The sequence below is a fragment of the Perognathus longimembris genome, chromosome 9 (genome assembly GCF_023159225.1).
Source record: "Perognathus longimembris pacificus isolate PPM17 chromosome 9, ASM2315922v1, whole genome shotgun sequence".
Lineage (NCBI taxonomy): Eukaryota > Metazoa > Chordata > Mammalia > Rodentia > Heteromyidae > Perognathus > Perognathus longimembris.
This window is the reverse complement of record NC_063169.1, coordinates 62,627,332-62,699,420: the sequence shown is the minus strand read 5'-3', so window position 1 is coordinate 62,699,420 and position 72,089 is coordinate 62,627,332. Positions and strand designations below refer to the sequence as shown.

The 72,089-nt window shown below is 45.1% G+C and overlaps 1 protein-coding gene across 1 annotated transcript; it reads right to left on the bottom strand.

Moving 5' to 3' along the window:
* Positions 1 to 11,525: 11,525 nt before the first annotated feature.
* Ppp1r14c (protein phosphatase 1 regulatory inhibitor subunit 14C) lies at positions 11,526 to 70,827 on the bottom strand. Its single transcript, XM_048354279.1, has 4 exons — positions 70,337 to 70,827; positions 29,765 to 29,848; positions 27,976 to 28,008; positions 11,526 to 13,077 (listed from the first exon to the last, which is right to left on the bottom strand). The coding sequence occupies exons 1-4, from the start codon at positions 70,661 to 70,663 to the stop codon at positions 13,003 to 13,005; spliced, it is 519 nt and encodes a 172-aa protein (XP_048210236.1). The 5' UTR covers positions 70,664 to 70,827; the 3' UTR covers positions 11,526 to 13,002.
* Positions 70,828 to 72,089: the final 1,262 nt, after the last annotated feature.

The window sequence follows — 72,089 nt, the reverse complement described above, 5'->3', positions numbered from 1 at the left end:
AGTTTCTTTCTATCACCCTGTTGGAAAAATAAACCTTCCCCTCTTCCTCTAGTGAGCTCAGAAAAAGAAAATACTTCTCTTGGGCAGCACACTGGATTTTGGCTGATCTAAATATTACTTAACCCATCATACTGACTTTGATTTATGTACTTAATCTATTTAATGGATCGTATTTACTTAGCTCAATACTCCCAAGTCAGATATCAAATCTATTCTTAACCAAATGTTGCAAACCTCCACATTTCCCCCGTAGCATGGCAGAGGACCTGAGCTCACACAACAGCACCATCCTCCCCTTCCCCCAAATAAGTAAATAAACAAGTTTAGTTTTTTTACAACAATGTTGTAAAATAGTAACAGTAAAGATTCCAGTCACCGTGCCCGGCTCCCATGTCACTCTGGCTGGCATTCTTCTCCACATCACTACAATGTGGTTGGGATTGGGACATCACTCATCATCTAACCCCACTACATGGGGGCCAAAGCAGAAGCGCAGCTTATGATTCACTGACCCCTATGTGAAGGCTACATGCTGTGGGCTGAATTCTGTCTCCCCACAAGATGGAGAAGTCCTAATCCCAGCGTCTAGGAATATGGCCTTATGTGGAAATGGTGCCTTTGCAGATCATCGTGTCAAATGACGTCAGCAAGGTGGATCTTCACCAAACCTGACTGGTGTCTGTGTGAGGGGACACAAAACCAGGCATGCAGAGAGGGAGCACGGCATGAAGACATGAGGAGACCCCGCGGTAGCCAAGGCTCTTTCCATAGCATCCCAGTCACTTAGGGACAGCCCCAGCCAGACAGAGGAATCTTGAACCATCTTAACCTTGACCTTGACCTTGGCCTTCCGAACCAGAAAACATTGTCTACTGTTAGAGCCACAGCCCATGGAACTTCATTACAGTAGCTGCAAACTAATGTACTAGAATGCTCTTAATTAGTTTAATTGAGAGGGATTTTTCTCCCACAGGCAATATTAATTATTTAAACAGCATTCCGATCTGCACAATTAGCAATACTAACCCAGGAATTGAGGCAATGTTTAGGAGAGAAAAATCTGGAACAGTCTGAATTTGCCACAAGTGAAGAAGATGAAGCTTCAGGTGAAAGACTTAAAGGGTGCCTGTTAGCAACAGAAATAATAGCTAATATTTATACCTATTTATTAGATCTTTCTTTCTTTTTGTCATGGGGCTTGAACTCAGGCCCTGGGTGCTATCCCTGAATTCTTTTCTTTTTTTTTTCTGCCAGTCCTGGGGCTTGAACTCAGAGTCTCAGCACTGTCCTTGAGATTCTTTTTGCTCAAGGCTAGCACTCTACCACTTGAGCCACAGTGCCACTTCTGGCTTTTTCCATATATGTGGTGCTTGGGAATCAAACCCAGGGCTTCATGTATAGGAGGCGAGCACTTTACCACTAGGCCATATTCCCAGCCCTCCCTGAATTCTTTTTACTCAAGGCTAGCAATCTACTACTTTAAACAACAGCGCTACTTCTGGTTTTCTGATGGTTAATTGGAGATAAGTCTCATGGCCTTTCCTGTCAGGGCAGGCTTTAAACCATAATCCTCAGATTTCAGCCTCCTGAGTAACTAGGATTACAGGTGTGAGCGACCAGTGCCCAGCTTTATTAGGTATTTCTATGTGCCAGGGGCTGAGTTAAGTACTTCACATGCACTAATTCATTCAATTTGCATGACAGCCATCCCTATGTAGTAGATATAAGTATCACTCACTTCTCAAATGAGATCACTGGGGCACACAGAAATGTGGTCAGCTAAGGTGGCACAGTGAGAAAATAGAGGTGCTATAGTCTGTGGGAAATCCAGCCCTAGAACATACTTCTTATGGCTAGCAAGTCATAAACAACTAGGAATCACCAGTTTTATTATAAGTTTTGGGTTAATTTTCCTATCAGCATTTGTGAGATAATAAAGAAGGTTTGTAGCTACTGTTTTAACAGTTACTGATAAGTGACTATGGCCAGGCAAAGGGTTGGGCACTGAAAAATACTAAGTACAAGAGATTGACTTCAGCTTGGGGTGCTACTCTGTCAGTTAAGGTTATAAGCACAAAAATCAAAATGGGAATTTCTCTTTTTCTCAAAACTGCCAGGGTTCCCAGACTGTTTCACTTGCCAGTCCCTACAATCACAGGAGCCAAACCCATAACATAATAAATTGCATGAATACAGGCACATATGTACTTATATAGACATATGCAGCCACACACATACAAACATAAACACACATGCGCACATGAATGTGTCCTTTGGCTCCATTTCTTCAGACATCCTTGATTGACCAATCAACAATCTAGTTGAAAAATCATAGGATTTAGTGTAGAAGTCTGGGACTATGGGACTTTCAGAAATTCTGAAAAGTCTAACATTCTCTTTAGAAATTCTCTTCATGCTTTAAATTCCTCATCTACAAAATGGCAATAACAAAATACCTTTGAGGGGCTGGAAATGTGTCTTAGCAGTAGAGTGCTTGCCTAGCATGCATGGAGCCCTGGGTTCGATTCCCCAGCACTACATACACAAAAAAAGCCGTAAGTGGTACTGTGGCTCAAGGGGTAGAGTGCTAGCCTTGAGCAAAAAGAAGCCATGGACAGTGCTCAGGTCCTGAATGCAAGCCCTAGGACTGGCAAACAAAAACAAAATAAAACTAAAAAAATGTATTGGATTGCCTCCCTTCAGTGCCCAAGTAAAACAACAAATTACTTTTGAATAACAATACTTGCCTTGCCTACTTCATGGAAACAATGTGAATATCAGATGACAGAGGTGAAGACTTTTTTTTTAAACAACAAAATGTCAGTCATTTAATGCCAGGGATGTATATCAGGGAGATAATAGCCATCGTTTCTTTTTAATTCCGAGTTTGTAAAGACTGGCTTCCACCTGGGACAGGAAAAGGAAGATGCTCAGGCTGAGGTGAAAAGAGAATGCCCCATGCAAGTTTGAGGTCATCATGAGTCGGTCAAGGAGGTAATACACACACACACACACACACACACACACGCACGCACGCACACACGCACGCGCACACACCTTCCCAGGTCTGTCCTTGCAGCTACTTCTATGGAGGTGGCGGGCAGGAAATGCAAAGATGGCTTCTGTTTTATTCCTAATGTTTACTTCTTCAGTGTAAGGTCAAATAGATAGTTGGTAAGTAGATAGATACCAGCAGATATACCTGATAAGATAGATATTTTTCTCCAATATTCTCAGGAATTTCTATACATACAGAAATATTTTATTCGAATTAAAGTTCTTAAACATTTCTACTGAGTCAATGTAAGGAGCTCCAGGAAATCAAAGTATTTGAAGGACACTAGGTGGGTCATAGGTCAGAAGCCCCACATTTTTCTGGTGTCTTTTTATATATGTATTGAGTGATGGAGAGTTAAAAATAAAAGGTCAAGTGGCTTTTGGCAATCACTTTGAGGGGAAGGGAGAGAGATGCTTGATCAAGGAGCCACTTGCACTTTTCCTGGAAGGCCTTTAATGTTTTGGTTCCGGCTGAAGGAGAAATCATCACTTCCTTCCTCCTTCTTAAATGTCTCTTGGAGGCCTGTGTGTTGAAGACTAGGTCTCCAGCCTGAGGTGGTGAGAGCTTTAGGAAAGGGGCCTGGTGGGCAAAAACTGGGTCATGGGGAACCTGCCCTTGAAGAGGATTAAAGGGCTCTGGCTCCTTACTCTCTCTGTGCCTTTGTTCCAGGCCACCAGGAGATAAATTGATCTTCTCCTCTATGTACTTCAGCAGCCTTGACATTCTGTGCTATGCTCCATAGGCCCATAGCAACCGAGCCCAAGTGATCAGGGACAGAAGTCTCTGGAACCTTGAGCCAAAATAAGCCCCTCCTTCTTTAAGGAGTGTTTTTTCCTAGCAATGGAATTCTTAAAAAAGACAGGAGTTTCTGGTTGATGTGTTTATTAAAGCACCGTGGACAGATGGGCACAGCCAGAGAAAGGCAGGACAGTTCGGGGACGGTGCAGGCCCGATGTGGTGGTTTAAGAGAGCCGGCTCTTGTCTCGCTGCAGAAAGACACACTGAGAAAGTAAAGGAATGTAGTCGAAGACAGGGGGAGGGAAGGCTTGACTGTGTTGTGGATGCACCCGGAGAGAATCCAACAGATTACAGCTGGCACCGAATAGTCAGAACAGCAAATTAAGCCTGGAGGCCAGGAGGAAGGCTACTGCTCATTGGAGGGCGTAATTTAAGAGCACAAACCCCCGGAGGGACCAACTGCAGGTTTAATTAAAGATGATCATCTATAACCTTGTCCTTGATTTGAAAACACCGGCCCTGAGAAACCAAAGAAGCAATCGCATTTTAATCTGAAAAAGGGCAAACAAGGATTTCTTATTATCTCCAAGTAGTTGTACAAAGTACTTTCAATGCAACCTGTCAGTGTATGGCAACTTTCCTTTAAAATTCTTCCAGATCCTGCAAGACTCTAAGTATGGAATTTGGGAGCTGAAGTATGTTGGGATACTGATCCTGGTTGAAATAAGAAGACTGAGTCTAAGTAACATTACCTTGTTCTCACAGCCATCCTGGTACCTTGCTGCATGGAGAGGGCTTTGCACCAAGCTCTTGCAAAGCCTACAGGTGAGTGAGGCCCTTCACTGAATTGCAGGTGTGGTGCTGTGTAACCCGAGGCGAGCTTTGCTACAGAGAATGCTGATTCTCTCTCAGTGGTTTGATCCGCTCACCTCTGAGTATCTCCCTATACAGAAAATTTGAGGCATATTCCCGCTGCCCCTGCTACATGGAAAGTTCCACTAATACTGAGTGCCTCACACATGTGGTTTTTGTTTTTAAGAGCTCCGTGCTGGGCTGCAGGACTTTGAGGCAAGAGTCCACCTGTAGTTGTCAGCTCTCCATTAAAGACTCCCAATTCTACCTCTCAAAATGAGGCTTCTCTGTTTCCCAATGATCGAGTTCCCATACAACACTGGTCCTAAGGGCAGATGCTCGGTCCTACCCATTAAGGTGCGTACTTAGAGCCTGCCTGTTGGAAAGATCAGCCTTCATGAAGACCAGCAATTCCTGGTGTGATTAAGTAGAGCCTGTAGGCACAACCCTTGGAGAAAGAAGAGAACAAAGGAAGAGCCTTGGGGCAGTGGCCATTACTGCTCAAAGTGATACACTGAACTTATTCTCCGTAACTCCCTGCAGGTTCTTCCTGCATCAAGTACTTTATCTGTGGATCTGCTAACATAGTTGTTCTCAGGCTTAAGATGGTTGAGTTACAATTGTGCCATGTTTTGGGGTTTGGGATGATATGAACTCAGATCTTTTTCTGGGCTGTGTATTGTCTAGTCCTCTCTCTAGACAGAACCTGCTACTCAGTCAGCATTGTGTTCAGGGGTGAAAATGGAGAGATTCTACCGTAAACGGTGCTGTCAGTGTTGAGGGGTTCTGTGTCAGGAGTGTTTCCACATCATGCCTTTAGCAAATTACATGAGTTCTTAAACACTTTATGCTAACTCTAAGCGAACAGATGTGTTCCTGGCACACTTAAAGTGGGCTGGCTAAGCAATAATGTTGGGTAGGTTGTAGTAAACACCTTTTTGCATTACGTTCAGTTGAAGGCAGATTTATGGGGGGGGGGGCGCAACTCCACTGTAAGTGGAAAAACATCTACAGATGTATGAATGTTAGCCCTACTAGCATTTCCAACTTGCGGATCAAAAGGTGAGGGGCAATGACCCACCACAATAACAGAGGCACACAGTAATTCTGATACCAATACCAAGTCTGCTGCTATTGATGAATTGATTAGTTGATTGATAGATGAGTTATCACCACATCTTTGCAACTGCTCAAGCTTCCAAGCCAATCAATATTGTGATAACCCTTTCCTCATTCATTGCTCTTTTGAGCCTTTGTACCCAGTAGAAACACTAACAGATAGGACTAGACCCCAGACATCAGGCTAGGTTGGGACAGACTTTCTACTCTATCAACCTCCTATAGCCACCTGAAACCCCCTAAAGAAAAATCATAATAAAGGCCTTACCTGTCTGCCCTTGCAAGACCTTGACCTGTAATATTTGCATTGCATAGCATGTCCTGTGGCTAGAGGAAACATTGAGATTAATATACCAGAATCATTGTCTACTTAATATAGCATCTAACAGAGATTAAAAGATGGGAGGCCAAACACACCGTTACCCATGTTTGCTGACTGCAAGATGACTGACTTACTTTCCAAGTCTCTTCAACCCTGAGTGCTATAGTTTCATCCTACTTTTTGCACACCCACAAGAGATGAGCTCTGGGCGAACAAGTCGTCTGGCCGGGTCATCTCTGCAGGGCCCCGTGGAAAGGTTTCAACCGCACTGCACAGCCTTGTGAACTCAGACACCAGCCAGCACTGGCTGACCACCCAGCATGCACGGCCGGCTCTCACACAGGCCGCCGGCCACGCCTCCCCTTAGCTCTGTGTGATCATTTTCAATTTCATTCACATCAGCTCCTCTTCTGTCATTTCCCCTTCTCCTTTAGCCAACTCCCATGTTGATGCTACGTCGTGTTCTAGTGGTGAACTCAGATCTCTTCCCTTCTTCTCTACTGCAAGTAAAGGCCCCACTACATCGATAGCTACACAAGTGGTATGTACAAGTTTTGAGACACGTTTCCAGTAATTCATTTTATATTTTTAGTAGCTATTTCCACGTTGCCTTCCAAAATACGGCTCTGGTTTGTCTACCCACCTCATTGGGTCATTGGGCAAAAGCCTACAGATGGGGGGGGGGAACAGTGCTACTGCTCATGCCAAAGGGCCGCTGGGAAAAGCGACTTGAAGCGTTTCCTAAGCAGCCTAAGGACATCCAGATACATCCAGAGAGCAGCTATGAGCGCTCTCCTTCCCCACCTTTATTCCCTCACAGTCCTCACACGCAGACCCGTCCCTCAATAAAGACCTGTATGAAGTCAAAAATGATGGATGCTTTAGGGGCTGGGGATATGGCCTAGTGGCAAGAGAGCTTGCCTCGTATACATGAGGCACTGGGTTCGATTCCCCAGCACCACATATACAGAAAACGGCCAGAAGTGGCGCTGTGGCTCTAGTGGCAGAGTACTAGCCTTGAGCAAAAGGAAGCCAGGGACAGTGCTCAGGCCCTGAGTTCAAGGCCCAGAACTGGCCAAAAAAAAAAAATGATGGGTGCTTTGGAGTACACCAAAAGGTTTGTGCAGGTTAAGACTAGGCATGGAGGCCTCTACCTATAATCCCAGTTACTAGGGAGGCAGAGATTGGGGAAATTGCATTTTGAGGCCAATCCTGTGCAAAAAAATATATATATATTACATCTTATCTCAACCAGTCAGGTAGGCCTAGCAACAAGAGTTTTGTAATCCCAGATCTTTAGCTCAAATCCCAGATCTAGGGCACTTGCCTAGCAACCACAAGGTTCTGAGTTCAAACTCCACTACTTGAGTATATGCAGGTTCACTTGAAAATGAATGTTGATTGTGGGACCCAGACAAACCTTGCAGCAGGATAAGAAGACACATGGGCTCCCAATAGCTTGTGAAACCTTACTGGTAACATCATCTCTAGGGACCAGGGCTTGTTGACTATGAATCCTTAAAAAAAAAAAAACTGGGCTGGGAATATGGCCTACTGGTAAAGTGCTTGCCTTGCATACATGAAGCCCTGGGTTCAATTCCTCAGCACTGCATATATAGAAAAAAACAGAAGTGGCACTGTGGCTCAAGTGGTAGAGTGTTAGCCTTGAGTAAAAAGAAGCCAGGGACAGTGCTCAGGCCCTGAGTTCAAGCCCCAGGAGTGGCAAAAAATAAAAAATAAAAAATCTGTGGCATACAAATAGATTGACTTCCAAGTCACAAATTAAATGGAGTTGTGGGATTGGACATGGGCAGTAGTAACGTTATTTTTAAAACCTAAAGCTCAGTATAGCAGATAAGCTTCCTCTACTTCCTTGAGAAGCCGATTCCCTCTGACAACACATGCAATTTAAAAGCTTTTGTGCAGCCTTGGGTGGACAATGAGAGTTTCATACTCAGGCAGTTTGATGTCAAGCATTTGAAGAGTTAGTCAAAGAGAATTTTTACAAACCCATGGTGGCAATGAACATTCACTTCCCTGATTACCAATGAAAAAAAAAACCAAGGACTTTACTACCACTCTGACAACACAAGAAGAATTGCTCCTAGTAGTAAATGGAATGACTGTGCCAAGTGACTGCCTTGATGGGTGGTTATGACTTCCAAGTCCCCTCAGTTCTGCCTAGTTTTTCTTGGACAGTCGTCACTGAACAGATCACTCTTTGATATTTGTTGTTGGTAACAAACTGGTGATTTCTTCTCTTGCAGGTTTTCTGCCTTCAGACTTTAGGGTTCATTAGAAATGAGCCTTTGTCTGTTTCATTACATGGTTGAGTTGTTGCTGGTCTCAAGTGAGAAGGGGCTGAGCCAGGGCAGCTTCTGGGCCTAGCATTAAATGTGTGACCTACTTCCTGTGTGTATAGTGGCGATTGGGTACTTATCCAATTGAACACAAACAAGGTAACAGTAAAGCCACCAGTGCAACCATGTTCACTGCAGAACTATTTACCATAGCCAAGATGTGGAATCAGTCAAGATGCCCCTCAAGGGACAAATAGATCAAGAAAATAGGGTATGTGTACAATGGGAAATGGGGTACATATACATAATGGAATTTTTTTCACCCATTAGAAAGAATGATATTTTACCATTTCAAGAAAATGTAAAGACTTGGAAAAAAAATTATATGAAGTAAGCCAGACCCAGAGAAACAAAGGTTGAACGATTTCCCTCATTTGTATTAGCTAGAATGTGCCTATAAATCTATAATTAAGTTGGGTGGTATGCAAGTGGTTACAAATGAATTAATTAACTGAAGTATAATAGACTCTATAGATTGCTCAAATACTATAATTCTTTAGAAAGACCAGGTTGAAGCCCAAGGAAGTAAGCAACAGGAAATGGGTACTTGCGAAGTAGGGAGGAGGCCAAGGAAAGCTGCCCTGGCTCTAATGAAGGGGGGGACAAGGGGAAGAATGCAGTCAAGAATTCATTGTACCTACTACAGAAGGGAAGGGGTGAGTCTAAGGGGGGTGAAGATGTTGAAGAGGGAGGGGGCGACACGGATCCAGATGCATTGTACTCATAAACTGCGTTGTTAAATGGTGCTTCCTCTGTACAACAGCTTAAAGGTAATAAAAAATAAGTATCTTCAGTGTTTTTGTTTCTTACATAAAATTCATAAACTAAGGAGCAGTACTTCAGATTTAACGAGACCCAGGATAAAAACATGACCAAAAAAAGAGCAATTGAGAGCTTACTTCCTCCTCGAAGGTATATTCTATAGAATTGAAATTCCCAAATAAATGCCATAGCTTTGTGCTTTGCACAGATATTAAACATGGAAAGAATGCAGAAAATAAAGCATGCTTTGTTAAAGGACCGGGCTTTCTTCTCATCCTTCTGTTTTTCCCAGGGAAAGCGTTTCCGAGTATGGGCCTCCCTTGGCCTCATTGTTCTGTGTGGTCCACCACGACTGACATGCTTGTCTTCATTTGTGTGTGTGACACCCTAGGCCGGATGATGGATGTTGGGAGGACGTGGAGTGGGCCAGGGTACTGGCCCATTGACGTAGATATGTGACACTGAGCAGACGAGAATCATCCATCCCAGAGCGTGTGAACAGAACCCAACCGAAGAAAGGAAGAGGGAGCAAAGCCCTGAAACACAGCCCCAGACCAGTCTTCAGCTTCCTGGGAGGGGGCACTTCTCTGCAGGTGGGTGACACTTGCACCTGGGGTGGAAACACACGAAGAAGCTGTGGTCCAGAAAAGGAACCTCTGGGTCTGGAGGAGGCAAGAGACCAGGAAATCTGGCTTCCCATGGTCCTGGGCCCCAAAGTTCCCAGGTCTCTCCACATGTGCTAGGCATAGACATTCTGAAGATGTAGTGGCAGCACAGCCCCCCTCTCCACACACACCCCCATCTTTGCTGCTCTTATTTCTAGCACTCTGTCTTTGGCTCACAATCTCTCACTTGCTGTGAAGTTCAGCCTCTGTCTCCTCTCTCTCTCTCTCTCTCCCCATCTGTATGTATGTGCTTCTCTCTTCTTCCGTGTGTGTGTGTGTGTGTGTGTGTGTGTGTGTGTGTGTGTGTGTGTAAGGAAATGAAGACAGTTCTCCTCTGTCTGTCTCTCTCCTTGCTTCTCTCTCTCCTCTCTCCTCTCAGGGGCTCTCTTTGTCAGGGAAGTGGACTTGTAAGCAAAGGGTAGAGTGCAGTGCTCTGGACACTTCAGCTACTAAGCAGAAAACAGGAGAGAGAGACAAGACTGGACATGGATTTCAGGATGTTGCAGTCGTCAGATTAACTGACATGGGGGACCTGAGACAGGTTGGCAGAAGACCAGCTTGGTGTCTGGGGAATGCTAGGGGCAGAGAGGGGGGAAACAGAAGTGAAGAAAGAACCAGACTCCTTGGGGGAATGCTCAGATGATCTCAGATGCTGCCTGAGCAAGCAAGCAAGCAAGGAAGGAAGGAAGGAAGGGAAAAGGAAAGGAAAGGGAAAAGGGAAAAGGAAAGGGAAAAAGGGGAAAGGAAAGGGGAAGGGAAAAAGAAAGGGGAAGGGAAAAGGAAAGGGAAAGTGAAATGGAAAGGAAAGGAAAAAGGAGAGGAGAGGAGAGGGGCAGGCTGGTTAAAAAAAAAAAAAGAGAGACCTTTATATACTGGGGCTTGGGAGTCAGGGCCTCCTATTTGCTAAGCTGATACTTGGTTACTTGAGCCACTCCCCCCCCCCCCCCCCGGCCCCATTCCTTTTTGTTTGCTTTATTTTTCAGATAGGATCTCATACCTTTACCCAAGACCAGCCTTAGACCATGACACTTGTAACTCTGCCTAGATGGGGTTATAGATGTGCACCACCATGCAGACCTTGTTCTGTGAGGCAAAGCCTTGCTAAGGGTTCTGCCTAACCTACCCTTGAACCATAATCGTCCTATTTTAGCCTCCCTGGGATTACAGGCTTAAACTACCAGGCATGGATAAAGAGCCATTTCTTGCTTCATCTGAAGACCACATCTTGGGCTGGTCAAGTCTAGTAGAAATCTTGAAAATCCTTCACTCTCCTGAGTGATACTCTGACATTAACTGATATATTTTATTAGGTTGAAATCTTGTACATTTCTCTCAGATGGGGAGAGGGGAATTTTAATAAAGTGAATGAGGTGTGACCTAGGTAGAGAGCTAGAATAGAAGCCTGGCAGGGCGGAATATATGTTGCTCTTCTTGTGTCTTTTCTAGCCCCAAAATGTGTCCCAACGCCTTAACTTCCAAAACCCAATGTGAAGCCACTCCAGGAGAGAGCCAGGATTAAATCCCTGCAAACAGTTTGAAGATGAGAAATCAGCTTTGTGCGAAAGCACTTGGTGCCCTCATCCACTAAAAACCCCAACCAAGTAAAATCACCACCTTATTAGCTTCTACCAAGCACGGAAGTAAACAGATTTGTAAGCAGCTCCATTTATTTGAGTAAATAAGCTTGTAAATAAATCATTGGTAAACATTACAAAATTAAATTACATTTTCAAAAGCTTGCCAGTATACGTAAAATTCACAAACGTAGTTCGTTTAAAAAATAAAATATGTTCAAAGCACCCTTGATATAAAATGCCTGGTCCCTGTTCTCAGACAGGGCCACACCTGGAGACATCTTACAGTAGGTGGGGTTTCCAGGGAGAGGCCGCAGGGACAATGTCCATGGAAGAGCTCATTCTTTCACCTGCGCCCATCGCATCTGAATTTTAATTCTTCTCCAAGGAGTTGGTATATCACGGAGTGGGCAGAGCAGGTGCTCAGGCCTAACTCTAAGCATGGAGGTCAAGGTCGCACCGAGCTCCGGGAGCCCACCGAGTTCCCATTCTGAACCACTGAGAGAAGCCAACAAAGTGCATTCCCATTTCCAAGCCAGCAAACGTGCCCCTCCCTGCACTTGCCCCACAGTCAGCTCTTCACTCTGCTCAGATGCTAACCAGGCACAAAAGGGACTAGAATCTAGTTTCAAGGAGGAAGATGCCCAACCGATTACATCCCTTCTTACCTGCTTTCACACAGAATAAGACACAGTTTTGTTTCTTTGTGTGTGTTGAAAGCAGAGAATCTATTACTATACAGAACTTCCTTTTTTCATTACAAATCACTACTCGGATAGTATGGGCATTTTTATAGAAATTATGTTAGTACTTCAAAATTAAATGTTCATAAAACTTTAAAAGACCACAAATGAGGCAATAAGTACATGACCTGGCGAAGCGTCCTAACCAATGAAACAACAGAGAGTCCATAAATTAAGCCCTTGGCCAACTCAACATATTTGCTTTTTGAAGTGTAGCTCATTAAAATAACAGATACACTGAGCTCTTCCACTTTGGTGCTGAAAGTGAACGTTGAAGGTCAACAGCTCTCCCACGAAGAAGGCCTAGTGCTGTGACCTCCCCCTCCTTAAGACAAGCACAAGTTTACCCCATCCATGTGAAATAAAACTCACGTCTACAGTGGAACTTGTTGCGTCGATATATACAAAAGAAACTTGACATCTGAGCCAAATGTACAACCTAAGAAAAAAAAATATTACCGAACTGGTTGTAAGAAAACCGTATTCCCTGTATCGTTAAGGTCCTAAACATCTGAGTCCTTGCAGAAAGCACTGCCCAGCTTCGTCCATCGCTGGACATCTCTACCTGCCTTGATAATCCTTGCTTGGGTTGCAGTCAGAGTCGTGATACCTTTGCTACTAAATTGAAAACCTTTAGAAATAACAACGAAAAGAAACGCTCTTGAATAAATGTCTAGTAAATCCCCACCCCCACACACACACCAAAAAGAAGTTGTTCAGAAGGACAACTGTTGTTTAATAAGTCTTCATGAAGTTCAAATCCCAGGACCCTTTCTTCGTCTCCGAGACAGTTCTACCCTGTTCCAGAATCATATGCTCTTCCTCTGCGGAGGGCTTAGCTTCCTCATGCCTCTTATCTTGGAGAGCAGCTCTTTGATAAATTCCTAAAAGAAACCAAAGAAGCGAACATGAAGTCATTCTACTAAAATCCGTGTTTAAAAATATCTGTAAAGTCAGGCTGGGAATGTGGCTTCCATTCCTCAACACCACCTACACAGAAAAAGCCGGAAGTGGCGCTGTGGCTCAAGTGGCCTTGAAGCCAGAAACAGTGCTCAGGCACTGAGTCCAATCCCCAGGACTGGCCAAAAAAATCTGTAAAGCGATGATGACTCTTAGTCGAGGAAGTTGGTTGCGACTGGTATAATAGGGGAATTGGGAAACAAATGAAGAAGCCTTCAACCTCACAGCGCAGGCTGCCTTCCGCCTGCTCTAATAACTTGGAAGGAAGCCAGCCCACCCTCCCTCACTGATAGCGCCTGCGTGGTCCTCAGCCTTACTGTGTGCATGTAGATCTCCCCTGGGGATCTTATGGATGCACACAGCGGGGCCAGGTTGGGGTACAAGATCCTGCATTTCTAACTAGGTCACAGTGGATGTTAGCCTTGCTCCAGAGGGCACCTGAAGGCTCAAGGCGAGGACAAGCACCTCAGGAAAATGAATGTGCATTAGATCCACCAGTGATGGTGTGGATTAAGCCAGGGGTTCCTGGATCCACCGGCACAGTGTTTCGAGTAGGTGGATGGTTCGGTAGGTAGATGAGGGTGAGGCTGACCATGCACCTTGCTGACCAGCTCACCAGTGGCGTGGGTACCCCTGTTCCCCGTCACACAGAGAACCAGCACCCTAGATGGCACAAAGGGACTTTGGGGACTGTAATCCAAAACCCAAATCAAACTAATCCATACCAAAGCACATTTTTTAATTATAATCCAGTCCCTACACATGCCTGAGGTTAAAATCTACACAATGAATATTCATTTTGTGCAGTGCGTTCTGGTATTTTCTTTTCGATTTTCCCTTCGTTTTCAGGGGGGATGCTACAGGGCCGAGACCCTCTAAAATGATTTCATGACCCGTGAATGGATCAAAATCTGTTGGGAAATGGATTGTTGCCTCACATTTCAAAATGTCTGAACCCCAAACGAGGCAATTCCCTTGCTAGTTATATTTTATAATGTAATTGTATTTGTCAAAGACAAAAAAAAATGACAGGCAGACTTTCTGACCAGCAAGTTCACAGCCAGCAAATGACCAAACCAAGCACGTCAGAGACCGGCTGAGGGCAAATCGGTGAGAAATCTTCCTCTGCCTGGAGGCCACCCTTGGCTCTCCCAGCCAGAAGCGCCCAGGCTCACAGGCCCTTTCTGCTCTCCAGGGCTCAATACAATAAGCTTAAAGAATTAATGTTTGTTTAGCACCACAGATGGCTTTTCTGTCTTCTTATTACTATAGAAATAACAGACAATTTTTCTAAGAAAACTTGGGAAAACACAGAAATGCAACAATATACTCCTTCGAATGAACAACCATGAACCTATTTCTCCTACGGAAAATTGTTTTTCCCTCCTAATTAAGATCACACTGAACATAACAATATCCTTTTGTTCCACTTAGCGTCATTATGTCAGAAGCTTTTTCCCACAACATTAAGCAGTCTTCCTAAAAACTAATGTTCATAGCTTTACACTCCCTTATTGTGCAGACAACATACAATTTGCTTAATTCCTATAGCAATGGATTCTTGGGTAGTTCCTAGCTTTTCAAAATTATACACAATGGCATAACTAAAATCTCCACAGTTAAGTCTTTGTATGTAGTTTGGATTATCTCTGAACTGAGTGAAATGTCAAAATCCTTTTTACCACTACCATCTCTAAGCCTGGACAGCATGGAATACAACAGAAATGGAATGAAGGCCCAATTCCAATTTACTGAATACCCATCTAATGTAAGAAATTTTCCTAGATGAAATAATGCCACAGTTTCCCATTTACACACAATATTCACTTTGAAAAGTTGAGTGTATTTATTATTGTCTGCTTTGTGTGATTTACTCAATACATAGTATGTAGCACACACAGTTTCACAAGCTTGTTACATACATTACTGTAAAGAATTTCAGTCTCTGACTCTAAACTTCATTTCTTCTTAAATCCAGCATCAGAATCACAAATCCTGTCACTTATCTTGCTCATAAATCTCTTTGTGCAATAGTTTAGAAACTTTCTTTTGCATAGGTAAGATCAAAATCACATAAAGAAGAATGTACCCTGACAATGTGACCCAAGACAAAAGCGATTGGTAATTTAAATCTAATTCAAAAATTAGTCAGAATGCTTGTCTGAGATTTAAAAATTTAATGATGTAAGTGTGTGTGTGTGTGTGTGTGTGTGTGTGTGTGTGTGTGTGTCTGTGTCCTAGGGCTTGAACACAGGGCCTGGGTCTTGTCTCTGAGCTTTTTTGTTCAAGGCTACCACCCTACCCCTTGAGCTATAGCTCTATTTTGATCAAACAGTAAAACATGAATGTTGAGTGGAAAAGCTAAGGGAGAGTTGCGAGGCCCTGAGTTCAAGCCCCAGTACACACACACACACACACACACACACACACACACACACACACACAATTTTTCTTGGGCCTATGATGCATTAATATGAATGAAAAGGGGTCTCTCATTTTTCATTTTATATGAACAGAACTGGTATGTCTATATTTTAATATACAGTTTTGTGCATAATGAGAATATTTATGCTGTTCATGAAATTTGCATATTTGGGTGCTCAGCTGAGTGGGTTAAAAAAAGTAAGCTCAATATTTATTCTCAAAATAGAAGCTTACCAACCCCACTTGCACAGAAGGATTTTGTTGATTGCAGATGATTCTTGAGGAAGATTCAAGGACCTCTAATTAAATACTTGGGCTTTGGGTTTGTATTCCTCAAAAACACTTAGATCAGTGACTTCTAGCATAGCTCATTCACTTATAAGTCATTCTGCCTGGGAAGGACTGTTCCTTGAAGGAAATGACTCTGAGTTGGATTAGTAGAGGAAGCTAGTTGGAGGAGACCTAGTGGCCTAGGTGACAGTCCCCATGCAGAGCCCTACAGAGGAACAAGCCGGTGTGAGTGGATGGGGAGATAACAAGAAATGCTGGAAAGAATTCCTTCCTTTCAACTTCTTGGAAGTGTTCTATATAGAACTAGTGTAACTTCTTCCTTAGATGTCTAGTAAAACCCCCAGTGAGGCCATGAGGGCCTAGAGTTGTTGGGGTTTTTGTTGGTGTTGTTTTTCTTTGGAGAAGTTTTGATAGGGTGTGTCTTGATAGGAACTTGTCTGTGTCTGGTAAGAAAAAACAATCCTGTTTCCTACTCTCACTCCTCACAGCACACGTGACACGAGACACTGAAATGTCAGGAGAAGATAGGTTTCCATTCCCCACACACCAACCAATCAGTTCGCTGGTGGGCACCAACAGTACCAAGTTTTGATTCAATTCTGACACTAGTTATTTTGTGCTGAAGAGTTAGTTACCATCGGGCACTGGGTGGCTCACACCTGTAATATAGCTGACTCAGAGGAGGCTAAGACCTGAGGATCCATGTTTTGGCCTGGGCTGACCAGTCCGCCAGTCTCTTATTCCCAATTAACTGTCAGAAGGCCGGAAGTGGAACTGTGGCTCATATGGCACAAAGCCAGGCTTACACAAAAAGCTAAGGGACAATGCCTAGGCCCTGAGTTCATGCTCCAGTACTGGCACAAAGCAAATAAACAAAAGTTATTTACTTTCTCCAGTGTAAGCCCTACAAGAATATCCTCTACCCAGATGTAGAACTCAGGTTTGTCAGGTATACTATGACAACTGACTTAAATGGGGGAGTTTCCACTACCCACGTCCTTGTATTCAATAATTTGCTACAGCAGTTCATGCAACTCAGTAACCCTTAGATCTGCTAGTTTATTACACCACTAATAATAAAGGTTATGATCAAGGATACAGATAAACAGGAAGATAAATACAGAGGGCAAGGTTTGAGGGAAGGGCCTAGATCTCCTAAGCTGTCTATACTCTCAACACTGCCATGTGAACCCTCCATTGAAGCTTCACACATCACCATGATGGGCTATTAGCTCAACCTCCAGCCCCTCTCCTTGTTCTGAAGAGGAAAAGGTAGGCCTGACAGCTCCACATTTCTAATTGTGACTTGATCTTCCTGGTGACCAGATCCTACCAGGACCCCAAAACACATGCCTGGTTACAGTAAATGTCTTTAAAGACATCCCTATTGTCCAGTATTGCCTAGGAAAGCTTTGCTTCAGGAACTGGAGTAAATGATCACACATTTGAACAAAAGATGAATGTAGCTCTCCTATTAATCAGGAAATTACAAGTGTTTTAGAAACTTCATTTGAGGAAGTGGAGGAGAGACCAATTTCAAATATACACTTTATTATATCACAATGTCTTATGCTCATTTCATCTAAGCTGTTGAAATTCATTTTGTAAGGTTGCTCACAATATTTGTTGAATCTGTAGTCATGTTCCCTACCGGCAGTTCTGATATTGGTCATTTATCTTCTCTATTCCTATTTACCTGAGTAAATAGAAGCTTGCCAATTTTATTGACCTTTTCAAAGAATCAGTTTTTGTTTTACTGATTTTCTTTATAATTTTTATGTTTTCCATTTCACTGACTTCTATTTTCACCTTTATTATTTCCATTCTTTTACTTTGTGTTTACGTGTGTGTGTGTGTGTGTGTGTGTGTGTGTGTGTGTGTGTGTGTTAGTACTGGGGTTTGAACTTGGAGATTCACATTCTTTCTTGACTTTTCTACTCAAGGCTGGTGCTTTACCACTTGAGCCACTCTTCTGGCTTTTTGTTGATTAATTGGAGATAACAGGCTTACAGATTTCTCTGCCCGGGCTAACTTCAAATCATAATCTTCAGGACTGGGAGTATGGACTAGCGGCAAGAGTGCTTGCCTCATATACATGAAGCCCTGGGTTCGATTCCTCAGCACCACATATATAGAAAAAAACCAGAAGTGGTGCTATGGCTTAAGTGATAGAGGTGCTAGGCTTGAGCCTTGAGCAAAAAGAAGCCAGAGACAGTGCTCAGGCCCTGAGTTCAAGTCCCAGGACTGGCAAAAAAAAATCTTCAGATCTCAGCCTCCTAAGTAGCTAGAATGATAGGCATGAGCCACTTTTATCTTCTTAGTTGCCATTGTTGTTATTTTTAAGGTGACTTATATTTCCTAATGTAAGACATTTAATCCTACGCACTCTCCTCTAATCGCTGCTTCCATGGAACCTCAGAAAGGTAGGATGGGTTTTCATTTTCATTTAGTTCAAAATACTTTTCAATTCCCCTCTTCTTTGGGCTTCAAATTACTTAGATACACATTATTCCTCTCCCAAACATCTGGAGATTTTCCAGATATTATTCTGTTTTTAATGTTAAGACAATATCATTGTTATCAAAGAACATACTTGGAATGATTTGATTTCCTTTAACTCTGAGAATTGCTTTATGATCCAGAACATAACTATCTTAGTAGTCTGTGTAGTTTTTATTTTAATATGCAAGTTGTTCCCTAGGTGGCATTTCACCATTGCCTTTGTACAGCTTCCTCTTAACTGGTATGTGCTCTAAACATGCTGAGAAGGACTAATGTTATTCCTCAGTTGAAGAATTCCCAATGAAAGCGTAGTCATTTAAGGCAGTTTCCTAGCCACCAAGGGCATAATCTTCTCACTACTCAACAAAGAAGCCATCAACTCTTTTTTGACTTCCTAGTCTTTGGGTAAACAGATGCACGTGGGTGGATGAGCTCAATGGCAGGCATGGCTTCCATACCAGAATTTGACCCTCTTTAGTGTGGACGTGAGGCAAAATAACACGATTGAAGGTCCCCTCTGTGGCACCCTTTTCCAGATGACCACATTTAATCCAAAACAATTAAGTTGGACTATTCAGAAAAAAAACCTGATGTTCTTTTCCATTACAAGTCACCTGCCCCAGGTCACAAAGCAAATATTTGAATCTAGGCCTCTGGTGCCAACTGGGTTGAGTAATTATCTGTAGAGCCCTCATTCAACCCTAAGTGGAGTCTCTGCTAGATCCTGCCCTCAGTGCTAAATTGCAGAGGTAAAGAGAGCAGAAGTTCTATTTTCCAGGGGCATCTAAGCCAGCTGGGGCTAAAGACACAGAAAGAGCCCTGTTGGTAGTAGGCACAATCCGCAGTGCCAAGTGTGTTCACCACATCCTGCAGGCAGAGAGGCACTTCTAATGCCTCTTCCATTGGCCTCTCCAGTTGGAAAGAGGAGCAAAAGACCATAGTTCTAGGGGTCCTTGAAAGGGCAGAAACTCTATATGAACATAAAGCCTACAGAGCGTAGAGTGTCAGTTTCCTCTCCTTCCCTTTTCTCTTTCCCCCTTCACTCCTTCAATGGAAAGTTATAAGCTGACCATCTAAGATCCGGCCATTCTAGCGCTTAGCACTTAGAAGACTTCAGCTAACTGCCACATTATGTTTTTTAATGCAAAGGCAAATACACGTTTGCTCTGAGCCACATTTCAAGATAAGCAATGCATTTGAGACTTCATCCACCGATTTTAACCAAATGTTCCTCAGAGCTCTTGGGCTCTGAAAAGAAGACCAAAGAAGACTGGGGCTGAACAAATAACCCGTTTTTTAATGAGGCTGGGGCCCAGTGCCACCAGGACTGAGAAATGAATAACGGCATATGAAGCAGACAGACCTAAGGCAAAGACTTAGATCCCAAACACAGAAGGACCTTTTGGAATCAATGACATAAGGGGGAAAAAAACTTCTCAATCAACTGGGCTTGTTCCTACGAAGGAGTCAGCCCCCACACACAGAGCAGGAGGCGGGGTCCTCACCACCCTGGGTGTGGACAGCCTGGGTTCAAGTTCTTGGGTGTGACTCACAGAGCCCCAGTTTTCCCCAACTGTAAGTGGGAGCAGTAAACATGAAATGCTGAAATAAGTTAATACACGAGATGCGCGGGAAAGCGCTGAGACGCAGCAGATGCAGTGCAAACATTTGCCCTGTCGTCCTCGTGATCACCACTCAAAAGGCTCATACGTTGAAGGCTTCATCTTAAGGCTGCTGTTTTGGGAGGTGCTGGATATTTTTGGAGGTGGGGACCTAACGACTGAAGGAAGTAGGCCACTGGGGTAGGTCCTTGGACAGATGATAATGACGATGATAATTCTTTTTCCTTTGTCTGTCTCTGTCTTTCTGTCCTCCCCCATCCCTGTCTGTCTGTCTGTCTCTCTCTCTCTCTCCTATTTTCTTTCTCTCCCTTCCCCATCCTATCTCCCTCCTACTCTCTCTCCCCTCCCCCTACAAAACTCATGTTGTAATCTAACTGCCATTAACAGTAACAAGAGGCGGGGCCTCTAAGAGGTGATTAGGCCATGTGGGCTCTGCTTTGATTGGATTAATGTCGTTATCCCAAAGGAGGATTAGTTATTTGAGAGTGGGTTGTTATAAAAGAACATTTGAACTTCTCTTCTGCCCCTCTCATGTGCCATGAGCACAAAAGCTCAGGGACAGAGCCTAGGCCCTGAGTTCAAGCCCGAGGACTGGCACATATGAAAAAATTCTTTTTGTGTATGTATTTCCCAGTCCCACGTACTCTGACGTGGTATCACAGAGTACGCTAAGAAATGGGCTATACAAACTGAATCTCTACACACACACACACACACACACACACACACACACACACACACACACACACCTGCAGCTCCTCTTCCCCACACCCCATGGGAAAGTGTGACAATGAGGGCAGATGAGAATAATTTTGTGTGATCTCTAGTGAGACACTGAGTGTTCCAGTCAGGGTGTGAATATCAGCACATATTTCCTCAAGGCAGCCATCGGTGGTCCTCCCTCCGTGGCTGTGGTTCCCCCGGTAAGCATTGAGACCACAATGGTGCCTCTCAGTGCCTGGTGGAGGGCCAACAGTTCATCAGCGCCTTCCTCATGAGATTCCTGCCTTTTACCTCCCCTGCGGCTGAGCAATGGCTTGCTATCAAACCCGCGGTGGAGAGGCCCTTGGCCTGTATCACTTCCCCTCTTAGAGGGCTACAAACAAGTATGTTTGCCCTTCATTTCAGGAAGTGCTTAGCATGGGCTAGAAGACATTCCTTTAGCAGTATTTCCCAACCACCTACTACCTCACTACACAATACCTACCACCACCATCTTGCACCTCCAGCTCTTCCTCCTCCTCCTCCCCCAATGACACAGTCATTGTGTCACACTGCAGGGAAAGTCTACATCTTCCCTTCCACTATACTATCCCCCCCTTAACAAGGAAAGAAACTCGCACCCCCAATAGCTGCCTTTCTGAATGACTCTGTGCTCAGTCTCTGGGTTGCTATGCCCAGCCCTACCCCTCAGTGCTGGGCACGATTATTGTATGTGAGAATTCTCTGCGCTCCCTTTTTTCTTTTTACACATTAATTCATATAAATCTTTCAATACAATTCAGACAATTCTTCCTCGCAGTCCTCATCTTGCCAGGCAAAGTACCATGCTGTCAAAGGTACTGAGCACCCGGCTGGGGTTCCTATTCAGCTCACATTTATTTGGCAACTTCTAGGAGACAGGCACACTGGCCAATCCACAAACTTCCTAATTTAATTATTACAAATATCTTATAAAATGGGCTTAGAAGGAGTTAGAGTCTTTCCTGAAGCCATGCAGCTACTAAGTAGTCAGACCTGGATTCAAACACGGTGTTAATGTAAAGGCATAAAGAACCTGGGATGACTGCCTCCAGCTGGAGGGCCAGATAATGCTCTCTATACCAGGCTGCCCAGGATAAGAAATAGTTTGCTATTAAGCAGCCAAGCTAGGTCATTTTAATGTAATTACAATTAAACTGACTGGAACTACATACCATACACACACTACTTCTAGAACTTTTAAGTGTAGGGGAAAGAATGACAGATATGCAAAGGCCTGTGTCTTTATAAGTACATTCTGGAAACTGTCTCCTGAGTATACACCTTTGCTTCCATTTCTACCCAAGGACAGGCAAAAAAGTAGGTCCTACATATAGCGCAACTCTATAAACAACAGAAGTGCATTATAGATCAGTGCTATGAAGAAGGGTTGGCTATTCAAACACTGGTACTAGGATAATACAGCAGAATGTAAACTTAGATCCCTACCTCACACTGTATAGACAAATAAAGGGAAGAAGCTTTTGAATACCTAAATGTAAAAAGTCAAAGTAAAAATGTTTAAAACAAAGCACAAGAAGACTTTTTAAACACACTAAAAATAGTAAAAGATTTCTGAATTTTTTTTAAAAAGCACAAGCCATGAAGGATGTCATTGACAAATTTGACTTCAAAACTGGAAACTTCTAGCTTGGCACCAATGGATCACTCCTGTGATATTAGCTACTTAGGAGGCTAACACCCAGAGGATCATGGTTCAAAGCCAGCCTGGACAGAAAAGCCCACAAGACTTCATTTCCAATATAACCAGCAAAAATCAGGGCTGGAGGCATCACGCCAGTGATAGAAACGTGCTAGTCAAGCAGGCAAACCAAGGAGGTGCAAGGCCATGAGTTCAAACCTCAGCACTAGGAAAGAAATTCAACTCCTGTACACAGAAGATCTTATAAGTGAAAATAATACCTGTAGTTAGGAAATTTAACCTTACATTTGCAATTTACATAAAGGTAAAAGGACTGACATCCAAAAATACATAAAGAACTCCCCAAAATCAGTACAGAAAATAACAAACTCAAAGAAAAATGGCCACTGAATTTGAGATGGAAATTCCCAAACAAAGATATAGGAATCCCTAATAAGCACATACCACAAAATCCCCATTTTTTATTGTAAAGGTGATTTTCAGAAGAGTTACAGTTACATAAGTCAGGTAATGAGTACATTTCCTTTTGAACAATGTCACTCCGTTCCTTATTTTCTCCCTGGTTTTCCCCTCCTGATCCCCTTCCCCAAATCCTCATTCTTACTATTCAGAAAAAGAAATGTTAAACAATGAGCTGTCATCAGATGGGCAAAATCTTAAACATTTAGCAATCCCAGGTGGGTTAATGACAACATTAAAAGGGATTTTTATTTTTTTTTACCAGTCCTGGGCCTTAAACTCAGGGCCTGAGCACTGTCCTTGGCTTCTCTTTGCTCAAGGCTAGCACTCTGCCACTTGAGCCACAGCACCACTTCTGGCCGTTTTCTATATATGTGGTGCTGAGGAATCGAACCCAGGGCTTCATGTATACGAGGTAAGCACTCTTGCCACTAGGCCACATTCCCAGCCCTAAAAGGGAATTCTTAATGCTGGTACAAGTATTAAGTGCAATTTCAATTCTTGGTATTTCCTTGGAAAAAAAATTGTACATAGAGCAACAGATCAATAATAGTAATTTTATTGCACCTTCATTCATAATAATGATAAACTGGAAACAACTGAGTATCAAAAGAAAAAAATGGCTAAATTATAGTGTCAATACAAAAGAATGCTATTCATTTTTTTTAAAAGAATGAACTAGACTTCCTGCAATACAGCTTCCTGTGTTAACATCTAACATTGTGTAAAATAAAGGAGCTGGAAAAAGAAAGGTTGGAAAAAATTACTTATGCAAAGCACACAAAATAATCCATGTGCATACTTGTCACTGCTACTTGATTGCAAGTCTTTCTTATTCACCTTTGTTTTCCTAGTACAAGGCTTAATATAGTAAGAGGAGCTAAGCACAGGTTTGCAAAGTGAAAAATGACATGAATGAAAGAACTAATTCATAGAACTACAGCATGAAAGGACAGAAAGAGGCAGGATGGGACTAGCGTCTTCCATGTCCACTAAGGGTGGGGGAACACCCACACAAAGTGTCAGTGGGTCCAGCAAAGGTAATTCTTTAAGAAGTACGAAACTACAAAGGTCAGGGAGTTGGGGAAGAGTGGAGCCTAGCATGTTCCATAGAATGCAAAGGAGGGAGAGATACAGGGAAGGAGGAAAGAGGGGAAATTAAAGAAACATTACTAAAAAAGAGTAACACTTCCAGGAGCTTGTTAAACTGACTATAAAATGCTGCCTTCCTGATGTATAGACTTCTAAGAAGTCAAGGCTGGTGAATGGAGAAAAGAAATCAGGAAGCAGCCATGAAAACCAAAGGCCTTTTCTCACTCCAGAGTTACTGCCCACATGGCTCTGTCATGGGCCATGGCACCTGAGTGGCCCGTTCCACTTTCAGCCTCCATCCCCCAGATTCCCTCCTGGGCCTGTGGCAGAGGCAGCAGATGGACACACATTTGGTAATTATCACCATAGCCAGGCGCCTGGGAGCCTTCCCTGGGCATTCAAAGTAATTAATCACTTACACCGGGTGGCAACACACTGCTTTCAAAGGAGATGGGTCTATTTGGACAGTAGGAAATGCAGGAACCAGCATCATTGTAAAGCCGGCTCTGTGATTCTTTCAAGCATCCTGCACCATGTAAGAAGAAGATAGAGGCAGAAAGCAGGCAGTGTTAGAAGTATCCCCGAATAAGAGGGCTTTTTAGAAGAGATGCTTCAAATCACCCGCCTCTGCAGTTGCCAGAGAGGCAAGCTCCAACAAAGAGTGCTGGGAGAACTCAACCTGCTTTTCCAGAAACCACCACCCACTCCTGAGGCAGAGAACAGCAAGAGGTGAGGACTCCCGAGGCTGAGACCCACATGGGCCTCGTTTTCCCGGGCCAGCCATGCCTGGAAACAGCCTGCTCATAGGAGCCGTCAGCTCCCAACGGCTAGACTCTGCCCACTCATAGCAGCACTCAACCCCAGTGTGAGGTTGTGGCTCTCATTTTTGTTTTGTTTTGTGTAGGGTGTCACTCTAGTTAACCCAGGTTAGCCTTGAACTCCGTAATCCTGCAACTTCAGCTTCTCAAATCCAGGGATTACAGACATGTACTACCACAGGCAAATTTTAAGAAGCTGCCTGGCGCTTTCTCCAAAGAGCTCAACAATCCATTGGTGGTGGGAAATGGGCCAGGTGTGAATAGGATGGAGAGGGAGAATTCCAGACCCACTAGATAAATGGGGGACATGGATGGCTGGAATGCGCCTCTTTGAAAAGACAAGGGGAAAGACCTGAAAACTTCGAAATAGCAAAGGTTGTCACCTGGAGAACCAATGAGGCAGGGGGAAAAAAATCACACTGTAAAACCAGTTTGACCATGATCTAGGAAGCCGAAGGAAATGAGTCACCCCAGACAAGGCCGCTTTTAGATGTGCCCTGCCCCGGAGACACTGGAAATGCAGCCCACACCAATACTCGGCCCCATAGCTAGCAGCACCCACTTCACTCCTGAAACAGTACATGTCCCGCTGTGTTTCAAGGGGGGTGTGGGTATTGCTTATCTTTACAGGGGTCCATTTGCCGGCAGGGTACGCTAGAATTGGCCCTACTTTGCAGGATCTTGAAAGAAGCTTTAGAAGCTGTTAGAGGGAAGGGTTTGCAGGGTCACTGTCATGATGACTTCTGCGAACATTAATTCCTGAAGGCCTTTCCTGCACCCTGGCTTTCATTCCCCTCCTTTAACTTAAAACCACTGACACTATACTGTCCCTTTAGTTTCTTGACTGTCTGTCTCTAAAGATTAATTTGTTCTGCAGGAGAGCAGTCCTATTAATTTGTCTTAAGAGATTCAGTCTGCTGCTTTTACACTAACAAAATCCCAGCCTCAATTTGTAGGCCACCATTTGCGGTTACTGTTTTCAACCTGAGGGCATTTAACTCTTTCTTCCCTTACTAACATAATCCTCAGAATCTTTACACTTGCAATTCAGACAATATAAAATCCTCATGAGTATTCCAAATCAGTACATGATCGGGGGAGGGGGGGAGGGTTGGAATTCCAATAAAATTATAACTTCCCACTTGGCAAACACTAAGGAAACTAAAGCCACTCCACCAAGATTCCCATTTTCTGAGAGAGAATATTATTTGCTCTATTATCAAGAAAGGTTCAGATGGTCTGCAAAACAAGAGCACTTATTTGGGATCCTGGAACTAAGAGTCAAGCAGCACAGACTGCAGTGGAAATCAGAATGCACACTATGAGGGAGGTTAGAGGTTCTTTGAAGGGTAAGGAAGAAGTTTAGATTGACTCCAGTAGTCCTTTATCAAGGAACCATGAAGTAAACTTTTATACAAACCATATAGTTCACGTCTATATAGCTTATGGGTACCACAGAGACGAGCTAAGATCAGACCGTAGTTCTAGGGGGAAAAAAAGTTTAATTGATAGAATGCTCAGGATGTTCTTTCCTAGCAAGTTCCTGTTCTGGTGGCATGTCTCAAGAAACAGTGGTTGATTTCTGTTTGTAAATCATGATCACAAACACCCTGGCATGCGTGTGACATTTCCCTGACCCAGCAGATTTCTGGGACCTGAAAATTCCTCCCTCCACCTCCTCAGACGTGAGTCACCCTGGCGAAGGCATGGTACACAGCCACTTACAGGCTTTGATTGTCCGAAGGACAGGTGACAGACAGCCCACGCTCTGGTAAAAATAAACGTACTTACAGAAAAAGCCCATGTGCATCAGAGAACAATGACCTAGAGGTCTTCGGTGATAAACACAGTCCTTAATGAAAAGTGCTTGGATTGGCCTGATGGTGTCCTGCTGATACTGAATGCATGTCTGTACCACACTCCAGTACCACGGAGGAACTTCTTTGTGACTCAAATGTTTGAAAAGCTTGTAAGAGAAGAGTGAGAAATAGCAACTGAAGCTCTGTCTGTAAACTTCCACCTCTGATTGTATCGCCTCCCCTACACTCTCACTACTCATATGCAAACATCCAAAATCAGATCATTCCTCTTCTTCTCGCATTGTACACATTCTTTGTCTATCTTCATTTAAGCTCTAACTTTATATCAACTACAATCAAAACGGTAGTTACTCAAGGAGAAGAAATGAAAACACCACTTGTACTCACTGCTTGCTAACACATCAGCAAGATGGCATTATATTGCCAAGTTTGATGAGACCAACTGAGGAAAGATTGATGACAAGAGTCCAAGTTTAGCGAGGTGCCAATGGTTCCTGCCTATAATCCTAGCTGCTCAGGAGGATGAGATCTGAGGATCAAATTCTGAAGCCAATTCTGGCAGGAGGAAAGTCCCTGAAACTCTTATCTCCTGTTAGCCACCAAAAAGCCACAAGTGGAGCTACGGTTCTAGTGTTAGAACACCAGCCTTGAGTGAAATAAACGCTTGGGGGTAGTGCCCAGACCCTGAGTCCAAGAGTTTAGATGTAATTCAGAATAAAGATTTGTGGACTATGTGGGAGGAAACCACTCGAAGCATAATTTTTTCTCTCAATAAAGGCATTTAAAAAAACTGCTTTTAGGCTGGGAATATGGCCTAGTGGCAAGAGTGCTCGCCTCGTATACATGAAGCCCTGGGTTCGATTCCCCAGCACCACATATATAGAAAATGGCCAGAAGTAGCGCTGTGGCTCAAGTGGCAGAGTGCTAGCCTTGAGCAAAAAGAAGCCAGGGACAGGCCCTGAGTCCAAACCCAGGACTGGCAAAAAAAAAAAAGAATCTCACAGGTTTTGGGCTGGGGATATGGCCTAGTGGCAAGAGTGCTTGCCTTGTTAAAAAAAAAAAACTGCTTTTAAACTTTAAAGGAAAATAAATACCTACAAACTAATACTGGTTAGAAACTTAAACCTTTTACTACAATGATTCTGTACCTCTCACAATTTTCTTTGAAGTGTGGTTTTTTATCTAAAGCAAGAAACAGACTCCATTAGTTTTAAGTCTTCCTGAACTACACACATTTAAGCAGAAAAGTAAAAAAGACTATGCAAACATACACACTCATGATAGTAATTGCTAGTGAGTATTCACTTCGTGTGGTTTACATTTAAAAATAGAAAACTGACTTAGTAAAAACCAATTCAAAAACTACATTAAGAAAAAGCAGTTTGCTTACCTCTGTTGGTTTGTAGCAGTCTACAAGAGCTTCCTAGAATTAAATACACAGGAAGTCAATTTTATTATTTCAAAATTACATATCATCACTTTGAAAATGAAATTAAGTCATTTCATTTCATTCTACTCTTTTTTGCAATGCTAAATCAAGGCTTCCAATTGACTATCATCAACAACCATACTTTATTTCAGAAGTAGTTGGTCAGTTAAAGTTATAAAAGTATCACTAATGTGCAAGAACTTTGTTCTTCAACACATACATGCATATACATTGTGCACATATATGCTACATGGCAAGTTTTTGAGTAGAAAAATAGTTGTTTATATACTATTTACAGCATATATATGTGTGTGTGCTGTATATATACATATATGTGTATATATGTGTGTGTATATATACACATATATGTATACACACACACATATATATATATACATATATAGCCTGTGTCCAGATTATAGATGTCTCGCTAAGAAGAGCTTGTGACAGTGTCAGTGGGTTTTGATCAGGTTATGGTCTGTAGAGGGAATGAGAGAATGGGACTAACTTTAAATTCAAGATGGCTCTCATCAGGAATCAATATTCTCTTCTACTTTAATTTTCCTATACAGACTGTAACCCATAAGGATCCCAATGGTTTCTTTTTATTTTACCCCTTCTGCACAAATGCACATGCATGTGTGCGTGCATTCACACGCGCATGCACGCACACACACACACACCTTTCATTTGGTTTGCCTACTAGGTAAGCACTGGAAGTGCTTAAAATTGAGACAGTCTGTTCGAGATAGTGACATTCACGGTGACATGGACAGAGTTACAGGCAGGATTCAGCCACAGACAAGCGTGAGACATGCCCTCCTTGAGCTTCAATCTCCTCACTAACTTGGGGAGTGGGACAATCTGTTGACAGTTCAAAAAGATACTTGCAAGCTCCGAACTTAGAATTCTAAGTTTCTTACTGTTGTCACATTTTCTGTAGCACTTATGTCTGCTTTATCTTATTTGTGCCTTTGTGAGGAGAACACTGCTGACTAGTTCTGTGAGAAATAATTATTGTAACTGAGATTACTTGCCACTCAAGGGACAATAGTAATTATTAACCCATTCAACAACACACCAATGCATTAAAATGTGCCCTTTGATGTGTCCTGTGACCATTTATCTTCAGTGACAGCCAAGTGCCACCAACAGTAGTTATCAGTGGACATTAAGAGCAACGGCAGGTCAAAGCTTAATTAGTATTAGGACTACCAAATGCAGATGTAAACGTGATATAGATTTGACCTCCTGCAGGGATGGGAGAGCTACAAGTATTTGAGTGCTTTTCTCTAAAGAATATCAGACGCCTCAAGCTGCATCAGATGGCCTACAATGCCATCAGGTGAGCATCTACAAAAAAAAGATTCTTTAGGAAACAGAGTCACAGGAGAGCTAATCTAGAAATTAATTATATGAATGACACCATCCACAGCTGTGGGAACAGAGCCCAGTCCCTACTCAGCTCAGTGTCTTCTCCTCACACATCTACGGCTCACTGCCTTCCTGGAAAGACAATCAGGGCAGAACCAGCTCTCTCCCAAGAAACCAAGGCTGGAAAAGGTCACTCCCTCAGGTGCTTGGAGAAGCACAGTCAAGAGCTGCTTTATCATCACAGATGACATACGTGAGGGTCAAGACAGTACGCCGATGCCATCATGGGAAAGAATCAGTTCATGCCAACTTCTGGAGATACAAATGGATTCAGACATCCACAAGCGGCAAGTTCTAGGTTTTGACCATTGCTTACCTGCAGTTTTACAGCTCTCTCTTCCTCATTGTCTGCATCAAGAAGATCATCAATATCAATTTCTACATCGGGCATTTCTTCTTCCTAGGAGAGAAATACAAGGGTATTTAATTTAGGGAGGAACTAAATTGTGCTGAACCAATTAAGTTGAATTAAATAAAGTGCTTGTAATTGTGGGTAAGAAGGGGATGGAGAGAGTGAAGGAAGCCAAGAGGAAAGAAAGGAATGGAAGAAGAAAAGGGAAAAGCATATGAGGGAGCAGAAAGCAGAAAGGAGAGGAACAAGAAGGAGGGGAGGAAATGAAGAGAAGTTAAGGGGGCAAAAGTCACAAAGCTGTAAAAAGTATTACTGCAGAAATGACCCCTTTTTCTATTCTCCAACTGACATAGGTAGGGAGACATTTTCTGCCAACGGCTGTTTGGATAATTATAATATCTTTTGCAGACAATAGAAAGTTATCAATGGACATGAGTGTCAAAGCAGCTAAGAAGAAGCATAGAGAAACCCATGTGTCAGTCTCGGTCAGGCATGAAATGATTTTCCATCCCGAGGGTCAGATGTTCCCCACCCTGGAGAAAAGCATGCCTGTAGTGAGCAATGAGAAGTGATGGATTACAGAAAGGAAAGGGAGAGCTGCAGCTTCCTAACTAACTTCCATTCTTTTCTTGGTGGCCACTCTAGTCTTTATTTCAGGGTCTGTGGAAATCAAAGTACCACAGGTTTTGCAGGGTGGGGGGGCGCGGGGGGGTGGCATTTGCATTGCTAGTGATTCCAAGAAGTTCTATAACTCAGCTGAACCCCATGAGGGTTCTGGGAAAGGCACTACACCATCCAGAGCACCCCTTACTTCCTCTGAACTGGTGAGGGCTGAGGAACTGTTCTGTGCATAGCCGCAGCCGTGGGCAGCATTCGGCAGCCATAACCAGAGGCTGAGGTCAGGAGGAGGCCAACTCCTGAGCAGGCAGAACAGAGAGGAATCAGAAAAGGTGGCTCTGCATAAAATTACTACGTCACAAGGACAAACCACCTCTGAGGAAGTGAGCAAACTTCTTATACAGGCGGCTGTCAAAGCACTGGGAAACCACAAGGAATGGAAGTGTGGCTACCACCACCCACACTTCCACCGCTCTCCTTTTCCCTCACCCGGATCCTCTTCTGCCCAACCATCTAATCTTGTGTCTATCTGAAATCATGACTAAAACGAATACTGGCAGGGGAGAGCAGAAGATGTTAGGGAACACTGTATTGGTCAGGCTTTCTGTCACTGTGACAGAATGCCTGACATAAACAACTTAAAAGGAGGAAATATTTGTTTGGCTCCTAGTTTCAGAGATTTCAATCCTTGGTCCTTGGTAGCTGTTGAATCTAGGCCTGGGGTGAGCCAATCCTCACAATGGTGGGAGTGTGTGTGGGGGGGGGGGGAGAAGCTGTTCACCTCATGGGGGACAGGAAGTGGACAAAGCTAGGAAGGGACTGAGGACCAGGTATATCTCCAGGACCCATCCTGATTCCTCCAACTAGACCTCCTACGGTTTCCAGAATCTCCTGAAATAGTACCACTAGCCGGGGACCAAGTGTACAACTTGTGAACACGTGGGAGACATTTCATATTCCAACCATAATGGGCCCCAAATAGCAAGAGGTAGTGCTTTCGAGTATAGCTTAAAAAAAAAAAAAAAAAAAAAAAAAAACACCTTCGCTCTCTTCCAGAGTTTCCACAATCAAAGGACCATGTATCACAAACACCACAAAGAAGCTCAGTGGGCTACAGAACCATGGGTGGTCTATACACAGGGGCAGAGCACTCTTGGAGGGCCCTGGGGAGAGGGTACCCATACACATGACCACCCTAATGGCTAATGAGGACAAGGTGAACCAGCCCCTGGCTGGATATTGCATGTGTGTTCTGAGAAGTGCAGATCAATTCAGCTATCTCTACAGCACGAGGCAGTTTTACTAACTACCATATAAGGCAGGTCTCAGCTGATTCGATTCAAAAAGAGCCAAGCAAAACAGATAAACCCACACGTTTCCATCTGTGTAGCAGTCTACACAGCCTCCCCTTTATTTTGTTCCACTCCCCCGAAATAGTATTTATATTCTGTGCACTCAGAGCATATATTTAGGATTTAATGAGATCAAGCAAATGAGCCTGTGCATAGAACCTTCTTAAGGAATTGCAGCAAAGGCAAACTTGGGGTTGGCTATTGTTAAAGGAAAGAAAAGAGCACTGAGCTCTCTTCAGAACAGCATAGCCATGGGTCTCCTGACAAACAATACTGAAGCAAACCTTTGTGATGCCAGGCCAACCTTGGTAAAATGAGCTTTGATTTATGCCGCAAGTGTCCCACCCCAGGTAGAACACACCCCTAGCCCGATGTCCTTTCATTAGGCATGTACATAGCTCACTAGAAGATACTTCTTCTGACCCCTTCCCCTAGCAAGCTAGGATGTACAATATGGTCGCCGTGGGTGGTATTTACACGTAACTCCACAACAATGAACTCACACCAGTCATACTTCAAGTGCTCACTGGCCACAGGCAGTGCATGGTGACTGCACTAGAAAACACAGATGCACTGCCATCTTATCATCATGGATGGTCCTGTTGACAGCCCTGCCCCCAGAGGCCACTCACCCTCCAGCCCCTTTCCCCTTTCAAAGAAGAATCACACAAATATAGGAAATGCTAGGTAGCTCAAAGGTCATTTTGATACCCAAGGGCATGCAGCTGTGAAATCCCGGGCTTGGCTTTCCAAAGGGTTAAGCTGATGCAAACCAAGTAGCCTCAACAACCTTCCTGATCATCTGACGGGCGTGTTAGTCCAGCAGACTCGGCATCAAGCTCACATCCACACCAGGAATGGTAAGATACAGGTCCAATGTTGTGATTCCAAAGGCATGGATGGTCCCTTCATTTTTGTGTTCTGTATGCTGATCTCAAAGCAGGGTGTCCAAATGGCCTTCTTGACAGATCCCATCACATACAGGGGAGTAAGGGCACCCACTGCCCACTGTGGTATATTACTTCCACTGCGTTAGGGTTATTTACCCCACATTAAAGATGTCCCAGAATTAAAGAGCCCCACATTAAAGAGCCCCAGAATGGGGCTCTGGTGACAGAGGTGGGATAAGGGTCTTCAGAGCCACTGGGGAAAGTTATTAGTTAACACGCACGATTCCTCGTTAGTCAAGGCCTAGAACTCTGCCACTTAAGCCACAGCGCCACTTCTAGCCTTTTCTGTTTATGTGGTGCTGAGGAATCGAACCCAGGGCTCCATGCATTCAAGGCAAGCACTCTACTGCTAAGCCACATTCCCAGCCCCTCAATTTTTTTAAAATCTCTATTTAAAAAAAAAATGTACAAACAGAATCCATCAGCCCACAGGCAATATGACCCTGCCCTGTAATGACTGAAGCCACTGAAGGCTCCTGTGCAAGGAGACCAGGGGCCAGGGGGAAGCGCTGGCCAGCTTCAGGCTCGGGGCAACAGGAACGGGGAGGCTCCGGGTCACAGCTCCACTCACCCAGGTGCGAGGCAACGGGGAAGGAACAGGAGTCACAGCAAGAACCAAATGAAGGGCTTAGGACCGTGAGAAACAGGGAAGGAGAGCAGAGGCGCGCTGCGGGAGAATGGCTAAAGCAAAGAGCAGAGCAGGAAGACACCAAGTTCAGGCAATTCCAGCCTCACACCGACTCTGAAGCGGAGCAGGATGCCCAGGCTAGGCCACCCAGGGGCGCCCTGCAGGACTACAGGACTGAGTGACAGGGCGCACACCTGGGCAGGAGAACCTGAACACAGCTGCAATGGCCAGGAGCTCAGAGGAGGGTCTGGAGTCAGGAATGCAGGTACGGAGGCAATCTTGGGACACATCTGGCCACACATAGACACACACACACACACACCTGCATACCACCATGTACATAGGTGTGTGCATGCCATGAAGACACATACACAACACCTGAAAGTACAATACTATGCACATGTGTATACACACACACCAACCTGCGCACACACACCTCTATGTACACCCACCCACACGTCATCATTATGTATACTCATATAAGCCACACATATTCACATATATTCCACACTGTGCAAACACTCACATGCACAGTACCTGCATGCCACTCATACGCACGCACGCACACGAGTGTCACAATGTGTTCTTCTTGACTGGCAGGTGCACAGAAAGTCACATAGAGGGCTGGGGATATGGCCTAGTGGCAAGAGTGCTTGCCTCGTATACATGAGGCCCTGGGTTCGATTCCCCAGCATCACATATACAGAAAACGGCCAGAAGTGGCGCTGTGGCTCAAGTGGCAGAGTGCTAGCCTTGAGCAAAAAGGAAGCCAGGGACAGTGCTCAGACCCTGAGTCCAAGGCCCAGGACTGGCAAAAAAAAAAAAAAAAAAAAAAGAAAAAAAAAGAAAAAGAAACTCACATAGAGAAAATCCTGTGGAGTCACTGGCCAGAGACTAAAAGGAAACTCTGAATCCCATTCAGAGATTCAGTCTGTGCCCTGTAATTTCCAGTTTAGAAGAATACTATGGATTATCAAGCCACCAAAAGCCATGGAGGAACCTTACTCCATGAGAGGGCCAGTGTGGAAGAAAAGGCTGCAGACTGGACAGGTCCAGCTACAGGACATTGAGGAAGCGTGGAGCTGTGGAAATAGGAGAAAGATCAATGCAATGTTTGCCCCGGGGCCACTAGGATGATCAGAAAGAACATGGGACATATATTCATCCTGGGTCATCCTAAATGTGGTCACCACACATTGATGATACACACACACACACACACACACACACACACACACACACACACACCACAGAGTGAGTGAGCTCTGATAAAACTGTGGGCTTTGGTTAAAAATATGCATCAAGATGGTCAAGTGAGCGGTAACTAGTGTCCCACACTGATGTGAGATATTTGTAAAACAGGAAACTTGAGTGAAGGCAGGGGAACAGAAGTAGATGCTTTCTGCCCAGTAATTCTGTTAACTAAAAATAGTCTAGTCTATATATTTTTTCAGTTGTGGGGCTAGAACTCAGGGCCTGGTCTCTGTCCCTGAGCCTCTTTGTGCTCAAGGCTAGTATTGTACCACTTGAGCCACTGTGCCACTTCCTAATGTATCATCTTGTGTTTTTTCTTAGCTAAGACTGCTTTTGTGGTGTTCACAGTGCCTGGGAACGCCATCACCAACCCTGCTTCGCTGATGATATGACGTGTGAAAGGTCACAGGTAAGTGGGTCCATATCTGGCCCCCTGAGACAGACCAGGCCCTAATGCCCTGGTAAGGAAGGAATCACTAAGAGAGGCCAGAGAGGCCGATGGCCACATAGGAGGACATCTTGCCTGGTGGCATGGAAACACACATCAGCAGTGTGAGAACCACTGGGTCTATCCAGATGTAACCGGGGCGAGTTGCTCTGCCACTGGTAGTCTTGGCTTCTCCTGAGACCATTTGAGAATAGATGACATGGCTAATACCCCCTTGGTGTTTCTCAGCCTTGGCTGAGTGTTTTATTATAAAGTGAGTCGAGAAAACCATAGCTTAGTTTTATAATCACGTGGATCTTCACCCTAGGATGAGGCAAGCTCAAAAACAGGTAGAAAAGAGGCTGCTATAGAAGAGGGCTTGAAAACAGGACGCTGAGCGCCTCCGTAATGGCACGGGCCTCTACCTCACTGTGCTCAGGAAGGACCCCTGACAACCCCACAGCCAAGGCAGGGGCACCGAAAGCCAAGTAACCAGGCCCTCCTCCTCCTCCACCACTGTGGCAGGCAGGGGACAGATGTCATAGCAGATTGCTACCCCACTGGAAACAGGGCCATCTTTTTTCTCTACCGTGCTTCAGTGACCCAGAGGCCTACTTCAGGCCTCCCACGACAATCTGGAAGTGAGCAATTTGCCAACCTCTGAATCAATCTGTTCGTTTTAGGCCCCCTGCTTTCTCCTCCCTAACCTCACAGACTCCAGACAGACAGTAAACATTCACTTCATCTATTTACTGCTCCTCCATGCAAGACGAGTGCTCCCTAGAAAGTCAGCCTAGCCCCGTGCCTGGGGCCCGCAGGAGGCAGGGTCTACGCTCATCAGGTAAGTGCTGAGCTTCTTACACTGGGATGCTCTCCTGGCTTTTTCCTCTCCCACAAAATGGCCCCCAACCTCTACTTCTCCAAGGCCTGAGGAAAGCAAGGGCAGCAGGCAATCCTTGTAACCTCTTTCCATCCCTCCACTGAGACCAGAATGTCCCCCAAGTTTACAAGTGACATGCCAGGGAGCTCAAGAGGTAAAGAAAGCTGCACATGGTCCATGCAAGGTGGAAGGCCAGGGCGATGGGGGAAAGTGGGGCCATTCAGACCCCTCAGGATCCCCGAGGAACTCTTTCTTCCACAAATGCTGTGAACGCTGGTGTGGATAGAGTTTCGCCTTTATAATCCACAGCTTAGTGACTTAAGACTCCAGGCAATCAGCAGATAATCATGCTCCAATAATTTCAAAAAAATCCCATTTGTTGTTGTTGTTGTTGTTGTTGCTATTCTGACTCAATCACAAAGCAAATTACAACCACCAAAAAAAGCAAGTTGTTATCTCCTCTACATCTGCTCCTTTCTCTATTAGAGCAGAAACTCCAATTATTAGAAGCAGGAATGACAGATGAAAAGGAATGTCATATTTTAACAAATGAATAATTGATTGCTTTTTTTTCTCCCAAAGATAAATCATGGTGGCAAAATGAAGGAGGAAATTATTTACACTGATCTAGAAGAGGTGTTAAATAATAAGAATCTTTCCCCAAAGCCTTATTGTTTGTTTTTTTCCTGTCCAGGGAACACTTTGAATTGAGGATAACAAACTCAAAAAAAACTTAGAGATTAATAAAGACTAATAAAAGCCCTTGGAACAAAGTTAAGATTGAAGAATTGGGGCCTTGCTTCCTACTTCTGCTAGATCTTGACCTAAAAGAAAGAATAGCGAGGCCCTAGAGGCTCACACCTGTAATCCTAGCAACTCAGGAGGCTGAGATCAGAGCATCTGCCAGCCCAGGCAGAAAAGTCCCTGAGATCCTTATGTCCGATTAACCACCAAAAAGCTGGAAGTAGAGCTTAAGTGTGGCTTAAGTGATAGAGATCCAGCCTTGAGCAAAAAAGCCAAGTGAAGGTATTAAGGCCCTGCATTCAAGACTTAGGACTTGCACAAGAAAGGAAGAAGGGAAGGGAAAAAAGAAAGGGAAGAGAGGGAGGGGAAGAAAGGAATAAAGGAAATAAGAGAAGGGAAGGGAGGGAAGGGGAGGGGAGGGGAGGGGAGGAGAGGGGAGGGGAGAGGAGTAGTAGAGGACATAAACATCTCACATCTAGCAGGCACTCCATGATTATCTGCAGAGCAACTGGCTAAATGATTTACTGTGAGTCCCAGTGGCTCTTTGCAGTAGTAAGCTTGCTCAGTTCTTGTAAAGGTGAACCAGGGCTCAAGATTTATGGTTGCCTGGTTGCGCCCAGTGATTGTAAATCCTGGCCAGCTTCTAGGCTGTTCCAGGCAGTTTGGATAGTCATTGAGTGGTTATAATAAGAATACATGATAATTCCCTTCTAAAGGTCAGGATTCCATCTGAAAAGTGGTAGGGGTCCACAAGAACCACAGTTCTCAATCTCTACATGCAGGAGAGAAACATCTGGCTTCTGACAGCCCTGACAGTGGCCAATACTTGGGTTTTTCATGTTAAGTGTTAGGTACACATCAAGAAATAGGACAAAGGCTATTCATTGCCCACGACCGTGACTTTACAATGCACCAGCACAAGGAGTTTCCTGTCCTCTGGGCCTCATGGCTCTGTGGGCAATCTCATACCAAAACCCACCATGAAAGGAATCATCCTTCCAGTTTGGAAGGATGAGAAGGTTCTGGAAATGGGAATGGAGGGAATGGCTGCACAATAATATGAATATACTTAGTGCCACTGAATTGAACACTTATAAATGATTAAGATGGTAAATTTTATGTTCTGTGTATTATACTCGAGTGAAAACAAAGCATGAAGATGTGCATCCATGTTTTCCCCCAGCAACCTAGGCGCCTTGAGGAAAAGGATTGTGGTTCATTTACTTCTGAGCCCCGCTCTTAGCATGGTTCCCAATCAATACGCATGCTCACACAAGAGAGATTGCTCTCTGATTAAAGGAACTGAAGCTCCCTCCAAAATAATATGCTTAGACCTAAAACTACATTCAACACACTTTCTAGAATATTCAGTTTTAGCAATAAGAGTAAACCACAGAATCACATGGGTACTTAAACTTCCTTTTGGAACTAAGAATTAGGCACAGTGGTCATATTGTAAAAGGCTACAACCAGCAACTGCTGTAAGGTTGTGAGGAAAAAAACAAAAAGGAAATTGGAAATACATTATTTTATAACTCTTGCCCTAATTTATAGATCCATCCCAGATGAAGAGCCTTCTTGATAAATTGTTCTATACATGAGTGGGCTCAATCTCTACTTTATATGTGTATGTGCTGGGTGCCGGTGGCTCACGCCTGTAATCCTAACTACTCAGGAAGCTGAAATCTAAGAATTGAGCTTCAAAACCAACCTAGGCAGAATCCAAGAGACTAACTAGTAAAATGCCAGAAGTGAAGCTGTAGTTTAAGTGACAGAGAGCCAGAGGGTCCTGAGTTCAAGTCCCACTACTGACCCAGATAGATCAATCAATAAATGGTCATTCTAATCTGTAACACAAGTATATTAAACAAATAGATTTCCTGTATATTCACTGACATGATTAAAAAATAGCAAATGTCTATCACCAAGTGATCCAAATAAACAAGACAAGCTCTTCACCAATGTGACAAATTATAGGCACCTTTTACATTGTATGGCAGGTCAAGCAGACATTTTATTAGGTTAACAAAAGGCAGATTGCTTGTGCTACAGGTAATATGAGGCAAGGCCTCTGTGATTAAATAACATGTCAAATATTGTCAACAAAAGCTATCTCATTATTTAAGGTAACATTTTTTAAAATCCTAGGATAGTCAATTGCTGCTTGGTAAATAAGCAAAGAGTTCTTTCGTTAATTAATGTGAAGGAACATTTTATAATTAACTTTTCAATTGCAATAGAACAAAATTTACTTCTCCTAATCAAATCACACCCATCACTTAAAATTCTCCTTCCAGTATCATTCTGCCCATACCTTCCAGATATAAAACAAACAGGGGCTTGCTATATACAATTGTCGGCTCAAATCCTTCTAATCTCCAGATTCTCAAAAGGCTTTGGATTAGTTGAGTAACCATTTTTTGAGATAACAGGAAAGAAGTAGGGAAGACAGATTCCAAGAAAAAGGAGATGAGTGTTGTGCCAAGTCGCGAGACGACCACCAAGAAGACCATCGAGACTCAGACGCTCCGAAATGCAAAAGCAAGGCAAGGCTTTATTCAAGCGAGCTGCAACTCGGGCCTCGTCCTACCCACCGACACAGCGGAGGTTAGGAGGGAGCCTCGAGCTGCGATTACACAGGGCTTATGAAGGCAAAAACAAAGTTACAGCAATCAGGTGTTCAAGCGAGCAAGATTAGGACACAGGTACAAATCTGATTGGCTCAGGGCTCCAGGCACAGGGCTCAAGGCATTCTGGGGGCGGTTAGAGTTAAGCATTCCCAGCAGTTAAAGTTCTTGACTGTCTGGGCCCTAATAAGCTTGCCCTGGGTCTGCTCACAGGGCCTGCTTATCTCAGGTTCACGTGGTAAAGTGGGGTTCGCGTGGTAAAGTGGAGCCTGACTTCAAAGTCTGGCACTTCACTGAGGATATTCCTTAGGAATTCAATGACTTCTGAAGAATAGCCAAGAGACTGGGGGAGGAGGCTCAAAACAGTGAGACACATGAGATGAACGGCAGAAGGAAATGGGGAGTCATCAGGAATGGTTATCCAAAATCAGAATGGACTGCCCGAGCGAGTGAGGGAGCCAGCCAATCAGAATGAAGTGCCCAAGCAAGTGAGCCATTCAGAATGGACTGCCCAAGTAAGGGAACCAATCAGAATGGACTGCCTGAGTGAGCAAGCAAAGCAAAGGCCTAGGACAAGTCCACACTCCTCCAGATGTGCACATCTGCCCATCCTTTATCTACTCCCTTCCCTCCTCTTCACTCATCATCTGCCATGTGCAAGTAGGCTCCCTTATTTCACTTCCTACCTCTTGTCCTTGTTTCTCATCTTCATGTTCTTTTCTTTCCTCTTCCTAACCTCTTCCCCACTTATAGATTTTTTTTTGAAAATGCACACTCCAAATTCTAGTAACACACATACTCTTTGGGGTTTATATTTTGTTTCATGGTTTCCCTCAGTAAAAGAAAGAAAGAAAGAGAGAGAGAGAGGAAGGAAGGAAGGAAGGAAGGAAGAAAGGAGGGAGGGAGGGAAGGAAAGGGAGGAAGGGAGGGAGGGAGGGAAGGGAAGGGAGGAAAGCACTGACAAAGCAAATCTGGTGCCTACTACAATTATGGAGACAGTCTCACATTGTGAAATACTGTTTTTCTCCTCTTTCTCTTTATCTCCCTCCATTTTTCCTTCTGCGTGACCTCCTTTTGGTTCTTGGGCCCGTTCTCTGGAGATATTGATTAAATTAGCCTGGAGCGACTCACAAATCTCTCCCAGTGATTCTCACAATTGGCAGCTCTTAGGAAATCACGAATTTGGGAACCTCTAATCTCCTTTTTCTCCATGAGTCAAAACACAGCCCACATATGCCAGGGGTGGCCTACAGAACTGATTCTTGCTTTGAAATTAAACAAGAGCTTAAGAAAATGAAAACTGGAAAAAGAGAACCAACCCAGCGGAATATTCCAGGACCAATCTACCTCCTCTTAAAAGGCTAACCACATGTGCAACTGTGCATATATTGCCTTCTGACATAATTAAGAACATGAGGAGTACTCCAGACTAGGACATTAGAGTCTAGAACTTACAGAACTGTCAAGACCCAGACTGAATCCACAAAATTGGCTGGAAAAATCAACATGGACCAGCCTAAATTGGCAGCCAATCAAATGTTCAGCATGGAATTTCTACGCTTAGTGAGAAGCCTTGGAAGAATGTCCTGCAGTTCCCTTCTAAGAAAACACTGCCCTTAAGAACAAAAGACTTAGAAACCAGCAAAGCCCAGGTGCTCAACCTCCACCATGCTTCCCGTGGAAAGTCTCCATCTCCCTGTGCCAGGTCGTCTCTGTGATGTGGTCACCCACACCTGGAACCCTCTTCTGCATCTCCGACTCCAGCTCAGAGGAAGCCACCCTAGTGGTTTTCACATTTCCTTCTTGAAGACAACAGGGAAAGGTCTTTCTTTTCCAAGTCTGCCCTTTACATTCTGTAAAGTAGTTGTAGGTAACATGTACTTGACCAAGCAGACTTCCCTCTTTTTTGCTGAGATGCTAAAAGGAACAAACACCTACCACCAACAGTTCCAATAAACACATCAGAGTCCCTGACACACAGTGATTCTGAAGCACTGGTCTTCACTCTCACACGCTCGTGAGTTCCCAGGGGCACAGCACAGCTGGTTTGTTTTCTGGGTCTCTCCCAATCATGCACACTGCTCTTGGCACATGGCAACTAAGAAATAAACATTGGATAGATACATTCAAGTGAGTGCCTACAATACTTCAGGCATGTCCAGGTGAGGACAACAAGAAAGATACTGAAAACAGCTTTGGGGTAATGCTGGGCAAAACCTAGAATAAGTTCAACAATGGGGAATGGAAGCTGTATTTGTATTTTAAGAATATAAAATCCTTTCTAAGAAGTTTTCTTTTGGAGAAAACTAAAGGGACACCAGGAACCAATGGCTCAGGTCTGTCATTCCAGCAACTTGAGCGGTAAAGATCAGGAGGATTAGAGTTCCAGGCCAGCCTAGACCACAAAAAGTCAAGAGCCTATGGCAACAGAGAAAGCTGGAAGTGGTGGTATACTGTTGTCATCCCAGCTATGTAAGAGGCATAAATGAAGGAACACAGCTCAGGCCTAACACGTTCTTGTCTTAGAATAAGTGATTGACGAGAGCTCCTTAAGACAAGGAAGTGAACAGTAGAGGAGCTGGAGGAAAATAAAATGAGTCTTGGTTCAAATTCTTTAGCATATCTGGCTGATGTTTTGGTTGGAGCTCACCATGTTTCATTCGGCCGTTCTTCAGAAGGTTTCTGGCCTCTGTCCAGGAAACTGCCCAATAAGGACTGATTTACACCCGTGAGGATCAGTAAAGCCTTAGAGACTAACACTGTCATTGATTAACAATAAAGGGTGAATTCCTGAACCATAACTCTGTGGCACAGAGTCTATATGTTTGCTTTCTGTAAGACGCGTGTGAGCCACAAGCTGTCTCATAGCACTATTGAAGCATTTGTCACAAAGCACAAGACTGCATCCGACAGGCCATCATTTTCAAAATGATAACAGCTCATAATTACCAACAGCTCTGTAACAAGTAGTATGCTATTATGTTTCACAACCAGGATGTCCACTACTTCTTACCCTCACTCTAGTCAGAGGTACTACAGTTACAGACCTAGCTAGATAGGTAACAGGATTGACCCTGGGTCAGGCAGCTGGGGGGGGGGGGGGCGATCTGTTTATTTGTATACTGAAAGTGGGTATCTCTGATATCCAGAGGGCTTCAGAAAAGCTCCTCTTTTCATCCAAGTCTAACATCTGCCTGGATGACTACTTGCCAGGAGATGTTTTCCCCTGAACTGATTGTTGCTATGCTAGACTGGGGCAGGATCCTGTCCTCAGGGAACCCAGATTAAAAATGGGACTCTAAGATTGGAGCCTGGGGTGGGGAGGTTGGGTAAAGCAGGGGCAAAGCTGACATCAAACGGAGCCTGCTCCGGGGCAGAATAGGGATGGTTAAGAGCCAGAGCTGGGCTGAAGGAGAAGTGAATCCAAACCAGATCTGAATGGGTACTTAGAGGCGGAGCCTGCAAGGGATGAGTGGGGCAGGGCTACTGGGAGACCACACCCCCCAGGAATCAGTAGGACCAGGAAGGGCATTGACAGAGCCTGTGCCATCCTCTGGTACGGTGAGGCACGGTACGGGCGGGGCTTAGGTGAGGATGCTCCTGGGGGCCCTGGCAGGGCCTGGGAACCCTGGTAGACCTGCAGAAGCTCCACAGCCTGCGTCCCAAATCACCTGTACATAGGAGTCAAAGCTAAAGAAGAACCTGGAAGGTTAAGCGATGCCCATCCTACTTTGATCTTCTTACACATTCCTAGAAGTGTTCTGTGCGGGAGCATGGGTCGGGGAGGCCTCAATCCAAGACAGATCTGACTCACTCAAAGCACCAGAAGGCAGGGATGGTGCACTACTAGCTGCTGCCTAGAAGAAGCAAGTGTCAGGATTTGCAGCTGGGACGGCTGATGTCAATGGGGACCGCTATCAAACTTCATCTAGAGGTGTTTTACAAGGTGGATTTCAAGCCTTCTGGTGTCCGTCAGAAGAAAGGCTTCAAAAATTCCAGAGCGGGGAAGCCACAGACTATGAGTCTGAAAATGTCCCCACTGAGAGAAAAGCTGAAAAATCACGAGTGAACTAAGGAGCTTAGCCAGAAGTCCCTCTAAGGTGGAAAACAGTTTGATGACACCTTCAATGGAAGACTGGAGCACTTACCCAGTCCTTTAGTCCCGGCCATCATAACAACTTCCTCATCCAATCAAGAAACCAGGGGCTGGGGATATAGCCTAGTGGCAAGAGTGCCTGCCTCGGATACACGAGGCCCTAGGTTCGATTCCCCAGCACCACATATACAGAAAACAGCCAGAAGGGGCGCTGTGGCTCAAGTGGCAGAGTGCTAGCCTTGAGCGGGAAGAAGCCAGGGACAGTGCTCAGGCCCTGAGTCCAAGGCCCAGGACTGGCCAAAAAAAAAAAATAAAAAAAAAAAAAAAAAATAAGAAACCAGAGGCTCCTTCAAATCTAGTAACAGGCCCATAAAAAAAAATGCAGCCAGAGAGCTAAAGGCATGGTTCAAACGGTAGAGCGCCTGCCTAGCAAGCACGAGGCCCTGAGTTCAAAGTCCAAAACCATTCAAAATAGACAGAAATTTTTTAAAAAGATGTTTTAAAAATAAAGCATGAGACTAGAATGTAAATTGGTTTATCAAAGAACATTGGAACTTGTTTGATTTCTCTCTGAGGCGGCACTATGTCCACAGAAGGAAATAATGAAGAACTGCACAGGGTGGGATGGGTAGGTCAGGTTTTACACGCATCATTTGAGAGAAAAAAGGAATTATATAGACCCTCAAGGAATGACTTTAATGATGGGAGAGGGGGGAAAAATTACAGGAAAGGGAAATTTAGTAAACAAACAAAGGTTAATGAAAGTATCCCATAAGTTGGTGAGTTCCTCTCTTCTCTTCCTTCTCAACCAACCAGGTTTTCCTTCCTTCCCAAATGGACCTGCAGTCCAGCATGGTGGAACTTCAGCAAACCACAGTGCCTCCCTGTCACCTTGGGAGTCTATGTCGCCCAGCCAGGGCCTGGCCAGGCCCCGCGGCCTCCTCCCCGTCTCCTGTGAGGCCTCCTGACCCCGTCCTGACTTCCAGAACTCTCTTTAAAGCCTGTTCTCCCCAGAGCTGCAGGATCTCTTTAAAATGTGAATCCACCTGCGACCACTTAGAGACAAAATTTATGGTTTTAGAATGTGTAGTATAAACATTTGTCCAACCATTTAATTAAGCCATTATCAGAAGATTTGAGTAAATACATTATCTCACCCGCAGGCCAACACAACCACAAGTTCTAAATTAGAAACCCTCGGTACATAAACACAAAATTAGACTTTGACACAACAACAAATTGTAGTCATCACCCAATGAAATCATTGTTAAGAGTGTTAATGTTAAGAGTGACTAAAGCTATGTTAGAGGATAATATTCCACTTTGGGATGTGGGTTTTTTTGTTGAACTTTCTATGTGAGTAACACTTAAAAGGGTTGCCTTTAAAGGAAATGTCAAAATTCAAATGTCAAATTTAAAGGAAATGTAAAATTTTAGCTGGGTGCCAATGGCTCATACCTGTAATCCTAGCAACTCAGGAAGCTAGGTAGGATCTGAGAATCACAGTTTGAAGGCAGCCTGGACAGAAATATATGTGTGTGTGTGTGTGTGTGTGTGTGCACATATATGTATACATACATATATATGTGTATACATACACATGTATTTAGGCTTTACATGTATCTTACAGAAAGCAGTTGTAGAAATATAAATCATACCAAAGAGTAAAGCATAAAAAAGACAAGAATAATAAATATGACTTATAAATGAAATTAAGTGTCAGGCACCGGTGGCTCACATCTATAATCCTAGCTACTGAGGACAGTGAGATCTGAGGATCATGGTTCAAAGCCACCCCAGGCAGGAAAGTATATGAGATTCTTATCTCCAGTTAATCACCCCAAAACTGGAAATGGCTCTGGGGCCGGAAGTGGCTCTGTAGCTCAAAGTGGTAGAGCACTAACCTTGATCAAAAGAGCTCAGGTACAGCACCCAGGCCCCAGTTCAAGCCCCATGACCCACAAAAAAGAAAGAAAGAAAGAAATTCAGTGCCCAGTCCCTGTATTCAAGCCCCAGGACTACAAGGTAAAAAGAAAGAAAAGGAAATTCAATATGTGGAAGCTAATGTATGTTCACAAACATGAGTATATACATATATATATAATTAAATAGATAAACAAGGAAAATGAGTCTAAGGAAGAACTTAAGACAATGGAAAGGGAAAAGGGAAATAGAGGGTGAATGGTTTTGTAATACATTAACTACATATGAAAATAAAGCATTTCAGTGGGAGATGTTGATCAATAGGGATTCAGGGGAGAGGGAAGAAAACCAGGCCCTGTTGGGGGAGGGGGGGGTAGATGCTAGTGGGAGGGGGTAGCCTAACAAGAAGAGCGAAGAAGGATGAGTATGGTTGAAGTAGATTCCTTGCGTGTATGAAAACAGAACATGAAACCTGTTTAAATTGTTATAGGAAGGGAAGAAAGGAAAGAAGAGAGATAGGAAGGGTGAGACTGACATAGACTGTAAATATGCATGGAAATCACAATGAAATCTTCTCATGCCTAATGTATGTTGAAAGGAAGGAAGGGAGGGAAGGGGAGAGAAGGGAGGGAGGGAGGGAGGGAGGGGGGGAGAGAAGGGAGGGAGGGAGGGAGGGAGGGAGGGAGGGAGGGAGGGAGGGAGGGGAGGGAGCCATATTAACCACCTCTCCTACATCAATGTCTTCTTCTGAACTTAAAATTCTGACTCCCTCACTCGGACACACGAACCTCATGGTCTGCCTCTACCACACACACTCTACCTGGCTACATTCAGTGCACTTGGCCTGTGACTCCACCTGAAAATGATTTACCAGAGAGTCCATATATTAACATCTGAGGAACTGACACTTGACCTGTCCTGTTTAGCTCACCAGGCCTTCATAACTAACTAATCCTGCTAAAGTTAAAAGAATCACTGAGCCAGCCATCAAGAGGAACAACTTCAACCCCTGGGAAATCAGTGACTTATCAAAAACAGCAAGCACTGGAGCTGAGCAAGTCCTTGCCTGCTGTTCTTAGATATTTGAAACAGAAACGCTTATGAGTGTTTGTTCCAATGTGAGATTCTAAGCCCATCACAGAAACTCCTCTGTTTCACTTATTTTTTTGTGCATACTGGTACTGGTGCTTGAACTCAGGGACTTACCTTCTTGCTTGGCTTTTTTGCTCAAAGCTGGCACTCTACGACTTGAGTCATAGATCTACTTCCAGCTTTTTGGTAGTTAACCGGAAATAAGAGGCTCATGAGCTTTCCTGCCTGGGCCAGCTTCACACTGAGATCCTTCCTTAGGTGTCGACCTCCTGGAGTAGTAGTAGCTAGGATTACAGGAGTGAGCCACCAGCAGCAGCTTATTTTAAGAAATGTTCTCACTTGGTGACTTCACATGAAGCTACCCTCAATGGAGAGCATTAAGTTCCTGACAACTCTCTATGAACTATGACATTTAGAAGTATTTTTCCAAACATTGGATTGCTCTGAATCCCTAAAAAAAAAAAAGTATTTATTTCTTCTACTTCTTTACTGTAGAGGTAGGAATATAAAGTTGAATTTATAAACCCATTTACACCAACTCATTTCCTGTTTATAATTTCAGGACTAACTGTACTATAGGAAATTCAGGTACAGCTTATGACTAACATCAGCCAGAATTGCTGGCTAACAATCCAAAATAAGTCATTTAGAGAAAAAAATATTTTCCCTCTCCAATGTGACGTCTAACGTACCACAATAATCACAAAAGGGATAATCTGCAAGCCAGGAGAATATCTGTACTTTAAATGAATACTTACTGATTTTGATAATATATTGTGCCCAGTTGACAACAAGCATGGTCCTTGCACCTGGCAAGTGTTAGCTTATTTAATCTTCCTAACAACCTTCTAAAATGGGCTCACAGTTCTAGTCTCTCCGTTGGACAGCTCAGCAAACAGCAAACATATTTTGCCAGGCACTGCTCACATCTGTAATCCTAGCTTCTCAGAAAGCTGAGATCTGAGGATCCAAGTTTAAATCCAGCCTGATCAGGAAAGTCTGTGAGACACTTATCTCCAAAGAACCACCAAAAACAAAACAAAATACAAGAAGAAGAAGCAGGAAGGGATGCTATGGCTCAAGTGATAGAGCACTAGCCTTGAGCGAAAAAGCTTAGGGGCAGCACCCAGGCCCTGAGTTCCAGCCCAAGACCCAGTGGGACAGTACTAGGAGGTAGGGTCTTTAGAAGGTAATTAGATGGTAAGGATGGAGCCCTCAGAAATGGGATTCGTGTCTTCATAAGAAAAGACACACGTGGAGATCTCTCTGGACTTCGGAGGACACAAAGAGAAAGGATCAAGCAGCTACCTGCAAACTAGGAAATCGGCCTTCATGAAAACCCAATCCGCTTGTGCTTTGGTCTTGTGCCCCAGGAGAGTGAGGAGTAGGTGAGTGCTGACTGAGCAGCCCAGTCTGGAACTTTGTTACTAACAACTCAAGAAGCCAGAGACTGAGACGTTGAAGATCTTATCCCACGGTGGGAAATGGGAACCAGATTCAAAGTAAGCAGACTTATGTGTACAGTCTAGACATCCCTTTAACTAAAACTGATCTGTGGAGACCATCCCCTGAAGAGCTACACACACACACACACACACACACACACACACACACACACACACACACCCCACACATTTCTTTCAAATCTCTGACTCTAAGCTAGTTAGCCATGTAGCCAATATGACACTCCCAAAAACACTAATTCTTATTCCGCCCCCAAATCCTATTTACCACTTCAACTAACAACTGCTCTGAAAGAGGAAGAAGAAAATAAACACACCGCAAACCCATTTATTGCAAGGGCAGTTCTATTTCAAGTCAAATTAGAGAAGCAATGAAAAGGAAAACCTGCCACAGGCACAACTCATAAATAAACCAAGTCACAGTGAGTGCAAATTCTTAGCAAAGACAACTCCCACACTCAAAACCACAAAAGGCATAGCTCTTCCACAAAGCTCGGAGAAGGAAAGGGACAAAGTGTCTTTCCTAGCCTTAGAGATAACTAGCCTAGGCTCACATAGGACATTTTTCCTATTTAACACATACGGGGGGCGGGGGGGAACCCTATTATGTGCAAGGAACCTTAATTAGAGAAGTGGATTACTTAAGAATCAAGAACTATAGAGAAAATGAGGAGCTGAGGGAATAGAAAGAAACACTGTGAACAAAGTTGAGCATTGCAAACATTTTTTAATGCTCTACCATAGCAGTGAAAGGCCTTGGTCTGGGATGTAGTTCAGTAGGAAAGCACTTGCCTAGCATGCTTCAGGCCCTGGGCTCAGTTCCCAACACCAGAAATGATGATGATGATGATGATGATGAGGTGGAGGAGGAGGAGGAGGAGGAGGAGGAGGAGGAGGAGGAGGAGGAGGAGGAGGAGGAGGGGGAGAAAGAGAAGGAGTCACCTCTAAAGACAACCAGAATCCAAGATGAAAAGAAAAGAAGGGGAAGTGCCCACTTCAGATACCTCTTCCTAAAAAATATCCTTGAATGGTAAGGAACACCCGCATCATGGATGCTAAGACATGATGTCCTATTTCTTCACATCTGAGTAAGCTGCGCACATGCACACAGCTCCAACGTGCTCCTTCATTTGCCTTCCCACTCGGCCAGAAGAGCCTAAGCCAAGAAACATTCATCAATTACATGCAAGGCTCAGAGAAGGCCAGCCCTGCTGATACACAGACTCAAGGAGGGAGGGGTAAACACTGTCCTTGCAGAGACAGCACCACAGTGGGATTTCACTGATTCGTGTGTGTGTGTGTGTGTGTGTGTGCGCGTGCATGTGTGTCATCAACTGCTCAATGCAAATATGACCTTCAGTTCCTAAAGGAGGAGCTGCGGTCCCTCCACCTTCCTCTCACCTAAACAAACCTCCACTGCGACGCTCTGCTCTTATGAATATGGACGGCGATGACCAGTGATGATCAGCAGCGATGCAGAGATTGCACAGGGTGGTCAGGCAAATGCCGTCTGCATGTATGTGCATCCTCACACCGTACATGAGGAAATGCATCGTGTCTTCATGCCCACAGTGCCCGTGTCACACACGAGCACAGTCCCAGGTGCTGAGTGTGCGGCTCTCCAAACTGCTGCCCCAGTTTACAGACAAAAGCACTGAGGCTGCTCGGAGAGAGAGCTTCAGTTACCTGTCCAACGTGAAGCCAAGACTTGTACAAACCAACATGATTCTGTCTGGGAGGCAATAATAGCTACCATTCACAGACTGCTTCCCACCTGACAGACAGATGAGAGCTAAGTGCTTTAATCCTCACAATAGCCCTACTGTTACAGAAAAGACAGACAGACAGACAGACACCCACCCACCCTTCACACACATAGAAAGCAAAGCACAGAGGCTGAGTAACTTTCCTCTGCAACTTCCTTGTCTCTTACTTACTGTGGGTATAGATTCTATGTGTCAGTTTTGTTACAACCTTACTTTAAAAAAAAGAAAAGTTGCTTCATCTCACATTGTATGAGAAATCATGGCTATTTCCAATTTGCCAGCTCTGGGTCTTGAACTCAGAGCTGAGTTTGCGGCTGTGGCTTTTCCTCTCAAGGCTGGTGTTCTACCACTTGAGCTATCCCTCCACTTAGGGCTTTGTGTTAGTTCACTAGAGATGAGTCTTTCAGATCTTTCTCCAGGCTGACTGCAAACCTCCTCACATCTCAGCCTCCTGAGCAGCTAGGATCACAGGTGTGAGCCACTGGAGCCCAGCTTATCAATTCTTTTAACAGCCCATCAAATCAACGGCACAGATTGAATACGTCGGGGGATTCGGATTCTGATAAAGGGCAAAAGTGCATGATTCGTTTCCACTGTAAGAGATTCCCCGCCCCGACTCCCATGGCCAGGTCTGTGATTAGACACCTAGTGGGTCTCTCCACCCATGGGTCGCCATGGGCCCTGGCTTCAAAGACCCAGGCTGGGTGCAGATGACCTTCCCTTGGTGCCCACTGCACCTCCCCACGAGGTTTTAATCTCAGGACAGGCAGATACTCCCAGCCCTCTCTCCCAGGCCTCCCTCTCTCCACGAGAAAGTTGGTGGCAAGGTATTTTAGGAAGCAGACCAGAACTTTGCACGGCACTTCCCTGCTGTAATGACAAGGGGCCTCCACAGCTAACGAGCTCGGCTGTCGGGCTTCCCAGAGGGTTCACTCGCTTGGCCCCCAGCATGTGGGTCCCCCCCAAAGACTACACGGTGCTCTTTTTCTCTGCTTTCCCAAGGGGGAAGAAGTTCATCACCTGTGAGACTTCAAAGCCCGAACAGCAGAGAGCACATCTAGATTCTGCCTTTTCTTCTCAGCCCTGCCAACTTGTCACCCCAGATGAGCCAATTCTCTCTCTTCCTGGCTCATTACCATGGTTACTCATAGTGACAATGGCCTAAAGACCCACTTTGGTATTTCTGATATAGTGTTCTGCATCCCATAATTCTGAGATCCAAGAGTAACTGCATCCTTAGTGATCCCATAAAAATGAAAGTTCAAGCAAGCAACTGAGGCAGAGCATCTGCGACCAGGTAGCAGCATTGGGCCACCCTGCACTGTAGTTGGTCATAAATCAACTGTGTTGGCTTGATCTAGATTGAACTTCAGTGGCCGTCCCTGTGGACCAGCAGAATAAACCCGTCTCCACCCTCCACCTGCAGTAGCTGCCTTCCTCCCCTCCCATGCCAGGGGCCTCCTGAGAATCCCAAGCTGGTCTTGCCGGCCCCTTGGGCCACACAGGCAGCTTCTCCTGTGCCTACTGTCCCCATGCCAGGCTCCGCTGCCTGAATGGAGGGTCCTTCACCCAACGGAACAGCCTGACACTTGGGTCCACATCACTGGCTGCATTTCCCAGGGTACAGATTTTTCTAGAAGGACATGGCAGAAGCCAGCCTTTGCACACCCTTATCATAGCATATGGTGTCTCATCACACCAGGAAACACACAGACAGAGCTCTCTAGGATGACGGTGGCCGCAGCCCACCCCTGTCTGGGAAAAGCATTAACCAATGATCACCTGGACAATATCCTATCACAACGAGGCCTAACTTAAGTTAATGAAGGAAAGAAGATTAAAACAAAAGGCCATTTCCCTCGCCAGAGCGTGGGACCTCGGTGATAAGTTTGTCCTTGTCTACTGATTTGACATCCAGAGCCAAAGGTTCAGCAACACACCAGCTGGCCCAGTTAAAATAACTCCACGCCCACCATCTGTCTGTCTCTGCCACCCATGCTATTGACTTCAGGCCCTCAGTGTATACCAGGTCACCCTGGACTCCAAGAAAGAACACAGGATGGTGGGGATTGATGGTTGGAAATGTGGTTCCAAGCTACTCAGGTATTTGGACCCCACTGATCACAATAGCCAACCAACCAACTCAGCCAATCCTATTGGGGAGAGGTAGACAGAAGCATAGGGATGGGATGAAGAAGACATGGCTAACAGAGACATTACCAGATCCTCCCAGAAGCTCCATGGTGACAAAAGCCAAGACCTAGGACTCCACCCCACAGCCTTACATGACCTTTTACTGCCTTTGCTGTTGACCAACGGTCCCAGCCCTTGGGCACACTGACAAGAATTCCATCTTATCTACCAAGATAGCTTCCTTCCCAATATAAACCTGGCCCTCACATTCGCTCCATGAAGTGAGACCATATATGGATCACAAGTTAGCACTCTATTTTCCCCTCCCCTCTCCCCAGACCCTGTCACACAAACAGCAGCCACAAGAAAACAGAGTGCCCTACATTCTCCTGACATCATCGAATGCATCTCTCCTTTCACACAGACGTGCAGGGTTGGGAAGGCCTGGCTGGTCCTTTCTGCTGAGGGTGAGGCCTGGCTTGCTCAGACCTGGGGGGCCGCTCAAGCCCCATGTCAAGAACAGCAACAGCCCAGCCAGACATCCTCTGGGCAGAGGGTCAGCTTTGCAGGCTAGGAAGCCTGGACATTAGGATTTCTAGTAAAGGGAAGTAGTGAACAGGACATGGGGTCAAGAACACAGTTACTCATGAGGCAGAGACAGGAGCCAGTACTCGGGGAAAGGCCAATCACTGGCAAGTAGGATCTTGCAGAATCAGCTCTAGTGTTCTCTCATGCACTTTCCTGAGTGGCCCCAGCCACACAAAATCTACCTTCCTACCCCCAGCAGCTACACACTCACCAAACAGGATACTCCTGTTCCAAGCCACTCCTTCAAGCCACACCCAGACACCTGTGGCAAGGATAGGGCCCTGCCCTTCTATAGACCTCATTCCTGAGAATAGCTTCTAGAAAAATCTCAATGCCATGATCTGACATGTGGTCTACTTTGTAATGTTGCTGAAACTCCACTCCAGAGATTCCATCCCCAAAATACTCTCCCCACCCTATCAGTAGGAAGACACAGGTCTTGAATTAGACTAAGAACAATTCCCTCGAATAAAGCAGAGGAATGCTTCACACTTCTGGAGGCCTGAACTTGCTCAGTAATTCAAAGACCACATAGATAGAAACAGGAAGTGGCTTCTCTGTCATCCCTTTGGCACTATGACAGTCAATCAAGGGGAAAATTCAGTTTAATCTGAAAGACACTGCTGCCGTGAGCAGGAAACAAGACAAGATGTGGCTGCCAAGGAAGTCAGACACAAATTGTATCATGGCACCCTGCCTCGAGCTTCATTTTTAGAAGCAATTCCAAGCCTGAGGGCTTCAGGAGGCCCTGAGAAGCCTTGTAGAAAGTGGAGGGTGGGAGGAAGCATGGCGTCTTACGAACTATACCCTCATGCCCCCCACTCTCTCCATCATGCCAACTGTGTCCCTCCTGCTCACCCCAATCATGAGAACCCAGTCCCCCTAAAACTCAAGCAACTGTCACGAAAGGGGGAAAGAATGCAAGGGGATGTCAGGACAGTGTGCTAAATACTCGCAGTGGAGTTCTGAATTCTTCTTTAGTTCAGTAACTTGTGACAGGTGTGGCACATTTTGAGCTCCTGTTACCAGAAAGGGAATCTCAGAAAGTGCTGAGCCTACTGGCTGGCCAATGAAACAGTGCTTTGAAACAGCCCAGGTAGGATACACCTGCAGTCCCAACTTCATTTCCCAAAACATGCCAGGCTGTGATATGTAGATAAAGTGAGTTTAGGTAGACAAGGCCTTATGGAACAGAACTCAGCATATAATGAACACTGCATAATGGACTTACCATTGTTAGTGCTGTTTTAGCTTTTATTGTTTGGTCAACAAAGATTAGAATAGAATAAGAGACAGTGACATTCTCAATAAACAATCCTTAGGGTAATTATACTTCTTTAAAACATATTGACTGACCGATGAATATCTGGCAGGATTTCGAGAGGACCATTACATCAGTTAAACAAAGTTGTGATCCTCTAGAAGCTTACTTACAGTCAAACTGCGAAGGTCAGATGCAAGGACACAAGAAACCACATCATAGGCAGCATATGGAAAGTAGATGATGATCTACCAGGTAGATGATGCTGTAGCGTTTCTTTTCAATTGATTTACAAATATTAAAAGTGCGCCAGTTACTTTGACTTAATCATTCATATATATAAATATATGTATGTATATATACGTGCATATATATATATAAAAGGCTCACACTGCAAATATATTTAAGCTTCATTTGTCAATTATACTTTAATAAAGCTAGGTGAGTGTGAGAATTGCTGAGTATGCACACATTTGTTTCTGCCTAAAATAAAGCTACATGGAGATAAGCTGTGAGATGAGGCTCCAGAGGGTGAACGGGATCCCGAGAGAACGAATAACCTCTGAGATACTGGGGAGATAAAGGGGAGACCCTGGAAATGGAATGAGTGAGACTCCTCATGGGACTGTCTTGAATTTGAGCCGAGAAAGTGGTGTGCATGAGACCCTAAGGTCTGCAGCACCATCCGGCTCTGCCTCCTCAGTGCCTCAGTTCTCTGGTGACTGTCTCTGGGACTGAGGCAACGCCTCAATGAGCATACAGGAAGAAGAATTGTGCCAGGCACCGGTGGGTCACACCTGTAATCCAAGCTACTCGGGAGTCTGAGATGTGAAGATCCTGCTATGAAGCCAGCCTTTTTTTTTTCTTCCTGGTCCTGGGGCTTGAACTCTGGGCCTGGGCACTGTCTCAGCTTCTTTTGCACAAGATGAAGCACGCTTCCACTTGAGCCGCAGAGCCACTTCTGGCTCTTTTGAGCAGTTCATTGGAGTTGAAAGTCTCACAGACTTTCCTTTCCTGGCTGGCTTCAAACCACAATCCTCAGATCTCAGCTTCCTGAGTAGCTAGGATGACAGGCATGAGTCACCTGCACCTGGTTCTCTGTGACACTCATATCCAGTTCATCAGCGAAAAGCCAGAAGTGGAGCTGTGGCTCAAGTGATAGAATGCCAGACTTAAGAGGAAAAAGCTAAGAGACAGTGCCTAGGCTCTAATGTCAAGCCCCATCCTATTACACACAGAATAAGATAGATGATTGGATAGACAGACAGATAAAATTTCACCTCCCTGCATAAAAGCTTTTTTGTGCTGAGAAGCAAACCTCAAATTCCTTACCCTAAGTCAAGCCTGTAAGGAAAGAAGCTGGTTTTTTTGTTTCTTTTGTTGACTTCTGTATCACAGGTGCTTTTAAAGGTTATCTAGCATGTGCCAGAGGAGAGCAACAGTTCTGCAGAAGCAAATGATTTCAGATAACCAACACTTTAACTGTGTGCAAATCAGCGCGGCCGCCTCGCACACCTGCCTCTGCCACAGAGCTAGCAATGAGTGCAGTGTTTCCTTCAGCTCAGGTCACCACTATCGAATATCCCACAGCCCAGCAGAGCCACACACTCCAGGCCGCGCGAGATCACTTTGCCTGGTAGGAAATGGCTCCGTTCTTGAGAGCTTTTTATAGCTCCTGTCTCCTCCTCACTGTCAGGCTGTCAGCTGTCACTTCTAGATGCGTTTCCCCCCCTCCTTCCACCTAGCAGCCTCACGTAGGGCTCCCAAATCAAAGGGAAAGAAGCCAGAAAACCAAATTCCTCAGGATCGCGTCAAAGTAAGAGTGAGCAGCTCCCTCCAGTAAAGTACACCGTTCCAGGATTTCCTCAAGCCTACTCTTTGTTCTCTTCAAATCTCCACGTGTTCCCTAACATTGGAACGACAGAATTTGTGGTTCTGTTTCCCTAACTATATAAAATAAACAATTCAACTTGTGGGTGGGGAAGGGAGGGGAAATCTAGGAGAATGCGAGGGAAGAGGTGACATTGTCCAAAAAGAAATGTTACTTTTTACCCGACTTATATAACTGTAACCCCTCTGTGTACATCACCTCTATAGTAATGAAAAGTTGAACAAATAAACTCAAAACGTAAAGACACTAGAGATGATATCAAGCTAAACAGAGAAGAGAATCAATGACCAATCACAGAAGCCATCGTCAGTCAATCTAGAGCCCTCGGTCCCTCGGCAATCTATTTCTTTTCCTGAGATGGAACCGGCTCCCTGGCTGCCTTTTGCAGTGCCCATAAAAGGCTCTGGAGCAGCTGAAATTGGCAAGAAGACATAGGCAGAGGTGGACAAGAGGGGCTGATAGAGGCAGCTCCATCTTCCAACTGTCAAAGCTTGGTGGCTGGCCCAGCTAGAGTCCCTGCCTACTGCTCCCTGCCACGCCCGCTTCGCCTCACCAAAGGAAGCAGGAGCAGAGCAGAGAAGCTCTGGTGAAGATACTGGCACCAGGAGCATCCCCTAAGGTTCTTTTGCTCTCCAATGGATGAACCAATTCCAGGAGGAATGGCAGTCTGAATGAAGCCCGTGAGCCACTTGGCAGTATCGCCTGATGGGTTCTGATGGGCACATCTCAAGTCCACACTGAGCCCTGGAAACCCATTTCTCTATGGCCCCAGCCTCGGTCTCTGCTCTGGCACTCAGTTTTGAAAGTAAGAAGACTATGAAGACAATATTTACGTGCTCAATGAATCCACTGTATAAAATCCTATCTTTTTAAAAATTTCTTTCGTAGGCTTTATTTGTTTTAAAATACTCTGAGAGTAGCATATAAAACTCTAGTTTGTAGTTTACCCAGATTCTCATCCTCTCTCTCTCTCTCACACACACACACAATTTTTAAATAACTATAACAAAACAAAGCCATCTCAGAAACAAGAGAAAATGCCCCAAATTCCCTTCCCTGAACTGAGTGCTTAACTTACAAAGAAAGGAACAACAACTGTTCTAAAACTAAAAATAGAAATTCTGGAAGGAATCCCATTATTCCAGTCCTAGTTGATGCCTGGCACATAGTTTGCTCATAAGATATATATTCAACAGCTAACTGGCTCAACAGTCAGGTAGCTCTGTCAGGCAGATGATCTAAAGTCAACTGGCCTTCCCCAACACTTTGACCAACAGCACTAGTCCAAAACCATATTCATGCCTGCTGAAGAAATAAAAGTAGTCTAGGAAATCCTTCTCTAGAACAAAACCTCAGTATCTTTTCTTTGAGTCTAAGTCCTTCTGACAAAGAATTTGTCTACTACAGGTGGTTTCAGGCCCATCTATCAGTCAGTTGATATTTGTTGACCACTTAGTGTCTGGGCAGTGTGCCATAGAGGAATGAGCAAGTCTCCTCCCAACATTTAACCCCTCCCCCTAGAACCTATCTAGATTCTCACATGCACAATCCCCTGTCTGTTCTGTGCATGCTCACTTGCCCTTCTCCTAGGTCTTGGTGCCATATGAAGGCTTTGCCCGGTGCCAGCACCAGGACCATAAACTTCTCAGCCTCTAGAAGCACAAGGCAAATTGCCCAGGCTTTAGTAGTCAGTATGACAGCAAAAGAGACTTAAAATATGCCCTTTTCTTACCCATCACTACAAAAAGGGTAGGATACACATGCCCACCCCTTTTTAAAAATAGCTTTAGAATTCTTCTTTTACAAAAGAGATATCCATTTATTTCACAAAATAGTTTTTTTTATTATCTATGACACCATAAAAAGCACCATTAATGTCCATTATGAATTGCTCTAGCATCTTCTCTAGACACACGAAGAAGACTTACCCCAGTGTAAGTTATCTAACAACACAAATATGACACACCTTATGTTGCAGGAAGGTAATTCTCTTCCAGCAAAGTGGTAATACTTTTCATTCTGAAGCACTGATTATTCTGTATTCCTAAAACCTGATGGGGAAGCCAAAAAATTAAATTTAAAAAAAATCCTATGCCTCTACCCTTTTTTGTCATCAAAAAAACCCTTTAGCTGGGTGCCAGTGGCTCATAGCTGTAATCCTAACGACTTAGGAGGCTAAGATCTGAAGATTACATTGCAGTTCTAAGCCAGCCTGAGCAGGAAAGTCTATTATCTCAAGAAAGACTCATCTCCAATTAACCACCAAAAAGCCAATTGTGGTAGAACACCAGCCTTGCGTGAAAAAGCTGAGGAATAGTGCTCAGATTCTGAGTTCAAGCCCCAGTAGCAGAGCACACACACACACACACACACACACATTTAATTTGAATGTATGTACTAACAAGGCAAAATTATTATGGCAAAAGGACAGTAGAGGGGCTGGGGATATAGCCTAGTGGCAAGAGTGCCTGCCTCGGATACACGAGGCCCTAGGTTCGATTCCCCAGCACCACATATACAGAAAACGGCCAGAAGCGGCGCTGTGGCTCAAGTGGCAGAGTGCTAGCCTTGAGCAGGAAGAAGCCGGGGACAGTGCTCAGGCCCTGAGTCCAAGGCCCAGGACTGGCCAAAAAAAAAAAAAAAAAAAGGACAGTAGATGCTACTAATGACACTTTCATAAATATCCTGGTATTTTCCAGGTATGATTTTTAATATTAGTAATGCTCAAAGCACTCCTGATAGGACTAGATTGTTCCAACGAAGAAATCTAAATCAACCTAGGACAGTGACTGAAGAGCAGCTCAAAAGCTGAAAAAAATTGGATGGAAGTGGCTGCCTCATCTTTTTTTTGGGGGGGGGTGTCCCTCCCCAAGGAGATGAGAGGGCTCATCTTCGAGAACAACACCTACTGTGAAACATAAAGAATTGTGACGGTCGGTAGAGATTTACTTGTGAAGTGGAGCCAAATGGAGAAACATCCCAGTGACTATTTTTGTGCAGTGGGGCCAGTGGGAAGAAGACAGCTCACAAGACTGGGTTCCTGGAGAGGAAGGCTGAGGTGCACACCCAGTGTATGTCCTGTGTACCCCGTACTCCAGTTAGAGGTAGGTCAACACCATAGCGAAATTCCATTCTTCTAAACATTTTAAGTACTACATTCCTTGCCTCCTCCACCATTTACAGTGGGATGTCAGTGATAAAACTAGCTCCTCATTTTGTTCATCTTCAAAGTGACGAGTTAACTCAAACCTATGGTGGGTCACTCATTGGATATAGTCTGGTTAGATCTAGCCAGTAGCTAAATGCTTTCAGAGACCCAGGCCATACTGAGTAATTGCCTGATTACCTAAATGCAATCAGATTTTCATTAGCTAAACATCTGCCCATATAAACTGCTTCTGGCATAAGATTACCAAATGCTGAACCTCCTGGGGTTTGGTGAAGAAATGGAATATTTAGCTTAACAAAAGGCACTTGTCTAGCAGAGACAGTACGTGTTGTTTTCTTTTAGTGTAATATTTGTAGGGTGTTTTCATTACAGCAAGTATAATCATGTTTTAACACCAAATCAATGACTCATTTTCTTTTGACTTGTCAGAGAGCTGCCGTACCCCACTGCAAACGTAAGAAAACCAGTTGACTAGTTAGAATTGTGGAGTACTAGCTCACAAGGACAAAGCAGGAAAAGCTATCTTTACCAAGCTGAAACTTCAGTCCTTACCTCCTTGGCTTCAGGGACATTTGATTCCATTAATACTAACAGAAATAAATCAAGTTCATTACTGATATTAACAAATCGTTGGCCACAGAGGCTGAGGATCTAAGAAAAAAATATCCACTAACATAAGCAAGACAAGTTGGGGGGGGGGGGTCACATATTATTTAGGGGAAAAAAAAGCTTTACTTCTATCATGTGAAAGGTAATAGCTGTTCACTTCAAATGCAAAGGACAAAATGCACACTGTATCGTTAAGTCCTAGGGCTTGGCACAGCAGTTCATGCCAACTATGCAGGAAGTATAGGTGAGAGGATCAAAGTCTAAGGTCAATCCAAATGGTAAGACCCTGTCTGAAAAATAACTAAATCAAAAAGAGCCAGAAGTGTAGCTCAAGTGGTAGAGTACCTGCCTACCAAGCATGAGGCCCTGAGTTCAAACACCAGTAATACAAAATATAAAGAAAAATAAAGAGAGTTTCTAGAGGACTAGGGGTGGATGTAGCTCGGAGGGAGAGTAGATGCTTAGCACATGCAAGGGCCCAGCTTTGATCCCAGCACTGCTCAAAGAAAAGTGAGTGTGTAACCTTCAACTTGCAAAGCAATTGCATGTTCAGCCAATACCATGTGGCTAGATAAGGAACGAAAAAGATACACTGCAACCTTCTTCCATTTTCCCCTTATACAGTTTAGAAGGATAAAGCCTTCTAATCCCCCTTTCTTTCCTTATGTAAGTATCTGCTGGGTGAACAAATGGGTGGGTGAAATAATGGATGAATGAAGGGAAGAGTAAGTGAGTGAGTGAATTAATGGAAGAATAAACAATGAATGAGTAAATAAATGAATTAATGGATGTATGAATGAATGAGTAGATGGGTGGATAAATGGATGCATGAATGAATAAGTTGCTGGATAAATGGATATATGAATCAGTGAGTAGATGGATGGATGGATGAATTACTATCCCTACCACCCACTGCTCGTTCCACACTTCTCCCTACGGAGTCTTTGGAAGGGAAATGCCCTACTCTGGTCGCTTTCAATGATACTTGTGAGACATCTATATTCTGGTCTCTTCTGTTTCTTAAGTTGTACCTTGGTGGAACAGATTTCCATAATGCCAGTGCTGACTAAGAAAAACCTGGTGAGAATTCATTGGCCTGAACTTCACAGTCAACATAGGAATCAGGGCTTTCAGTACTTGTTCTATCAAGACTTGTGCGAGCCTGTCACTGAGGAGCTTATCTGCAGCTGAAAAAAAACACTCACCACCTCTTAGCACAAGCAAGCATTTCCACTCCCAAAGAAATGAACAATTATGGTATCAGATGACGGATTCCTCATACAAGCTGGCAACTTCAGATCACAGACAAGAGTGGCAGTGATTGCTTACTTTGAAGACTTTTCTCCACCCAGGAACCGGTGCCTTATTTCATAACAACTTCCCTTCAGCGTCCAGGTTCAAAGGACTGCGCAGTTATAATTCACAGCCATGAAAAAGAAACTGTAACTTCCAATTGACAGTGGAAGAGCAGGTTTCGACACAGGCTGACCCAAATTATATTCATGCAGTTCATTTCTGGAATGCACATCACGGAGCCCAGATGCCAGAAGGACCAGTGTCTGCCTCCTTCTACCATCACTGGATACAGGACCATCTTGGTCTGCTCCAGATGCTATGACTGCATTGCACAGAGGGGGACTAAATGACAAATACTTATTTCTCATTATACTAGAAACTAGAAAACCAAAATCAGGTTGTTAGCATGGACCTTAGGGAGGGCTCTCTTGTGGACTGCACATGGCCATCTTCTTGCTGTGTCTTCCCATGTCAGGGAGACAGGACTCTGGTCCCTTTATCACTTTCTAAGGCCCCATTCTCATGGCTTCACTTAACACTAAGCACTCTGAAAAGCCCCACCCCCAAACACCATCACTTGAGAGAGCTGAGTTATGGAGAGGTAGTCAGTCCACAGCAGGATCATCCGAAATCCATAGGGAAGATCAATTTGCTGGGGCTGCAAAACGACACCCAACTCCACCCTCCCAAAAGTGTGGCAAGAGCGGGAGACGCTACAGAAAAAGTGCCTGTCTTCTTGCCCACTGGGAGATGGAGCAGGGCCTTCCTGAAGGAGCCTCCACCCAAAGCCAGCCTGAAAACTAGGTGACAGGCGGGCGGGTAAAGAGGCCAGAAGTGGGGGAAGTGCGTCGGGCCACAGCTGAGTACTGGAGATGCCAGCTGAGGGGAAGGGGAAAGGAACAAACGACTTGAGAAGCGCTAAGGTGCTCATGCCGCCCTCAAGATGGTGAGGGAGGGGGCAGGACACCTTGTTGGGATCCCAGAAAACACTCAGGAAGTGGCATGTTGAGTTGGCTTTCCTGAAGTACTATGACAAGAGGAAGCTGGAGGTGCAGCCAGAGGCCCTGCACCAAAAATGAGGGTGTGTGACCTCTGACCAGCACCTGCAGCTGAAGCTTCCTGTACCCCAGTTTGTTTACCTACGCTGGGGAGTTACTAGGACTGAAGAAGCAAGAGATAAGGCTACCACACAATAGTGCCCTGGAACAACTGAGCAGCAACAGCACTGGCCAACACACACAGGAGGAGGTGAAGAAGAGGAGCAGATCTGTAGAACAAGGTAAGACCCTTGCAGAAAGCGAATCAGGGACTAGGCACGGTGGTACACACTTGCAATTCTAGTAGTTAGCACTTGGGAGATAGAGGCGGGAGGATTCAGAGCTCAAGACCAGCCTGAGCTACACAGCAAGACCTCATCACAAGAAAAGTAAAGAAAACAAATCAGGGCTAAAACTATGCAACCAGATGTTGCCAGCAGAGAGATATCAGCTGAAGGCAAGGGAATATATTCATGTCACCCAGAAAGAGCACATGGGAACAAAAGACAAGAAGAAGACAGGTGAACAGGAGCCCAGGGATCCAGAAAGAACAGCACTGAGGAGGCAGCAGAGAAAACCCCAGAAGGGTGAGAACCAGGAGACAGGCCTGTCACCAAGGGGCCAAGACTTCAATAGACATTGGTGAGGTACCTAATGTTTAGAAGGCCAAGTCAAAGAAAGACCCACCAAACAAAGCCACTGGATTCATAGCTAAGGTCAGTCCTCAGGCCAGCCATGGTGGCCTATCATATATATATAGATGTGTAACATGAGTGGAGAAAGAGCTTCTAGAAAAGTAAATAGGAAAGAAAGGGGAAAGACACATGATAGACTATGGGAAACAAGATAGTGGTGGTGGCTTTTAGCAGAAGAGAAAGATGCCAGCTGACAAGTACTTTGAATGGAAAGCTCAAGTGGAAAGGGAGGCTGACAGCACAGCTAAGAAGCAGCATCAACAGAAGGAATTGTCTGGGGAGGCTGGCAGCTAAGAGGAAGGAAGGCAACAGGACAGTACCTGAAAAAGACAGACCAAGGTTTGAAATAGTCAAGTGCAGGGAATAAGAGAGAAGAAAGTAAGCTACAAAATTAAATCGTGCCAACAAAGCATAGATTACCTGCAAAACAAATCAATTCAAACTTTGTGCCTCTCATTAACTAGAAAGAGAAGAACATTGGAAGAGAGCTGGGAACTAGACAGGCTTGTGTGTGGTTGGGAAGGAAGACACCAGAAGCAATCATGCACTAGAGATGAGCTTGCCAGACAAACCTAGTATGGAAGATTCACCTTAGAACAAAGGAAGAACGAGAGAGGCAGGGAGACTTCAGCAAAGGTTAAAGTTCCACAAGTATTCTCTCAATCTAAGCTTACAAACAAATCACCTACCAAGTACCATTACATTCCTATCTAGAACAAGGAAGTCAATGAAATTAAAGGTATTTTGCAACAATGCTCAAATAGAACAGTAATGCTGCAAGTGTATTATATAGATCCTAAGAACAAAACAATAGAACACTTTTTCCTAGCCACTGTGTGATACAGAAACATCACCCGCTGATTTATAGGTTACTAAAACCTGAATCAGTTGCAAAATATTTCTTGAGGGTTGATCCATTTTCCATGCATGCAAACAAATCCCTAAAGGCTGAAGAACTGACTGTACTCTGTTAGGGACATCTGTAATAAAAAATTAAGATGGCTCCTGCCTTCAAATTGTTAAATCCACTAAGGATAATGAAGAATCAAGGAAAGAGAGGGATAATTTAAAGACTACAGTATACCCATTCATGCTCCTGCAAAATTTAACGCCTATCAGATCTGAGTACAGATCTCTCCTCCCCACTCCCCCACCCCCAGTTCCCTTTCTCTGTCTCATAGAAAACAGTGATGGTCAGTTATGGCCCCAACAGTACCCACAATCACACACCAACTTGGTATCACCTGGGTCTTACCATCCGTCCTCACCACAAGGATAAACCCTTTTGGCACAGGAAGAAAGGTGGACTCTAAGAGCGTCAGGACATTCAGACACCTGCTGGACGAGCAGACACAGTGTCTGTGCAGTCCTAGTCCCATGCCACACTTCTCTAATCATGGCTCCAAGAGAACTGAGTGGAGTTTCTTTTCTCTTCCACCTCCCTCCTCAACCTTACCTGGGCAATTTCGATTTATCACAGGCATTTTTCTTTTTGATGCACCAGGGATTGAATTTACGGCCTTGCACTTGCTAAGCAAGTGCTCTACTGCTTGACCCGCGCTTTTAGAGCTTTGGCTTCTTTTTCAGGTAGCGTCTCGTGCTTTTCCCCAGGCCAGCCTTAGACCATGATCCTCTGCTTCCTGAGTGGCTGGGAGTATCCAGTTTAATCCACAGATGTTTAACATGATTAATTTAATCCTTAGGACAGTTAGGCTGAATTTACGGAGATTTGGGGGGAGGGGAACCTGTCCCTAAATACATAAGCAAATGGGAATTCACTAAATACCCCACAAGCTGAGCTCCCACAAGCTGTGGCCTGTCTGCAGAGACACTCACAAAGCATCAGAGCTAGCTTGATGCTACATGTAAAGTAGAAAACTACATTCAAAACAAGCACAAACTCCCTGACAGTACAGGGCCCTGCAGGGCAGCCAGATCACAATATACCGCCTTCATTGTCAGGCGCTGGTGGCTCACACCTGTCATCCTAGCTACTCAGGAGGCTGAGATCTGAGGCTCATGGTTCAAAGCCAGCCTGGGCAGGAAAGCCCCTGTGAGATTCTTATCTCAAAAACTGGAAGTGGAGCTATGGCTCAAAGAGGTTGAGAGGTAGCTTTGAACAAAAAAGCTCAGGGACAGCACCCAGGAGCGACAACCAATGAAAACCATTCATCAGCACCATTAATATGTTCATCATTACAACAAATTTTTTAACTTATGAAAAAATAGTATGGTAGCAGCAGAAGAATCACAGATCAATTAACTAATACAAAACACAAAGGCTCAACCTCTGTAGGCTCGTGGAAAAAAAAAAAAGGAGGAGGAGGAGGAGGAAAAGAGGGAGGGGAACAGCAGCCATGCTGGGAGAACAAATCCACCAGCTCTGTCCCCTGCACTTCTCTTCCGGGGCACAGCTCTCTTCCGCCACATCCTATCTGAAGGCCCTGGCGGCCACTTTATGACCACTTTGTGCCTCAGTTTCCACATCCATAAAATACTGGCATCAGAGGTGGTTCCTAGGCTAACATGGACTACACATAAAAAGCATCCAGCGATGTCAGCTAATTCCAGTTCAGATGTTTAGGATTTTCCCTTTCTGAGGCATTTTTATCATTGCAGATCTCAGCCCACAAATGAATTGGGGAATCCATTTTAATAGGTCACAGCCAGCATTTTTTGGAATGTAAAACAGAATAGAAAGTTGTATTTGAACATTAATTAGGTTATATTTTTAGATATAATGTGTTTCTTTGGCATACACAGTCCCACTCAGTGGCGCTTTGTGAATCTCTTTCTATATATCCACCCACATGTCTGAGCATGTATCAGGCAGCAATCTAAGGGCTATTTCTTTTCGTGTCACCATCAAAAATTCAAAAAGTTTCCTAGGATGAGGATGATACGGAATCAGGCAAGACCAAAAATAGGGGATTGAACTCAGAGCCTCATTTTTGCTGGTCAAGTGTTCAACCTTTTGAGTCATGTCCCCAGTCCTTTTTGCTTTTTAGTTTGTTTTTCAGATAGCCTCTTCTGCATTTCCCGAGACTGACCACAATCGGCCTACCTCTGACTCCCAAGTAGCTAGGATTATAGGCATGGGTCATCAGCCCAGCCATGAAACACTTTTCGAAAGGCAGATACCCAAAGCAAAAGGAAGACTCCCCAAATGGAGTCACAAAAACATAGTGTTAAACTTCAGCACCCAAGCAAGATGTTTACAGCTAGGCTGCTCCTGGCGTTCAATTAATTTGAGCTTAGCAGTCTCCTTTTATTTCCAAAGTAAAACTACACTGCAAAACTGGAAGTACAGATGTTATCTTGACGCTGGGAAAGAGTGAAAAAAACTGACACATCTTATCCAGTAAACCATCTTGCAATACTTGTCAGAGGAGACATTATGTCAGATTTCAGATGTTCTTAAAAACAGTCAGGGTTTGGAAGAGAGATGAAAATGCCTCTTCTTAAAACAGAAATCCCTACATATGGATGCAGATTGAATCTAGTACAAGCAAATCCCAAGCTACAAACCTTATTATCTATACATGCTTTCCTATAAGATACAATGAAAAAGAACTAGGTAAATAATCATCTTAAGATTTAGTGAAAACATTTATCTATGTATCCAAAAGTCTTAGTGATATGATGTAAAAAAATAATAATTAAAAAAAAAAGAATGGGGGGCTGGGGATATAGCCTAGTGGCAAGAGTGCCTGCCTCGGATACACGAGGCCCTAGGTTCGATTCCCCAGCACCACATATACAGAAAACGGCCAGAAGTGGCGCTGTGGCTCAAGTGGCAGAGTGCTAGCCTTGAGCGGGAAGAAGCCAGGGATAGTGCTCAGGCCCTGAGTCCAAAGCCCAGGACTGGCCAAAAAAAAAAAAAAAAAAGAATGGCCCCGTTGCCTGAGGCCCTGGCTTCCACTCCTGCCGTGCAATGCCTTCCAGAAGGCTGTCTAGGACCAAGGAGACCCCCCTATCTGCAGCCAGTATCCCCCCAACTGTTCTTAGTCAATCAATAACCAATAGTTTCTGGGACACAAGCAGGCTCCTCTCAGATGTGCAAGGCAGAAGCATGGTCAAGGGTAGCTGGAAAATGTCTACGAAGACTTGTCACGTAGGTGCACTTAATGCCCTTCTCCAGTGGGTTTTGTGCCAGGAATGGGAATCAAAGTGACACCTGGGCTGGAGGCAGATTTTCTTAACTGCTTTTTAGTTCTGAGCTCTGGGAAAGGAGAACTCAAAATTCAAACCCAGCCTTTTGGGTCATGGTGAAGATAGAGTTGTCAAAGTAGGTAGGTAGAACAAATTTGTATACATGCCTGTAGACTTATTCGTGATTTTAAGTATTGAAACATGTGCTCCGCCAGGCCTCCTTTGCTCTCTGCAAAGCTAACAGACCTGCAATTCTACGGGAGCCTCGGAATCACACGGCCTGATTCAAAATTTTTCCCCTGCCCTACACCTCCGCACCAAGGTGAGCTTCGGACAGTCACTTCCCCTTCTTGATCTGTTAACTCACTTTTAAAACAAGGATACTTCAGGCTACCCTCATCACAGACTAAATGAATCAGTGCATACCAAGTTCCTAGAGCACTGCTTGACATGCATGCCCCAGATACTGTCTGTCTAATTACTCTCCACATCAAACTGATTAGCCACTGCAAGCTGCTAGGTAAAAACCACAACCAGGTCTGTGGATTTCTTCTTTCCCATCCTAACTTTAAGCCACTCCAAAAGGACAGGACTCTCTATTCTGAAAAGGACAAGTCATTTAACTACAGACTTGTCCAGTACAAGTTCTTCTGGCTCATACCTGTAGTCCTAGTTACTCAGGAACCTGAGATCTGAGGATCGTGGTTCCAAGCCAGCCCAGGCTGATAAATCATGAGACTCTTATCACCAATTAACCACCAGAAAATCAGAAGTAATATTGTGGCTCAAAGTGGTAGAGTGCTAGCCTTGAGTGGCAAAAGCTCAGGGACAGCTTTCAAGCCCTGAGTTCAAGCCCCACGACCAACACAAAAACAAACAACCAAACAATAGGTGTTCACCTTCTCTCCCACTCAGTGGTGTACTTAGGCCTTTGCCTAGGGTGAACTTGAGTCTGACAAGTTGGCTTTCTATGCCAATTTCATGCAATAGGTATTGGGGGAAAATATTATCAAATTTTAATGTAAAAAGGATACTTGCTAATCTTATTTATGAGGTTGGGAACTATAACAGGGTAGGGTCTTTTCAATTTGCTAAAACACTAAAGCAATAATCAAGAATCAGCAACCAGATGAGAAAAACTAAAGCTAAACATAGAGTCCTTCCAGCGGTTAAATAAAAAGAGCCACCCCTTTACTTAGCTCCTTATTAGGCGACATTCTGTTGGTGTATGTGCCAATATTGAACTCAGGGCCTTCAACTCAGAGCTTGAATGTACAGTCGCTTAGCATTTTTACTGAAGTCTAGGCTCTACCATTTGAGCCACATCTCTACTTCTGGCTTTTTGCTGGTTAATTGGAGATCCAAGTCTTACAGGCTTTCCTGACCAGGCTGGCTTCGAACCACAACCCTCAGATCTCAGCTTCCTGTCTACACAGGATTATAGGCGTTAACCACAGAGACCTAACTCTATGTATTTCTTTATGATTAAGCAAAAGTGTAAGTCAGTATAGTAATTGCAAATTGCCAGTAATCTTCTCAATGATCTCTGTCTCTTCAGCCTACATTCACTGAACAAATTAAAGAGAGATGCTTACACACTCTAATGAAATGTACATAGACAATCTTAGATTATCTCACCACAGACATCAAATTGTTTGTTATGAGTGGCTCTAAACCACAAAGGAAAAAAAAGTACAAGAAAAAGATTCAAGGTCATATTTACCCTTTAAACTATGTACCTAGCCTACACAATCAATAGTGAACATTTGAACTTCCATTTTCCCCAATTATTCTGAAAAAAAAAGAACCAAAAACAACTTTTTGGGGGTGCTTATTCTGGGGCTTGAACTCAGAATCCAGACACTGTCCCTGAGCTTTTGTGCTAAAGGCTAGTGCTCTACCACTTGGGCCACAGTGCCATTTCTGGCTTTTTGTTTTGTTTTTTTGGTAATTAATTGGGGATAAGAGTCTCACAGGCTTTTTCCTGCCAAGGGTAGCTTTGAACCTCAATCCACAAATCTCAGCCTCCCAAGTAGCTAGGATTACAGGCATGAGCCACCAGTACCCAGTGAGGAATTTCTAAAATATATAATTTGTCAGCCACTAAGTGAGAATTCTAGTTTCCCAACCTACACCCAATGAAACGTTAACTTCAAAAGTAGTGTTTCTATCAATTCATGTTTTCTCCAAACCCAAAATGGAACACTAGGGCCATTAAGAAATAAGTGAGGGGCTGGGGATATAGCCTAGTGGCAAGCGTGCCTGCCTCGGATACACGAGGCCCTAGGTTCGATTCCCCAGCACCACATATACAGAAAACGGCCAGAAGCGGCGCTGTGGCTCAAGTGGCAGAGTGCTAGCCTTGAGCTGGAAGAAGCCAGGGACAGTGCGCAGGCCCTGAGTCCAAGGCCCAGGACTGGCCAAAAAAAAAAAAAAAAAGAAAGAAAGAAGTGAAAATATTGGATTCCACAAAGAGAAAAGAGACTAAACACATCCACTCACCCAGCCATAATTCCAGCTAAGTCAAATATATTGTTTCTCTAAAGAGCTTCCCAACCTTACTATTAAAAAAAAAAAAGGAACACTTCTTATTGTTGCCAGGATTTTTTATTATTATTATTTATGTAATTAAGCTGGCTTTTTTCTAAAACCTAGGCCGGAAAAACAATATATTTTTACAAGCTTACTACACAGTCAAGCTTCATTATGTCATAATCAATCAGTCATCAGTCGTGAGCCATGGGAGCTGTTTCCTCGTGCAATAAAAATGCTCAAGAAAAATGTGTTCACAATAGACCATAAAATGTGTGAATCGCGTCCCTCCCCCACCCCACCCCCCAGGAAGCCAGGAAGTTCAATGTCTTTCATTGTTGCTGAAAAGCTTACCAATTACATGGACACAAATCTAGCTTTCCCTTGGAAGCCATACCCTTAATTATTAATCTCCTCCACGCTTTTCGCCCTTTGCAAACTCCCTTAAACAGACACTTCATTCAGTCACTGCTGCTACCCACTCTCTCGGGAGATCACTTCGCTCCCGTCATTTTTCTCGGGTTTCTTTCCGCTGATTTTCAACCTATCTCCCTACATCGAAGATAGATCTGTGTCACCAGACCCGCGTCAAACCTCAGCCCCTGAACTGTGGTAAACCACCGTGGGAGGGGGGGGGGGTCAGAAGAGCTGCCCCCACCCCGCAAGCCTGCTCTCCCGGCCACCCAGGCACCCTTCAAGGGGGTCCCCAGCTCTGCTCCTGCGCCCATCCCCGGAAGGAAAGCCCAAAAGAAAGCTCCCCCTCCGCCCCCGACAAAGCCCGACGTGTGCAGCTTTGGGAACGCAGGCATGAATGAACAGTGGGGGTTCGCGCGGGGTGTGGGGGGGCGGGGGGGTGGAGAGGCTGGAAAAGGGAAGCATTGATGTGGAAATTGAGTCACCAAGAGGTTCCGGAGATTCCCAGAACCCCTCTCCTTCTCCACCTAGCGGGTTAAAGTCCTCTCCCCTCGCTCCCTCTCCAGATCACGCCTGGCAGGGGCTTGCTCTCCCCCCCCCCAACCGCTGCTTGGCACACCTGGGGGGGGGGGATGAGGGTCGGGGGGGGGGGAGTCCCTTCCCCTTGGGTCTGAAAGCAAAGCCCGCCCAGGAGACAAGCGGGGCCCTCCGAATCCTCCTCCCTCCTCCACCGTCCGGGGTGGGGTGGGGTGGGGTGGGGGGGCTGTGGTTCACCGGGCAGCGGTGGCGCCCCAACTGCTGCGCCCGGGGCGTCCCGGGGATGGCATGGCGATCGCGGTGCCCGGTTTGGGGCGCGGGTCCCGGGGGGAGCCAGAGCCGGCGAGGACACCGAGGGGCACAGGGGTCCCGCCCCGCCCGGCCAGGTAGGTGTCCCGGTACCTCGCAGCCGTACAGCTGTCCCAGCTGTTCCACGATCCACTCCTCCAGCACCAGGCGCTTGCGAAGCTCCTTGCGGTCGTATTTCACCGTCACTTTGCCCTGCTGGTGCCGCCGCTGCTGCAGCTGCAGCTGCTGTTGCTGCTGTTGCTGCTGCTGCTGCTGCTGCTGCTGCTGCTGCTGAACCTGCCCGGCGGCGGCCGCCGAGGCCATGGCCGAGCCCTCCCGGGAGGGGCCCGGGCTGCCGCAGGGGCTCTGGAAGAACACGCGCCCGCCGCCGCCCCCGGCCCCGCCGGCCGCCTCGCTGCTGCCGCCCGTCACCACCGACATCTCCCCGCCTGCGCGCCCGCCGCCGTGCCCGCCGCCCGAGAGCTGCCCGGAGGAGGGGCGGGCGGAGCGCAGCCCGCGCCGCCCCGCGCCGCGCCGCGCCGCTACCACCGTGCGCCCCGCAGCCGCATGCGAGGGGCCGGCGGGCACCTGCTCCGCGCGCGCCACCCGGCCTCGCTGGGGCGCCCCGCCGCGGGCTGCGCTGGAGGGGGCGGAGCGAGGAGGGCGGAGGGGAGGGCGGACGGGAGGGCGGGGGAACACTGCCTTAAAGACGCCGCCCGGCGCCCTTTCCCGAGGCCGGGTCTGGAGGGAGGGCGCGGGGGCGGGGAGGGGCGGGGAGGTGGAGACCCGCGCGCGCGTAGACAGTGGAGGGCGCTGGCGTAGGGGCTGGGCGCCCCGGAACGACCCCGCTACGCCAGGGCCACCGTCACCTGTCGGGGAGACGGGGGATTCACGCGGGCTCCGGGGTCTTCGCCCCACGCTGCCCGGGGGAAGAAGGATGGTGAGGAGGGAACCGATCGAAGGTTCCTTGTGCGATGGTTTTCCTTGTCCCCCTCTCTCCCGGTGTCCCTGGGAGCGTCACACACACACACACACACACACACACACACTCACACACACACACCAGCGGCCCCGCCCCGCCGCTCCAAACGCATTCATTCCCATTCATTCCACGCCGCCTTTCCCCTCATCGGATGGTAAGGGAAATTGATGAGGCGATGTTTGTGCATTCAGGCAATCACCGCGCCGGGGGAATCGTTTCCAGACCCGTGTTTCTTTCCTTACCAAGCATGTGTTTAATCGTGGGCAAGGTACTAAGAAAGCTCTCTAGCCCAGGGCAGGAGGCTGTGGGGTTAGGGGCGTCCGGATCACCCGCGACTCCCCCAAAGGAGGAGATAGGAATTGGTCGACTTAGAAATCTGGTATTGCTGCCAGGCGCTGGTGGCTCGTACTTGTAATCCTAGCCACTCAGGAGGCTGAGATCTAAGCATCATGGTTCAAAGCCATCCAGGGTGGATAAATCTGAGTCTTTTCTCCAGTTCACCACCACAAAGCTCGAAGTAGAGGTATGGCTCAACTGGTAGAGGGCCAGCCTTAAGTGAAAACGCCAGACGGTAGTGTGAAGCCGAGTTCAAGTCATACTAGCACACTCACACAAGAAAAGAAAAAGAGAGGAAAGGAAAAGAAAGGGAAGGAAGGAAGGAAGGAAAGAAAGAAGGAAGGAAGGAAGGGAGAGAAAGAAAGAGGGAGGGAGGGAGAGAAAGGAACAAAGGAAGGAAAGAAGGCTGACCTGGGGTAGAAAAAGAAAGGGTGAAGAAATGAAGAGAGAAGGGAGAAGATGAAAGAAAAGAAAGAGAGGGAGGGAGGAAGAGAAAAGAAGGAAAGAAAGGAGGAGGGAGGGAGGGAAGAAGAGAGGAAGGAAGGAAGG

What these genes read in the sequence shown, in the direction of transcription:
- Ppp1r14c (XM_048354279.1), bottom strand. Translation starts at nt 70,663, where the DNA reads ATGTCGGTGGTGACGGGCGGCAGCAGCGAGGCGGCCGGCGGGGCCGGG. An exon ending in GACAGCTGTACGGCTGCGAG is followed by an intron (nt 29,849 to 70,336) that starts GTACCGGGACAC and finishes TTTCTCTCCTAG; the next exon opens with GAAGAAGAAATGCCCGATGT. An exon ending in AGAGAGCTGTAAAACTGCAG is followed by an intron (nt 28,009 to 29,764) that starts GTAAGCAATGGT and finishes ATTTAATTCTAG; the next exon opens with GAAGCTCTTGTAGACTGCTA.